This window comes from Ambystoma mexicanum, chromosome 14, assembly GCF_040938575.1.
Source record: "Ambystoma mexicanum isolate Mex_15411 chromosome 14, UKY_AmexF1_1, whole genome shotgun sequence".
NCBI classification, from domain to species: domain Eukaryota; kingdom Metazoa; phylum Chordata; class Amphibia; order Caudata; family Ambystomatidae; genus Ambystoma; species Ambystoma mexicanum.
This window is the reverse complement of record NC_090940.1, coordinates 78,579,219-78,651,307: the sequence shown is the minus strand read 5'-3', so window position 1 is coordinate 78,651,307 and position 72,089 is coordinate 78,579,219.

Below are 72,089 nucleotides of genomic sequence, written 5' to 3'. Positions count from 1 at the left end.
ATTCCCCTAGTAACTTATGGTGAGACCCAAAGTTACTTAAATATGCAGATTAACAAGGGGGTCCTGGGAGTCCCTCTGCCAGACATTAGTCCTGGTTATGAGAAACTTACCCAGAGTCTTTAGCTCACTATCTTTCACAGAGAAGAAATATCCCAAACATATCAGTTTTTGTCCTGCCCTGGGGCAGTCCAGCACCGAAATGCTAGGCAATTCTCCTCTGAACAAGAGTACCAACAGAAACCCCAGACACGTGTTTCGGTCTAGTTGGATCTCATCAGTAGGGTGGATCTGTGCCTCTCTAAGAATAGTGAGCCAGGGGTCCACGTCTGGATTCCCCTAGTAATTTATGGTGAGACCCAAAGTTACTTAAATATGCAGATTAACAAGGGGGTCCTGGGAGTCCCTCTGCCAGACATTAGTCCTGGTTATGAGAAACTTACCCAGAGTCTTTAGCTCACTATCTTTCACAGAGAAGAAATATCCCAAACATATCAGTCTTTGTCCTGCCCTGGGGCAGTCCAGCACCGAAATGCTAGGCAATTCTCCTCTGAACAAGAGTACCAACAGAAACCCCAGACACGTGTTTCGGTCTGGTTGGATCTCATCAGTAGGGTGGATCTGTGCCTCTCTAAGAATAGTGAGCAAGGGGTCCACGTCTGGATTCCCCTAGTAATTTAGGGTGAGACCCAAAGTTACTTAAATATGCAGATTAACAAGGGGGTCCTGGGAGTCCCTCTGCCAGACATTAGTCCTGGTTATGAGAAACTTACCCAGAGTCTTTAGCTCACTATCTTTCAGAGAGAAGAAATATCCCAAACATATCAGTTTTTGTCCTGCTCTGGGGCAGTCCAGCACCGAAATGCTAGGCAATTCTCCTCTGAACAAGAGTACCAACAGAAACCCCAGACACGTGTTTCAGTCTGGTTGGATCTCATCAGTAGGGTGGATCTGTGCCTCTCTAAGAATAGTGAGCAAGGGGTCCACGTCTGGATTCCCCTAGTAACTTATGGTGAGACCCAAAGTTAATTAAATATGCAGATTAACAAGGGGGTCCTGGGAGTCCCTCTGCCAGACATTAGTCCTGGTTATGAGAAACTTACCCAGAGTCTTTAGCTCACTATCTTTCACAGAGAAGAAATATCCCAAACATATCAGTCTTTGTCCTGCCCTGGGGCAGTCCAGCACCGAAATGCTAGGCAATTCTCCTCTGAACAAGAGTACCAACAGAAACCCCAGACACGTGTTTCGGTCTGATTGGATCTCATCAGTAGGATGGATCTGTGCCTCTCTAAGAATAGTGAGCAAGGGGTCCACGTCTGGATTCCCCTAGTAATTTAGGGTGAGACCAAAGTTACTTAAATATGCAGATTAACAAGGGGGTCCTGGGAGTCCCTCTGCCAGACATTAGTCCTGGTTATGAGAAACTTACCCAGAGTCTTTAGCTCACTATCTTTCACAGAGAAGAAATATCCCAAACATATCAGTCTTTGTCCTGCCCTGGGGCAGTCCAGCACCGAAATGCTAGGCAATTCTCCTCTGAACAAGAGTACCAACAGAAACCCCAGACACGTGTTTCGGTCTGCTTGGATCTCATCAGTAGGGTGGATCTGTGCCTCTCTAAGAATAGTGAGCAAGGGGTCCACGTCTGGATTCCCCAAGTAACTTAGGGTGAGACCCAAAGTTACTTAAATATGCAGATTAACAAGGGGGTCCTGGGAGTCCCTCTGCCAGACATTAGTCCTGGTTATGGGAAACTTACCCAGAGTCTTTAGCTCACTATCTTTCACAGAGAAGAAATATCCCAAACATATCAGTCTTTGTCCTGCACTGGGGCAGTCCAGCACCGAAATGCTAGGCAATTCTCCTCTGAACAAGAGTACCAACAGAAACCCCAGACACGTGTTTCGGTCTGGTTGGATCTCATCAGTAGGGCGGATCTGTGCCTCTCTAAGAATAGTGAGCAAGGGGTCCACGTCTGGATTCCCCTAGTAACTTATGGTGAGACCCAAAGTTACTTAAATATGCAGATTAACAAGGGGGTCCTGGGAGTCCCTCTGCCAGACATTAGTCCTGGTTATGAGAAACTTACCCAGAGTCTTTAGCTCACTATCTTTCACAGAGAAGAAATATCCCAAACATATCAGTTTTTGTCCTGCCCTGGGGCAGTCCAGCACCGAAATGCTAGGCAATTCTCCTCTGAACAAGAGTACCAACAGAAACCCCAGACACGTGTTTCGGTCTGGTTGGATCTCATCAGTAGGGTGGATCTGTGCCTCTCTAAGAATAGTGAGCAAGGGGTCCACGTCTGGATTCCCCTAGTAACTTATGGTGAGACCCAAAGTTACTTAAATATGCAGATTAACAAGGGGGTCCTGGGAGTCCCTCTGCAAGACATTAGTCCTGGTTATGAGAAACTTACCCAGAGTCTTTAGCTCACTATCTGTCACAGAGAAGAAATATCCCAAACATATCAGTCTTTGTCCTGCCCTGGGGCAGTCCAGCACCGAAATGCTAGGCAATTCTCCTCTGAACAAGAGTACCAACAGAAACCCCAGACACGTGTTTCGGTCTGGTTGGATCTCATCAGTAGGGTGGATCTATGCCTCTCTAAGAATAGTGAGCAAGGGGTCCACGTCTGGATTCCCCTAGTAACTTATGGTGAGACCCAAAGTTACTTAAATATGCAGATTAACAAGGGGGTCCTGGGAGTCCCTCTGCCAGACATTAGTCCTGGTTATGAGAAACTTACCCAGAGTCTTTAGCTCACTATCTTTCACAGAGAAGAAATATCCCAAACATATCAGTTTTTGTCCTGCCCTGGGGCAGTCCAGCACCGAAATGCTAGGCAATTCTCCTCTGAACAAGAGTACCAACAGAAACCCCAGACACGTGTTTCGGTCTAGTTGGATCTCATCAGTAGGGTGGATCTGTGCCTCTCTAAGAATAGTGAGCCAGGGGTCCACGTCTGGATTCCCCTAGTAACTTATGGTGAGACCCAAAGTTACTTAAATATGCAGATTAACAAGGGGGTCCTGGGAGTCCCTCTGCCAGACATTAGTCCTGGTTATGAGAAACTTACCCAGAGTCTTTAGCTCACTATCTTTCACAGAGAAGAAATATCCCAAACATATCAGTCTTTGTCCTGCCCTGGGGCAGTCCAGCACCGAAATGCTAGGCAATTCTCCTCTGAACAAGAGTACCAACAGAAACCCCAGACACGTGTTTCGGTCTGGTTGGATCTCATCAGTAGGGTGGATCTGTGCCTCTCTAAGAATAGTGAGCAAGGGGTCCACGTCTGGATTCCCCTAGTAATTTAGGGTGAGACCCAAAGTTACTTAAATATGCAGATTAACAAGGGGGTCCTGGGAGTCCCTCTGCCAGACATTAGTCCTGGTTATGAGAAACTTACCCAGAGTCTTTAGCTCACTATCTTTCAGAGAGAAGAAATATCCCAAACATATCAGTTTTTGTCCTGCTCTGGGGCAGTCCAGCACCGAAATGCTAGGCAATTCTCCTCTGAACAAGAGTACCAACAGAAACCCCAGACACGTGTTTCGGTCTGGTTGGATCTCATCAGTAGGGTGGATCTGTGCCTCTCTAAGAATAGTGAGCAAGGGGTCCACGTCTGGATTCCCCTAGTAACTTATGGTGAGACCCAAAGTTAATGAAATATGCAGATTAACAAGGGGGTCCTGGGAGTCCCTCTGCCAGACATTAGTCCTGGTTATGAGAAACTTACCCAGAGTCTTTAGCTCAATATCTTTCACAGAGAAGAAATATCCCAAACATATCAGTCTTTGTCCTGCCCTGGGGCAGTCCAGCACCGAAATGCTAGGCAATTCTCCTCTGAACAAGAGTACCAACAGAAACCCCAGACACGTGTTTCGGTCTGGTTGGATCTCATCAGTAGGATGGATCTGTGCCTCTCTAAGAATAGTGAACAAGGGGTCCACGTCTGGATTCCCCTAGTAATTTAGGGTGAGACCAAAGTTACTTAAATATGCAGATTAACAAGGGGGTCCTGGGAGTCCCTCTGCCAGACATTAGTCCTGGTTATGAGAAACTTACCCAGAGTCTTTAGCTCACTATCTTTCACAGAGAAGAAATATCCCAAACATATCAGTCTTTGTCCTGCCCTGGGGCAGTCCAGCACCGAAATGCTAGGCAATTCTCCTCTGAACAAGAGTACCAACAGAAACCCCAGACACGTGTTTCGGTCTGCTTGGATCTCATCAGTAGGGTGGATCTGTGCCTCTCTAAGAATAGTGAGCAAGGGGTCCACGTCTGGATTCCCCAAGTAACTTAGGGTGAGAACCAAAGTTACTTAAATATGCAGATTAACAAGGGGGTCCTGGGAGTCCCTCTGCCAGACATTAGTCCTGGTTATGGGAAACTTACCCAGAGTCTTTAGCTCACTATCTTTCACAGAGAAGAAATATCCCAAACATATCAGTCTTTGTCCTGCCCTGGGGCAGTCCAGCACCGAAATGCTAGGCAATTCTCCTCTGAACAAGAGTACCAACAGAAACCCCAGACACGTGTTTCGGTCTGGTTGGATCTCATCAGTAGGGTGGATCTGTGCCTCTCTAAGAATAGTGAGCAAGGGCTCCACGTCTGGATTCCCCTAGTAACTTAGGTTGAGACCCAAAGTTACTTAAATATGCAGATTAACACAGGGATCCTGGGAGTCCCTCTGCCAGACATTAGTCCTGGTTATGAGAAACTTACCCAGAGTCTTTAGCTCACTATCTTTCACAGAGAAGAAATATCCCAAACATATCAGTCTTTGTCCTGCCCTGGGGCAGTCCAGCACCGAAATGCTAGACAATTCTCCTCTGAACAAGAGTACCAACAGAAACCCCAGACACGTGTTTCGGTCTGGTTGGATCTCATCAGTAGGGTGGATCTGTGCCTCTCTAAGAATAGTGAGCAAGGGGTCCACGTCTGGATTCCCCAAGTAACTTAGGGTGAGACCAAAAGTTACTTAAATATGCAGATTAACAAGGGGGTCCTGGGAGTCCATCTGCCAGACATTAGTCCTGGTTATGAGAAACTTACCCAGAGTCTTTAGGTCACTATCTTTCACAGAGAAGAAATATCCCAAACATATCAGTCTTTGTCCTGCCCTGGGGCAGTCCAGCACCGAAATGCTAGGCAATTCTACGCTGAACAAGAGTACCAACAGAAACCCCAGACACGTGTTTCGGTCTGGTTGGATCTCATCAGTAGGGTGGATCTGTGCCTCTCTAAGAATAGTGAGCAAGGGGTCCACGTCTGGATTCCCCTAGTAACTTAGGGTGAGACCCAAAGTTACTTAAATATGCAGATTAACAAGGGGGTCCTGGGAGTCCCTCTGCCAGACATTAGTCCTGGTTATGAGAAACTTACCCAGAGTCTTTAGCTCACTATCTTTCACAGAGAAGAAATATCCCAAACATATCAGTCTTTGTCCTGCCCTGGGGCAGTCCAGCACCGAAATGCTAGGCAATTCTCCTCTGAACAAGAGTACCAACAGAAACCCCAGACACGTGTTTCGGTCTGCTTGGATCTCATCAGTAGGGTGGATCTGTGCCTCTCTAAGAATAGTGAGCAAGGGGTCCACGTCTGGATTCCCCAAGTAACTTAGGGTGAGACCCAAAGTTACTTAAATATGCAGATTAACAAGGGGGTCCTGGGAGTCCCTCTGCCAGACATTAGTCCTGGTTATGGGAAACTTACCCAGAGTCTTTAGCTCACTATCTTTCACAGAGAAGAAATATCCCAAACATATCAGTCTTTGTCCTGCCCTGGGGCAGTCCAGCACCGAAATGCTAGGCAATTCTCCTCTGAACAAGAGTACCAACAGAAACCCCAGACACGTGTTTCGGTCTGGTTGGATCTCATCAGTAGGGTGGATCTGTGCCTCTCTAAGAATAGTGAGCAAGGGCTCCACGTCTGGATTCCCCTAGTAACTTAGGTTGAGACCCAAAGTTACTTAAATATGCAGATTAACACAGGGATCCTGGGAGTCCCTCTGCCAGACATTAGTCCTGGTTATGAGAAACTTACCCAGAGTCTTTAGCTCACTATCTTTCACAGAGAAGAAATATCCCAAACATATCAGTCTTTGTCCTGCCCTGGGGCAGTCCAGCACCGAAATGCTAGACAATTCTCCTCTGAACAAGAGTACCAACAGAAACCCCAGACACGTTTTTCGGTCTGGTTGGATCTCATCAGTAGGGTGGATCTGTGCCTCTCTAAGAATAGTGAGCAAGGGGTCCACGTCTGGATTCCCCTAGTAACTTAGGGTGAGACCCAAAGTTACTTAAATATGCAGATTAACAAGGGGGTCCTGGGAGTCCCTCTGCCAGACATTAGTCCTGGTTATGAGAAACTTACCCAGAGTCTTTAGCTCACTATCTTTCACAGCGAAGAAATATCCCAAACATATCAGTTTTTGTCCTGCCCTGGGGCAGTCCAGCACCGAAATGCTAGGCAATTCTCCTCTGAACAAGAGTACCAACAGAAACCCCAGACACATGTTTCGGTCTGGTTGGATCTCATCAGTAGGATGGATCTGTGCCTCTCTAAGAATAGTGAGCAAGGGGTCCACGTCTGGATTCCCCTAGTAACTTAGGGTGAGACCAAAGTTACTTAAATATGCAGATTAACAAGGGGGTCCTGGGAGTCCCTCTGCCAGACATTAGTCCTGGTTATGAGAAACTTACCCAGAGTCTTTAAGTCACTATCTTTCACAGAGAAGAAATATCCCAAACATATCAGTCTTTGTCCTGCCCTGGGGCAGTCCAGCACCGAAATGCTAGGCAATTCTCCTCTGAACAAGAGTACCAACAGAAACCCCAGACACGTGTTTCTGTCTGGTTGGATCTCATCAGTAGGGTGGATCTGTGCCTCTCTAAGAATAGTGAGCAAGGGGTGCACGTCTGGATTCCCCAAGTAACTTAGGGTGAGACCCAAAGTTACTTAAATATGCAGATTAACAAGGGGGTCCTGGGAGTCCCTCTGCCAGACATTAGTCCTGGTTATGGGAAACTTACCCAGAGTCTTTAGCTCACTATCTTTCACAGAGAAGAAATATCTCAAACATATCAGTCTTTGTCCTGCCCTGGGGCAGTCCAGCACCGAAATGCTAGGCAATTCTCCTCTGAACAAGAGTACCAACAGAAACCCCAGACACGTGTTTCGGTCTGGTTGGATCTCATCAGTAGGGTGGATCTGTGCCTCTCTAAGAATAGTGAGCAAGGGGTCCACGTCTGGATTCCCCTAGTAACTTAGGTTGAGACCCAAAGTTACTTAAATATGCAGATTAACAAGGGGATCCTGGGAGTCCCTCTGCCAGACATTAGTCCTGGTTATGAGAAACTTACCCAGAGTCTTTAGCTCACTATCTTTCACAGAGAAGAAATATCCCAAACATATCAGCCTTTGTCCTGCCCTGGTGCAGTCCAGCACCGAAATGCTAGGCAATTCTCCTCTGAACAAGAGTACCAACAGAAACCCCAGACACGTGTTTCGGTCTGGTTGGATCTCATCAGTAGGGTGGATCTGTGCCTCTCTAAGAATAGTGAGCAAGGGGTCCACGTCCGGATTCCCCTAGTAACTTAGGGTGAGACCCAAAGTTACTTAAATATGCAGATTAACAAGGGGGTCCTGGGAGTCCCTCTGCCAGACATTAGTCCTGGTTATGAGAAACTTACCCAGAGTCTTTAGCTCACTATATTTCACAGAGAAGAAATATCCCAAACATATCAGTCTTTGTCCTGCCCTGGGGCAGTCCAGCACCGAAATGGTAGGCAATTCTCCTCTGAACAAGAGTACCAACAGAAACCCCAGACACGTGTTTCGGTCTGGTTGGATCTCATCAGTAGGGTGGATCTGTGCCTCTCTAAGAATAGTGAGCAAGGGGTCCACGTCTGGATTCCCCAAGTAACTTAGGGTGAGACCCAAAGTTACTTAAATATGCAGATTAACAAGGGGGTCCTGGGAGTCCCTCTGCCAGACATTAGTCCTGGTTATGAGAAACTTACCCAGAGTATTTAGCTCACTATCTTTCACAGAGAGGAAATATCCCAAACATATCAGTCTTTGTCCTGCCCTGGGGCAGTCCAGCACCGAAATGCTAGGCAATTCTCCTCTGAACAAGAGTACCAACAGAAACCCCAGACACGTGTTTCGGTCTGGTTGGATCTCATCAGTAGGGCGGATCTGTGCCTCTCTAAGAATAGTGAGCAAGGGGTCCACGTCTGGATTCCCCTAGTAACTTATGGTGAGACCCAAAGTTACTTAAATATGCAGATTAACAAGGGGGTCCTGGGAGTCCCTCTGCCAGACATTAGTCCTGGTTATGAGAAACTTACCCAGAGTCTTTAGCTCACTATCTTTCACAGAGAAGAAATATCCCAAACATATCAGTTTTTGTCCTGCCCTGGGGCAGTCCAGCACCGAAATGCTAGGCAATTCTCCTCTGAACAAGAGTACCAACAGAAACCCCAGACACGTGTTTCGGTCTGGTTGGATCTCATCAGTAGGGTGGATCTGTGCCTCTCTAAGAATAGTGAGCAAGGGGTCCACGTCTGGATTCCCCTAGTAACTTATGGTGAGACCCAAAGTTACTTAAATATGCAGATTAACAAGGGGGTCCTGGGAGTCCCTCTGCAAGACATTAGTCCTGGTTATGAGAAACTTACCCAGAGTCTTTAGCTCACTATCTGTCACAGAGAAGAAATATCCCAAACATATCAGTCTTTGTCCTGCCCTGGGGCAGTCCAGCACCGAAATGCTAGGCAATTCTCCTCTGAACAAGAGTACCAACAGAAACCCCAGACACGTGTTTCGGTCTGGTTGGATCTCATTAGTAGGGTGGATCTATGCCTCTCTAAGAATAGTGAGCAAGGGGTCCAAGTCTGGATTCCCCTAGTAACTTATGGTGAGACCCAAAGTTACTTAAATATGCAGATTAACAAGGGGGTCCTGGGAGTCCCTCTGCCAGACATTAGTCCTGGTTATGAGAAACTTACCCAGAGTCTTTAGCTCACTATCTTTCACAGAGAAGAAATATCCCAAACATATCAGTTTTTGTCCTGCCCTGGGGCAGTCCAGCACCGAAATGCTAGGCAATTCTCCTCTGAACAAGAGTACCAACAGAAACCCCAGACACGTGTTTCGGTCTAGTTGGATCTCATCAATAGGGTGGATCTGTGCCTCTCTAAGAATAGTGAGCCAGGGGTCCACGTCTGGATTCCCCTAGTAACTTATGGTGAGACCCAAAGTTACTTAAATATGCAGATTAACAAGGGGGTCCTGGGAGTCCCTCTGCCAGACATTAGTCCTGGTTATGAGAAACTTACCCAGAGTCTTTAGCTCACTATCTTTCACAGAGAAGAAATATCCCAAACATATCAGTCTTTGTCCTGCCCTGGGGCAGTCCAGCACCGAAATGCTAGGCAATTCTCCTCTGAACAAGAGTACCAACAGAAACCCCAGACACGTGTTTCGGTCTGGTTGGATCTCATCAGTAGGGTGGATCTGTGCCTCTCTAAGAATAGTGAGCAAGGGGTCCACGTCTGGATTCCCCTAGTAATTTAGGGTGAGACCCAAAGTTACTTAAATATGCAGATTAACAAGGGGGTCCTGGGAGTCCCTCTGCCAGACATTAGTCCTGGTTATGAGAAACTTACCCAGAGTCTTTAGCTCACTATCTTTCAGAGAGAAGAAATATCCCAAACATATCAGTTTTTGTCCTGCTCTGGGGCAGTCCAGCACCGAAATGCTAGGCAATTCTCCTCTGAACAAGAGTACCAACAGAAACCCCAGACACGTGTTTCGGTCTGGTTGGATCTCATCAGTAGGGTGGATCTGTGCCTCTCTAAGAATAGTGAGCAAGGGGTCCACGTCTGGATTCCCCTAGTAACTTATGGTGAGACCCAAAGTTAATTAAATATGCAGATTAACAAGGGGGTCCTGGGAGTCCCTCTGCCAGACATTAGTCCTGGTTATGAGAAACTTACCCAGAGTCTTTAGCTCACTATCTTTCACAGAGAAGAAATATCCCAAACATATCAGTCTTTGTCCTGCCCTGGGGCAGTCCAGCACCGAAATGCTAGGCAATTCTCCTCTGAACAAGAGTACCAACAGAAACCCCAGACACGTGTTTCGGTCTGGTTGGATCTCATCAGTAGGATGGATCTGTGCCTCTCTAAGAATAGTGAGCAAGGGGTCCACGTCTGGATTCCCCTAGTAATTTAGGGTGAAACCAAAGTTACTTAAATATGCAGATTAACAAGGGGGTCCTGGGAGTCCCTCTGCCAGACATTAGTCCTGGTTATGAGAAACTTACCCAGAGTCTTTAACTCACTATCTTTCACAGAGAAGAAATATCCCAAACATATCAGTCTTTGTCCTGCCCTGGGGCAGTCCAGCACCGAAATGCTAGGCAATTCTCCTCTGAACAAGAGTACCAACAGAAACCCCAGACACGTGTTTCTGTCTGGTTGGATCTCATCAGTAGGGTGGATCTGTGCCTCTCTAAGAATAGTGAGCAAGGGGTCCACGTCTGGATTCCCCAAGTAACTTAGGGTGAGACCCAAAGTTACTTAAATATGCAGATTAACAAGGGGGTCCTGGGAGTCCCTTTGCCAGACATTAGTCCTGGTTATGGGAAACTTACCCAGAGTCTTTAGCTCACTATCTTTCACAGAGAAGAAATATCCCAAACATATCAGTCTTTGTCCTGCCCTGGGGCAGTCCAGCACCGAAATGCTAGGCAATTCTCCTCTGAACAAGAGTACCAACAGAAACCCCAGACACGTGTTTCGGTCTGGTTGGATCTCATCAGTAGGGTGGATCTGTGCCTCTCTAAGAATAGTGAGCAAGGGGTCCACGTCTGGATTCCCCTAGTAACTTAGGTTGAGACCCAAAGTTACTTAAATATGCAGATTAACAAGGGGATCCTGGGAGTCCCTCTGCCAGACATTAGTCCTGGTTATGAGAAATTTACCCAGAGTCTTTAGCTCACTATCTTTCACAGAGAAGAAATATCCCAAACATATCAGCCTTTGTCCTGCCCTGGTGCAGTCCAGCACCGAAATGCTAGGCAATTCTCCTCTGAACAAGAGTACCAACAGAAACCCCAGACACGTGTTTCGGTCTGGTTGGATCTCATCAGTAGGGTGGATCTGTGCCTCTCTAAGAATAGTGAGCAAGGGGTCCACGTCCGGATTCCCCTAGTAACTTAGGGTGAGACCCAAAGTTACTTAAATATGCAGATTAACAAGGGGGTCCTGGGAGTCCCTCTGCCAGACATTAGTCCTGGTTATGAGAAACTTACCCAGAGTCTTTAGCTCACTATCTTTCACAGAGAAGAAATATCCCAAATGTATCAGTCTTTGTCCTGCCCTGGTGCAGTCCTGCACCGAAATGCCAGGCAATTCTCCTCTGAACAAGAGTACCACCAGAAACCCCAGACACGTGTTTCGGTCTGGTTGGATCTCATCAGTAGGATGGATCTGTGCCTCTCTAAGAATAGTGAGCAAGGGGTCCACGTCTAGATTCCCATAGTACCTTAGGGTGAGACCCAAAGTTACTTAAATATGCAGATTAACAAGGGGGTCCTGGGAGTCCCTCTGCCAGACATTAGTCCTGGTTATGAGAAACTTACCCAGAGTCTTTAGCTCACTATATTTCACAGAGAAGAAATATCCCAAACATATCAGTCTTTGTCCTGCCCTGGGGCAGTCCAGCACCGAAATGGTAGGCAATTCTCCTCTGAACAAGAGTACCAACAGAAACCCCAGACACGTGTTTCGGTCTGGTTGGATCTCATCAGTAGGGTGGATCTGTGCCTCTCTAAGAATAGTGAGCAAGGGGTCCACGTCTGGATTCCCCAAGTAACTTAGGGTGAGACCCAAAGTTACTTAAATATGCAGATTAACAAGGGGGTCCTGGGAGTCCCTCTGCCAGACATTAGTCCTGGTTATGAGAAACTTACCCAGAGTATTTAGCTCACTATCTTTCACAGAGAGGAAATATCCCAAACATATCAGTCTTTGTCCTGCCCTGGGGCAGTCCAGCACCGAAATGCTAGGCAATTCTCCTTTGAACAAGAGTACCAACAGAAACCCCAGACACGTGTTTCGGTCTGGTTGGATCTCATCAGTAGGGTGGATCTGTTCCTCTCTAAGAATAGTGAGCAAGGGATCCACGTCTGGATTCCCCTAGTAACTTAGGGTGAGTCCCAAAGTTACTTAAATATGCGGATTAACAAGGGGTTACTGGGAGTCCCTCTGCCAGACATTAGTCCTGGTTATGAGAAACTTACCCAGAGTCTTTAGCTCACTATCTTTCACAGAGAAGAAATATCCCAAACATATCAGTTTTTGTCCTGCCCTGGGGCAGTCCAGCACCGAAATGCTAGGCAATTCTCCTCTGAACAAGAGTACCAACAGAAACCCCAGACACGTGTTTCGGTCTGGTTGGATCTCATCAGTAGGGCGGATCTGTGCCTCTCTAAGAATAGTGAGCAAGGGGTCCACGTCTGGATTCCCCTAGTAACTTATGGTGAGACCCAAAGTTACTTAAATATGCAGATTAACAAGGGGGTCCTGGGAGTCCCTCTGCCAGACATTAGTCCTGGTTATGAGAAACTTACCCAGAGTCTTTAGCTCACTATCTTTCACAGAGAAGAAATATCCCAAACATATCAGTTTTTGTCCTGCCCTGGGGCAGTCCAGCACCGAAATGCTAGGCAATTCTCCTCTGAACAAGAGTACCAACAGAAACCCCAGACACGTGTTTCGGTCTGGTTGGATCTCATCAGTAGGGTGGATCTGTGCCTCTCTAAGAATAGTGAGCAAGGGGTCCACTTCTGGATTCCCCTAGTAACTTATGGTGAGACCCAAAGTTACTTAAATATGCAGATTAACAAGGGGGTCCTGGGAGTCCCTCTGCAAGACATTAGTCCTGGTTATGAGAAACTTACCCAGAGTCTTTAGCTCACTATCTGTCACAGAGAAGAAATATCCCAAACATATCAGTCTTTGTCCTGCCCTGGGGCAGTCCAGCACCGAAATGCTAGGCAATTCTCCTCTGAACAAGAGTACCAACAGAAACCCCAGACACGTGTTTCGGTCTGGTTGGATCTCATTAGTAGGGTGGATCTATGCCTCTCTAAGAATAGTGAGCAAGGGGTCCAAGTCTGGATTCCCCTAGTAACTTATGGTGAGACCCAAAGTTACTTAAATATGCAGATTAACAAGGGGGTCCTGGGAGTCCCTCTGCCAGACATTAGTCCTGGTTATGAGAAACTTACCCAGAGTCTTTAGCTCACTATCTTTCAGAGAGAAGAAATATCCCAAACATATCAGTTTTTGTCCTGCTCTGGGGCAGTCCAGCACCGAAATGCTAGGCAATTCTCCTCTGAACAAGAGTACCAACAGAAACCCCAGACACGTGTTTCGGTCTGGTTGGATCTCATCAGTAGGGTGGATCTGTGCCTCTCTAAGAATAGTGAGCAAGGGGTCCACGTCTGGATTCCCCTAGTAACTTATGGTGAGACCCAAAGTTAATTAAATATGCAGATTAACAAGGGGGTCCTGGGAGTCCCTCTGCCAGACATTAGCCCTGGTTATGAGAAACTTACCCAGAGTCTTTAGCTCACTATCTTTCACAGAGAAGAAATATCCAAAACATATCAGTCTTTGTCCTGCCCTGGGGCAGTCCAGCACCGAAATGCTAGGCAATTCTCCTCTGAACAAGAGTACCAACAGAAACCCCAGACACGTGTTTCGGTCTGGTTGGATCTCATCAGTAGGATGGATCTGTGCCTCTCTAAGAATAGTGAGCAAGGGGTCCACGTCTGGATTCCCCTAGTAATTTAGGGTGAGACCAAAGTTACTTAAATATGCAGATTAACAAGGGGGTCCTGGGAGTCCCTCTACCAGACATTAGTCCTGGTTATGAGAAACTTACCCAGAGTCTTTAGCTCACTATCTTTCACAGAGAAGAAATATCCCAAACATATCAGTCTTTGTCCTGCCCTGGGGCAGTCCAGCACCGAAATGCTAGGCAATTCTCCTCTGAACAAGAGTACCAACAGAAACCCCAGACACGTGTTTCGGTCTGCTTGGATCTCATCAGTAGGGTGGATCTGTGCCTCTCTAAGAATAGTGAGCAAGGGGTCCACGTCTGGATTCCCCAAGTAACTTAGGGTGAGACCCAAAGTTACTTAAATATGCAGATTAACAAGGGGGTCCTGGGAGTCCCTCTGCCAGACATTAGTCCTGGTTATGGGAAACTTACCCAGAGTCTTTAGCTCACTATCTTTCACAGAGAAGAAATATCCCAAACATATCAGTCTTTGTCCTGCCCTGGGGCAGTCCAGCACCGAAATGCTAGGCAATTCTCCTCTGAACAAGAGTACCAACAGAAACCCCAGACACGTGTTTCGGTCTGGTTGGATCTCATCAGTAGGGCGGATCTGTGCCTCTCTAAGAATAGTGAGCAAGGGGTCCACGTCTGGATTCCCCTAGTAACTTATGGTGAGACCCAAAGTTACTTAAATATGCAGATTAACAAGGGGGTCCTGGGAGTCCCTCTGCCAGACATTAGTCCTGGTTATGAGAAACTTACCCAGAGTCTTTAGCTCACTATCTTTCACAGAGAAGAAATATCCCAAACATATCAGTTTTTGTCCTGCCCTGGGGCAGTCCAGCACCGAAATGCTAGGCAATTCTCCTCTGAACAAGAGTACCAACAGAAACCCCAGACACGTGTTTCGGTCTGGTTGGATCTCATCAGTAGGGTGGATCTGTGCCTCTCTAAGAATAGTGAGCAAGGGGTCCACGTCTGGATTCCCCTAGTAACTTATGGTGAGACCCAAAGTTACTTAAATATGCAGATTAACAAGGGGGTCCTGGGAGTCCCTCTGCAAGACATTAGTCCTGGTTATGAGAAACTTACCCAGAGTCTTTAGCTCACTATCTGTCACAGAGAAGAAATATCCCAAACATATCAGTCTTTGTCCTGCCCTGGGGCAGTCCAGCACCGAAATGCTAGGCAATTCTCCTCTGAACAAGAGTACCAACAGAAACCCCAGACACGTGTTTCGGTCTGGTTGGATCTCATCAGTAGGGTGGATCTATGCCTCTCTAAGAATAGTGAGCAAGGGGTCCACGTCTGGATTCCCCTAGTAACTTATGGTGAGACCCAAAGTTACTTAAATATGCAGATTAACAAGGGGGTCCTGGGAGTCCCTCTGCCAGACATTAGTCCTGGTTATGAGAAACTTACCCAGAGTCTTTAGCTCACTATCTTTCACAGAGAAGAAATATCCCAAACATATCAGTTTTTGTCCTGCCCTGGGGCAGTCCAGCACCGAAATGCTAGGCAATTCTCCTCTGAACAAGAGTACCAACAGAAACCCCAGACACGTGTTTCGGTCTAGTTGGATCTCATCAGTAGGGTGGATCTGTGCCTCTCTAAGAATAGTGAGCCAGGGGTCCACGTCTGGATTCCCCTAGTAACTTATGGTGAGACCCAAAGTTACTTAAATATGCAGATTAACAAGGGGGTCCTGGGAGTCCCTCTGCCAGACATTAGTCCTGGTTATGAGAAACTTACCCAGAGTCTTTAGCTCACTATCTTTCACAGAGAAGAAATATCCCAAACATATCAGTCTTTGTCCTGCCCTGGGGCAGTCCAGCACCGAAATGCTAGGCAATTCTCCTCTGAACAAGAGTACCAACAGAAACCCCAGACACGTGTTTCGGTCTGGTTGGATCTCATCAGTAGGGTGGATCTGTGCCTCTCTAAGAATAGTGAGCAAGGGGTCCACGTCTGGATTCCCCTAGTAATTTAGGGTGAGACCCAAAGTTACTTAAATATGCAGATTAACAAGGGGGTCCTGGGAGTCCCTCTGCCAGACATTAGTCCTGGTTATGAGAAACTTACCCAGAGTCTTTAGCTCACTATCTTTCAGAGAGAAGAAATATCCCAAACATATCAGTTTTTGTCCTGCTCTGGGGCAGTCCAGCACCGAAATGCTAGGCAATTCTCCTCTGAACAAGAGTACCAACAGAAACCCCAGACACGTGTTTCGGTCTGGTTGGATCTCATCAGTAGGGTGGATCTGTGCCTCTCTAAGAATAGTGAGCAAGGGGTCCACGTCTGGATTCCCCTAGTAACTTATGGTGAGACCCAAAGTTAATTAAATATGCAGATTAACAAGGGGGTCCTGGGAGTCCCTCTGCCAGATATTAGTCCTGGTTATGAGAAACTTACCCAGAGTCTTTAGCTCACTATCTTTCACAGAGAAGAAATATCCCAAACATATCAGTCTTTGTCCTGCCCTGGGGCAGTCCAGCACCGAAATGCTAGGCAATTCTCCTCTGAACAAGAGTACCAACAGAAACCCCAGACACGTGTTTCGGTCTGGTTGGATCTCATCAGTAGGATGGATCTGTGCCTCTCTAAGAATAGTGAGCAAGGGGTCCACGTCTGGATTCCCCTAGTAATTTAGGGTGAGACCAAAGTTACTTAAATATGCAGATTAACAAGGGGGTCCTGGGAGTCCCTCTGCCAGACATTAGTCCTGGTTATGAGAAACTTACCCAGAGTTTTTAGCTCACTATCTTTCACAGAGAAGAAATATCCCAAACATATCAGTCTTTGTCCTGCCCTGGGGCAGTCCAGCACCGAAATGCTAGGCAATTCTCCTCTGAACAAGAGTACCAACAGAAACCCCAGACACGTGTTTCGGTCTGCTTGGATCTCATCAGTAGGGTGGATCTGTGCCTCTCTAAGAATAGTGAGCAAGGGGTCCACGTCTGGATTCCCCAAGTAACTTAGGGTGAGACCCAAAGTTACTTAAATATGCAGATTAACAAGGGGGTCCTGGGAGTCCCTCTGCCAGACATTAGTCCTGGTTATGGGAAACTTACCCAGAGGCTTTAGCTCACTATCTTTCACAGAGAAGAAATATCCCAAACATATCAGTCTTTGTCCTGCCCTGGGGCAGTCCAGCACCGAAATGCTAGGCAATTCTCCTCTGAACAAGAGTACCAACAGAAACCCCAGACACGTGTTTCGGTCTGGTTGGATCTCATCAGTAGGGTGGATCTGTGCCTCTCTAAGAATAGTGAGCAAGGGCTCCACGTCTGGATTCCCCTAGTAACTTAGGTTGAGACCCAAAGTTACTTAAATATGCAGATTAACAAGGGGATCCTGGGAGTCCCTCTGCCAGACATTAGTCCTGGTTATGAGAAACTTACCCAGAGTCTTTAGCTCACTATCTTTCACAGAGAAGAAATATCCCAAACATATCAGTCTTTGTCCTGCCCTGGGGCAGTCCAGCACCGAAATGCTAGACAATTCTCCTCTGAACAAGAGTACAAACAGAAACCCCAGACACGTGTTTCGGTCTGGTTGGATCTCATCAGTAGGGTGGATCTGTGCCTCTCTAAGAATAGTGAGCAAGGGGTCCACGTCTGGATTCCCCTAGTAACTTAGGGTGAGACCCAAAGTTACTTAAATATGCAGATTAACAAGGGGGTCCTGGGAGTCCCTCTGCCAGACATTAGTCCTGGTTATGAGAAACTTACCCAGAGTCTTTAGCTCACTATCTTTCACAGAGAAGAAATATCCCAAACATATCAGTCTTTGTCCTGCCCTGGGGCAGTCCAGCACCGAAATGCTAGGCAATTCTCCTCTGAACAAGAGTACCAACAGAAACCCCAGACACGTGTTTCGGTCTGGTTGGATCTCATCAGTAGGGTGGATCTGTGCCTCTCTAAGAATAGTGAGCAAGGGGTCCACGTCTGGATTCCCCTAGTAACTTAGGGTGGGACCCAAAGTTACTTAAATATGCAGATTAACAAGGGGGTCCTGGGAGTCCCTCTGCCAGACATTAGTCCTGGTTATGAGAAACTTACCCAGAGTCTTTAGCTCACTATCTTTCACAGAGAAGAAATATCCCAAACATATCCGTCTTTGTCCTGCCCTGGGGCAGTCCAGCACCGAAATGCTAGGCAATTCTCCTCTGAACAAGAATACCAACAGAAACCCCAGACACGTGTTTCAGTCTGGTTGGATCTCATCAGTAGGGTGGATCTGTGCCTCTCTAAGAATAGTGAGCAAGGGGTCCACGTCTGGATTCCCCTAGTAACTTAGGGTGAGACCCAAAGTTACTTAAATATGCAGATTAACAAGGGGGTCCTGGGAGTCCCTCTGCCAGACATTAGTCCTGGTTATGAGAAACTTACCCAGAGTCTTTAGCTCACTATCTTTCACAGAGAAGAAATATCCCAAACATATCCGTCTTTGTCCTGCCCTGGGGCAGTCCAGCACCGAAATGCTAGGCAATTCTCCTCTGAACAAGAATACCAACAGAAACCCCAGACACGTGTTTCAGTCTGGTTGGATCTCATCAGTAGGGTGGATCTGTGCCTCTCTAAGAATAGTGAGCAAGGGCTCCACGTCTGGATTCCCCTAGTAACTTAGGTTGAGACCCAAAGTTAATTAAATATGCAGATTATCAAGGGGATCCTGGGAGTCCCTCTGCCAGACATTAGTCCTGGTTATGAGAAACTTACCCAGAGTCTTTAGCTCACTATCTTTCACAGAAAAGAAATATCCCAAACATATCAGTCTTTGTCCTGCCCTGGGGCAGTCCAGCACGGAAATGCTAGACAATTCTCCTCTGAACAAGAGTACAAACAGAAACCCCAGACACGTGTTTCGGTCTGGTTGGATCTCATCAGTAGGGTGGATCTGTGCCTCTCTAAGAATAGTGAGCAAGGGGTCCACGTCTGGATTCCCCTAGTAACTTAGGGTGAGACCCAAAGTTACTTAAATATGCAGATTAACAAGGGGGTCCTGGGAGTCCCTCTGCCAGACATTAGTCCTGGTTATGAGAAACTTACCCAGAGTCTTTAGCTCACTATCTTTCACAGAGAAGAAATATCCCAAACATATCAGTCTTTGTCCTGCCCTGGGGCAGTCCAGCACCGAAATGCTAGGCAATTCTCCTCTGAACAAGAGTACCAACAGAAACCCCAGACACGTGTTTCGGTCTGGTTGGATCTCATCAGTAGGGTGGATCTGTGCCTCTCTAAGAATAGTGAGCAAGTGGTCCACGTCTGGATTCCCCTAGTAACTTATGGTGAGACCCAAAGTTACTTAAATATGCAGATTAACAAGGGGGTCCTGGGAGTCCCTCTGCCAGACATTAGTCCTGGTTATGAGAAACTTACCCAGAGTCTTTAGCTCACTATCTTTCACAGAGAAGAAATATCCCAAACATATCAGTCTTTGTCCTGCCCTGGGGCAGTCCAGCACCGAAATGCTAGGCAATTCTCCTCTGAACAAGAGTACCAACAGAAACCCCAGACACGTGTTTCGGTCTGGTTGGATCTCATCAGTAGGGTGGATCTGTGCCTCTCTAAGAATAGTGAGCAAGGGGTCCACGTCTGGATTCCCCTAGTAACTTAGGGTGGGACCCAAAGTTACTTAAATATGCAGATTAACAAGGGGGTCCTGGGAGTCCCTCTGCCAGACATTAGTCCTGGTTATGAGAAACTTACCCAGAGTCTTTAGCTCACTATCTTTCACAGAGAAGAAATATCCCAAACATATCCGTCTTTGTCCTGCCCTGGGGCAGTCCAGCACCGAAATGCTAGGCAATTCTCCTCTGAACAAGAATACCAACAGAAACCCCAGACACGTGTTTCAGTCTGGTTGGATCTCATCAGTAGGGTGGATCTGTGCCTCTCTAAGAATAGTGAGCAAGGGGTCCACGTCTGGATTCCCCTAGTAACTTAGGGTGAGACCCAAAGTTACTTAAATATGCAGATTAACAAGGGGGTCCTGGGAGTCCCTCTGCCAGACATTAGTCCTGGTTATGAGAAACTTACCCAGAGTCTTTAGCTCACTATCTTTCGCAGAGAAGAAATATCCCAAACATATCAGTCTTTGTCCTGCCCTGGGGCAGTCCAGCACCGAAATGCTAGGCAATTCTCCTCTGAACAAGAGTACCAACAGAAACCCCAGACACGTGTTTCGGTCTGGTTGGATCTCATCAGTAGGGTGGATCTGTCCCTCTCTAAGAATAGTGAGCAAGGGGTCCACGTCTGGATTCCCCTAGTAACTTAGGTTGAGACACAAAGTTACTTAAATATGCAGATTAACAAGGGGGTCCTGGGCGTCCATCTGCCAGACATTAGTCCTGGTTATGAGAAACTTACCCAGAGTCTTTAGCTCACTATCTTTCACAGAGAAGAAATATCCCAAACATATCAGCCTTTGTCCTGCCCTGGTGCAGTCCAGCACCGAAATGCTAGGCAATTCTCCTCTGAACAAGAGTACCAACAGAAACCCCAGACACGTGTTTCGGTCTGGTTGGATCTCATCAGTAGGGTGGATCTGTGCCTCTCTAAGAATAGTGAGCAAGGGGTCCACGTCTGGATTCCCCTAGTAACTTAGGGTGAGACCCAAAGTTACTTAAATATGCAGATTAACAAGGGGGTCCTGGGAGTCCCTCTGCCAGACATTAGTCCTGGTTATGAGAAACTTACCCAGAGTCTTTAGCTCACTATCTTTCACAGAGAAGAAATATCCCAAACATATCAGTCTTTGTCCTGCCCTGGGGCAGTCCAGCACCGAAATGCTAGGCAATTCTCCTCTGAACAAGAGTACCAACAGAAACCCCAGACACGTGTTTCGGTCTGGTTGGATCTCATCAGTAGGGTGGATCTGTGCCTCTCTAAGAATAGTGAGCAAGTGGTCCACGTCTGGATTCCCCTAGTAACTTATGGTGAGACCCAAAGTTACTTAAATATGCAGATTAACAAGGGGGTCCTGGGAGTCCCTCTGCCAGACATTAGTCCTGGTTATGAGAAACTTACCCAGAGTCTTTAGCTCACTATCTTTCACAGAGAAGAAATATCCCAAACATATCAGTCTTTGTCCTGCCCTGGGGCAGTCCAGCACCGAAATGCTAGGCAATTCTCCTCTGAACAAGAGTACCAACAGAAACCCCAGACACGTGTTTCGGTCTGGTTGGATCTCATCAGTAGGGTGGATCTGTGCCTCTCTAAGAATAGTGAGCAAGGGGTCCACGTCTGGATTCCCCTAGTAACTTAGGGTGGGACCCAAAGTTACTTAAATATGCAGATTAACAAGGGGGTCCTGGGAGTCCCTCTGCCAGACATTAGTCCTGGTTATGAGAAACTTACCCAGAGTCTTTAGCTCACTATCTTTCACAGAGAAGAAATATCCCAAACATATCCGTCTTTGTCCTGCCCTGGGGCAGTCCAGCACCGAAATGCTAGGCAATTCTCCTCTGAACAAGAATACCAACAGAAACCCCAGACACGTGTTTCAGTCTGGTTGGATCTCATCAGTAGGGTGGATCTGTGCCTCTCTAAGAATAGTGAGCAAGGGGTCCACGTCTGGATTCCCCTAGTAACTTAGGGTGAGACCCAAAGTTACTTAAATATGCAGATTAACAAGGGGGTCCTGGGAGTCCCTCTGCCAGACATTAGTCCTGGTTATGAGAAACTTACCCAGAGTCTTTAGCTCACTATCTTTCGCAGAGAAGAAATATCCCAAACATATCAGTCTTTGTCCTGCCCTGGGGCAGTCCAGCACCGAAATGCTAGGCAATTCTCCTCTGAACAAGAGTACCAACAGAAACCCCAGACACGTGTTTCGGTCTGGTTGGATCTCATCAGTAGGGTGGATCTGTCCCTCTCTAAGAATAGTGAGCAAGGGGTCCACGTCTGGATTCCCCTAGTAACTTAGGTTGAGACACAAAGTTACTTAAATATGCAGATTAACAAGGGGGTCCTGGGCGTCCATCTGCCAGACATTAGTCCTGGTTATGAGAAACTTACCCAGAGTCTTTAGCTCACTATCTTTCACAGAGAAGAAATATCCCAAACATATCAGCCTTTGTCCTGCCCTGGTGCAGTCCAGCACCGAAATGCTAGGCAATTCTCCTCTGAACAAGAGTACCAACAGAAACCCCAGACACGTGTTTCGGTCTGGTTGGATCTCATCAGTAGGGTGGATCTGTGCCTCTCTAAGAATAGTGAGCAAGGGGTCCACGTCCGGATTCCCCTAGTAACTTAGGGTGAGACCCAAAGTTACTTAAATATGCAGATTAACAAGGGGGTCCTGGGAGTCCCTCTGCCAGACATTAGTCCTGGTTATGAGAAACTTACCCAGAGTCTTTAGCTCACTATATTTCACAGAGAAGAAATATCCCAAACATATCAGTCTTTGTCCTGCCCTGGGGCAGTCCAGCACCGAAATGGTAGGCAATTCTCCTCTGAACAAGAGTACCAACAGAAACCCCAGACACGTGTTTCGGTCTGGTTGGATCTCATCAGTAGGGTGGATCTGTGCCTCTCTAAGAATAGTGAGCAAGGGGTCCACGTCTGGATTCCCCAAGTAACTTAGGGTGAGACCCAAAGTTACTTAAATATGCAGATTAACAAGGGGGTCCTGGGAGTCCCTCTGCCAGACATTAGTCCTGGTTATGAGAAACTTACCCAGAGTATTTAGCTCACTATCTTTCACAGAGAGGAAATATCCCAAACATATCAGTCTTTGTCCTGCCCTGGGGCAGTCCAGCACCGAAATGCTAGGCAATTCTCCTTTGAACAAGAGTACCAACAGAAACCCCAGACACGTGTTTCGGTCTGGTTGGATCTCATCAGTAGGGTGGATCTGTGCCTCTCTAAGAATAGTGAGCAAGGGATCCACGTCTGGATTCCCCTAGTAACTTAGGGTGAGTCCCAAAGTTACTTAAATATGCGGATTAACAAGGGGGTACTGGGAGTCCCTCTGCCAGACATTAGTCCTGGTTATGAGAAACTTACCCAGAGTCTTTAGCTCACTATCTTTCACAGAGAAGAAATATCCCAAACATATCAGTTTTTGTCCTGCCCTGGGGCAGTCCAGCACCGAAATGCTAGGCAATTCTCCTCTGAACAAGAGTACCAACAGAAACCCCAGACACGTGTTTCGGTCTGGTTGGATCTCATCAGTAGGGCGGATCTGTGCCTCTCTAAGAATAGTGAGCAAGGGGTCCACGTCTGGATTCCCCTAGTAACTTATGGTGAGACCCAAAGTTACTTAAATATGCAGATTAACAAGGGGGTCCTGGGAGTCCCTCTGCCAGACATTAGTCCTGGTTATGAGAAACTTACCCAGAGTCTTTAGCTCACTATCTTTCACAGAGAAGAAATATCCCAAACATATCAGTTTTTGTCCTGCCCTGGGGCAGTCCAGCACCGAAATGCTAGGCAATTCTCCTCTGAACAAGAGTACCAACAGAAACCCCAGACACGTGTTTCGGTCTGGTTGGATCTCATCAGTAGGGTGGATCTGTGCCTCTCTAAGAATAGTGAGCAAGGGGTCCACGTCTGGATTCCCCTAGTAACTTATGGTGAGACCCAAAGTTACTTAAATATGAAGATTAACAAGGGGGTCCTGGGAGTCCCTCTGCAAGACATTAGTCCTGGTTATGAGAAACTTACCCAGAGTCTTTAGCTCACTATCTGTCACAGAGAAGAAATATCCCAAACATATCAGTCTTTGTCCTGCCCTGGGGCAGTCCAGCACCGAAATGCTAGGCAATTCTCCTCTGAACAAGAGTACCAACAGAAACCCCAGACACGTGTTTCGGTCTGGTTGGATCTCATTAGTAGGGTGGATCTATGCCTCTCTAAGAATAGTGAGCAAGGGGTCCAAGTCTGGATTCCCCTAGTAACTTATGGTGAGACCCAAAGTTACTTAAATATGCAGATTAACAAGGGGGTCCTGGGAGTCCCTCTGCCAGACATTAGTCCTGGTTATGAGAAACTTACCCAGAGTCTTTAGCTCACTATCTTTCACAGAGAAGAAATATCCCAAACATATCAGTTTTTGTCCTGCCCTGGGGCAGTCCAGCACCGAAATGCTAGGCAATTCTCCTCTGAACAAGAGTACCAACAGAAACCCCAGACACGTGTTTCGGTCTAGTTGGATCTCATCAATAGGGTGGATCTGTGCCTCTCTAAGAATAGTGAGCCAGGGGTCCACGTCTGGATTCCCCTAGTAACTTATGGTGAGACCCAAAGTTACTTAAATATGCAGATTAACAAGGGGGTCCTGGGAGTCCCTCTGCCAGACATTAGTCCTGGTTATGAGAAACTTACCCAGAGTCTTTAGCTCACTATCTTTCACAGAGAAGAAATATCCCAAACATATCAGTCTTTGTCCTGCCCTGGGGCAGTCCAGCACCGAAATGCTAGGCAATTCTCCTCTGAACAAGAGTACCAACAGAAACCCCAGACACGTGTTTCGGTCTGGTTGGATCTCATCAGTAGGGTGGATCTGTGCCTCTCTAAGAATAGTGAGCAAGGGGTCCACGTCTGGATTCCCCTAGTAATTTAGGGTGAGACCCAAAGTTACTTAAATATGCAGATTAACAAGGGGGTCCTGGGAGTCCCTCTGCCAGACATTAGTCCTGGTTATGAGAAACTTACCCAGAGTCTTTAGCTCACTATCTTTCAGAGAGAAGAAATATCCCAAACATATCAGTTTTTGTCCTGCTCTGGGGCAGTACAGCACCGAAATGCTAGGCAATTCTCCTCTGAACAAGAGTACCAACAGAAACCCCAGACACGTGTTTCGGTCTGGTTGGATCTCATCAGTAGGGTGGATCTGTGCCTCTCTAAGAATAGTGAGCAAGGGGTCCACGTCTGGATTCCCCTAGTAACTTATGGTGAGACCCAAAGTTAATTAAATATGCAGATTAACAAGGGGGTCCTGGGAGTCCCTCTGCCAGACATTAGTCCTGGTTATGAGAAACTTACCCAGAGTCTTTAGCTCACTATCTTTCACAGAGAAGAAATATCCCAAACATATCAGTCTTTGTCCTGCCCTGGGGCAGTCCAGCACCGAAATGCTAGGCAATTCTCCTCTGAACAAGAGTACCAACAGAAACCCCAGACACGTGTTTCGGTCTGGTTGGATCTCATCAGTAGGATGGATCTGTGCCTCTCTAAGAATAGTGAGCAAGGGGTCCACGTCTGGATTCCCCTAGTAATTTAGGGTGAGACCAAAGTTACTTAAATATGCAGATTAACAAGGGGGTCCTGGGAGTCCCTCTGCCAGACATTAGTCCTGGTTATGAGAAACTTACCCAGAGTCTTTAACTCACTATCTTTCACAGAGAAGAAATATCCCAAACATATCAGTCTTTGTCCTGCCCTGGGGCAGTCCAGCACCGAAATGCTAGGCAATTCTCCTCTGAACAAGAGTACCAACAGAAACCCCAGACACGTGTTTCTGTCTGGTTGGATCTCATCAGTAGGGTGGATCTGTGCCTCTCTAAGAATAGTGAGCAAGGGGTCCACGTCTGGATTCCCCAAGTAACTTAGGGTGAGACCCAAAGTTACTTAAATATGCAGATTAACAAGGGGGTCCTGGGAGTCCCTTTGCCAGACATTAGTCCTGGTTATGGGAAACTTACCCAGAGTCTTTAGCTCACTATCTTTCACAGAGAAGAAATATCCCAAACATATCAGTCTTTGTCCTGCCCTGGGGCAGTCCAGCACCGAAATGCTAGGCAATTCTCCTCTGAACAAGAGTACCAACAGAAACCCCAGACACGTGTTTCGGTCTGGTTGGATCTCATCAGTAGGGTGGATCTGTGCCTCTCTAAGAATAGTGAGCAAGGGGTCCACGTCTGGATTCCCCTAGTAACTTAGGTTGAGACCCAAAGTTACTTAAATATGCAGATTAACAAGGGGATCCTGGGAGTCCCTCTGCCAGACATTAGTCCTGGTTATGAGAAACTTACCCAGAGTCTTTAGCTCACTATCTTTCACAGAGAAGAAATATCCCAAACATATCAGCCTTTGTCCTGCCCTGGTGCAGTCCAGCACCGAAATGCTAGGCAATTCTCCTCTGAACAAGAGTACCAACAGAAACCCCAGACACGTGTTTCGGTCTGGTTGGATCTCATCAGTAGGGTGGATCTGTGCCTCTCTAAGAATAGTGAGCAAGGGGTCCACGTCCGGATTCCCCTAGTAACTTAGGGTGAGACCCAAAGTTACTTAAATATGCAGATTAACAAGGGGGTCCTGGGAGTCCCTCTGCCAGACATTAGTCCTGGTTATGAGAAACTTACCCAGAGTCTTTAGCTCACTATCTTTCACAGAGAAGAAATATCCCAAATGTATCAGTCTTTGTCCTGCCCTGGTGCAGTCCTGCACCGAAATGCCAGGCAATTCTCCTCTGAACAAGAGTACCACCAGAAACCCCAGACACGTGTTTCGGTCTGGTTGGATCTCATCAGTAGGATGGATCTGTGCCTCTCTAAGAATAGTGAGCAAGGGGTCCACGTCTAGATTCCCATAGTACCTTAGGGTGAGACCCAAAGTTACTTAAATATGCAGATTAACAAGGGGGTCCTGGGAGTCCCTCTGCCAGACATTAGTCCTGGTTATGAGAAACTTACCCAGAGTCTTTAGCTCACTATATTTCACAGAGAAGAAATATCCCAAACATATCAGTCTTTGTCCTGCCCTGGGGCAGTCCAGCACCGAAATGGTAGGCAATTCTCCTCTGAACAAGAGTACCAACAGAAACCCCAGACACGTGTTTCGGTCTGGTTGGATCTCATCAGTAGGGTGGATCTGTGCCTCTCTAAGAATAGTGAGCAAGGGGTCCACGTCTGGATTCCCCAAGTAACTTAGGGTGAGACCCAAAGTTACTTAAATATGCAGATTAACAAGGGGGTCCTGGGAGTCCCTCTGCCAGACATTAGTCCTGGTTATGAGAAACTTACCCAGAGTATTTAGCTCACTATCTTTCACAGAGAGGAAATATCCCAAACATATCAGTCTTTGTCCTGCCCTGGGGCAGTCCAGCACCGAAATGCTAGGCAATTCTCCTTTGAACAAGAGTACCAACAGAAACCCCAGACACGTGTTTCGGTCTGGTTGGATCTCATCAGTAGGGTGGATCTGTGCCTCTCTAAGAATAGTGAGCAAGGGATCCACGTCTGGATTCCCCTAGTAACTTAGGGTGAGTCCCAAAGTTACTTAAATATGCGGATTAACAAGGGGGTACTGGGAGTCCCTCTGCCAGACATTAGTCCTGGTTATGAGAAACTTACCCAGAGTCTTTAGCTCACTATCTTTCACAGAGAAGAAATATCCCAAACATATCAGTTTTTGTCCTGCCCTGGGGCAGTCCAGCACCGAAATGCTAGGCAATTCTCCTCTGAACAAGAGTACCAACAGAAACCCCAGACACGTGTTTCGGTCTGGTTGGATCTCATCAGTAGGGCGGATCTGTGCCTCTCTAAGAATAGTGAGCAAGGGGTCCACGTCTGGATTCCCCTAGTAACTTATGGTGAGACCCAAAGTTACTTAAATATGCAGATTAACAAGGGGGTCCTGGGAGTCCCTCTGCCAGACATTAGTCCTGGTTATGAGAAACTTACCCAGAGTCTTTAGCTCACTATCTTTCACAGAGAAGAAATATCCCAAACATATCAGTTTTTGTCCTGCCCTGGGGCAGTCCAGCACCGAAATGCTAGGCAATTCTCCTCTGAACAAGAGTACCAACAGAAACCCCAGACACGTGTTTCGGTCTGGTTGGATCTCATCAGTAGGGTGGATCTGTGCCTCTCTAAGAATAGTGAGCAAGGGGTCCACTTCTGGATTCCCCTAGTAACTTATGGTGAGACCCAAAGTTACTTAAATATGCAGATTAACAAGGGGGTCCTGGGAGTCCCTCTGCAAGACATTAGTCCTGGTTATGAGAAACTTACCCAGAGTCTTTAGCTCACTATCTGTCACAGAGAAGAAATATCCCAAACATATCAGTCTTTGTCCTGCCCTGGGGCAGTCCAGCACCGAAATGCTAGGCAATTCTCCTCTGAACAAGAGTACCAACAGAAACCCCAGACACGTGTTTCGGTCTGGTTGGATCTCATTAGTAGGGTGGATCTATGCCTCTCTAAGAATAGTGAGCAAGGGGTCCAAGTCTGGATTCCCCTAGTAACTTATGGTGAGACCCAAAGTTACTTAAATATGCAGATTAACAAGGGGGTCCTGGGAGTCCCTCTGCCAGACATTAGTCCTGGTTATGAGAAACTTACCCAGAGTCTTTAGCTCACTATCTTTCAGAGAGAAGAAATATCCCAAACATATCAGTTTTTGTCCTGCTCTGGGGCAGTCCAGCACCGAAATGCTAGGCAATTCTCCTCTGAACAAGAGTACCAACAGAAACCCCAGACACGTGTTTCGGTCTGGTTGGATCTCATCAGTAGGGTGGATCTGTGCCTCTCTAAGAATAGTGAGCAAGGGGTCCACGTCTGGATTCCCCTAGTAACTTATGGTGAGACCCAAAGTTAATTAAATATGCAGATTAACAAGGGGGTCCTGGGAGTCCCTCTGCCAGACATTAGCCCTGGTTATGAGAAACTTACCCAGAGTCTTTAGCTCACTATCTTTCACAGAGAAGAAATATCCAAAACATATCAGTCTTTGTCCTGCCCTGGGGCAGTCCAGCACCGAAATGCTAGGCAATTCTCCTCTGAACAAGAGTACCAACAGAAACCCCAGACACGTGTTTCGGTCTGGTTGGATCTCATCAGTAGGATGGATCTGTGCCTCTCTAAGAATAGTGAGCAAGGGGTCCACGTCTGGATTCCCCTAGTAATTTAGGGTGAGACCAAAGTTACTTAAATATGCAGATTAACAAGGGGGTCCTGGGAGTCCCTCTGCCAGACATTAGTCCTGGTTATGAGAAACTTACCCAGAGTCTTTAGCTCACTATCTTTCACAGAGAAGAAATATCCCAAACATATCAGTCTTTGTCCTGCCCTGGGGCAGTCCAGCACCGAAATGCTAGGCAATTCTCCTCTGAACAAGAGTACCAACAGAAACCCCAGACACGTGTTTCGGTCTGCTTGGATCTCATCAGTAGGGTGGATCTGTGCCTCTCTAAGAATAGTGAGCAAGGGGTCCACGTCTGGATTCCCCAAGTAACTTAGGGTGAGACCCAAAGTTACTTAAATATGCAGATTAACAAGGGGGTCCTGGGAGTCCCTCTGCCAGACATTAGTCCTGGTTATGGGAAACTTACCCAGAGTCTTTAGCTCACTATCTTTCACAGAGAAGAAATATCCCAAACATATCAGTCTTTGTCCTGCCCTGGGGCAGTCCAGCACCGAAATGCTAGGCAATTCTCCTCTGAACAAGAGTACCAACAGAAACCCCAGACACGTGTTTCGGTCTGGTTGGATCTCATCAGTAGGGCGGATCTGTGCCTCTCTAAGAATAGTGAGCAAGGGGTCCACGTCTGGATTCCCCTAGTAACTTATGGTGAGACCCAAAGTTACTTAAATATGCAGATTAACAAGGGGGTCCTGGGAGTCCCTCTGCCAGACATTAGTCCTGGTTATGAGAAACTTACCCAGAGTCTTTAGCTCACTATCTTTCACAGAGAAGAAATATCCCAAACATATCAGTTTTTGTCCTGCCCTGGGGCAGTCCAGCACCGAAATGCTAGGCAATTCTCCTCTGAACAAGAGTACCAACAGAAACCCCAGACACGTGTTTCGGTCTGGTTGGATCTCATCAGTAGGGTGGATCTGTGCCTCTCTAAGAATAGTGAGCAAGGGGTCCACGTCTGGATTCCCCTAGTAACTTATGGTGAGACCCAAAGTTACTTAAATATGCAGATTAACAAGGGGGTCCTGGGAGTCCCTCTGCAAGACATTAGTCCTGGTTATGAGAAACTTACCCAGAGTCTTTAGCTCACTATCTGTCACAGAGAAGAAATATCCCAAACATATCAGTCTTTGTCCTGCCCTGGGGCAGTCCAGCACCGAAATGCTAGGCAATTCTCCTCTGAACAAGAGTACCAACAGAAACCCCAGACACGTGTTTCGGTCTGGTTGGATCTCATCAGTAGGGTGGATCTATGCCTCTCTAAGAATAGTGAGCAAGGGGTCCACGTCTGGATTCCCCTAGTAACTTATGGTGAGACCCAAAGTTACTTAAATATGCAGATTAACAAGGGGGTCCTGGGAGTCCCTCTGCCAGACATTAGTCCTGGTTATGAGAAACTTACCCAGAGTCTTTAGCTCACTATCTTTCACAGAGAAGAAATATCCCAAACATATCAGTTTTTGTCCTGCCCTGGGGCAGTCCAGCACCGAAATGCTAGGCAATTCTCCTCTGAACAAGAGTACCAACAGAAACCCCAGACACGTGTTTCGGTCTAGTTGGATCTCATCAGTAGGGTGGATCTGTGCCTCTCTAAGAATAGTGAGCCAGGGGTCCACGTCTGGATTCCCCTAGTAACTTATGGTGAGACCCAAAGTTACTTAAATATGCAGATTAACAAGGGGGTCCTGGGAGTCCCTCTGCCAGACATTAGTCCTGGTTATGAGAAACTTACCCAGAGTCTTTAGCTCACTATCTTTCACAGAGAAGAAATATCCCAAACATATCAGTCTTTGTCCTGCCCTGGGGCAGTCCAGCACCGAAATGCTAGGCAATTCTCCTCTGAACAAGAGTACCAACAGAAACCCCAGACACGTGTTTCGGTCTGGTTGGATCTCATCAGTAGGGTGGATCTGTGCCTCTCTAAGAATAGTGAGCAAGGGGTCCACGTCTGGATTCCCCTAGTAATTTAGGGTGAGACCCAAAGTTACTTAAATATGCAGATTAACAAGGGGGTCCTGGGAGTCCCTCTGCCAGACATTAGTCCTGGTTATGAGAAACTTACCCAGAGTCTTTAGCTCACTATCTTTCAGAGAGAAGAAATATCCCAAACATATCAGTTTTTGTCCTGCTCTGGGGCAGTCCAGCACCGAAATGCTAGGCAATTCTCCTCTGAACAAGAGTACCAACAGAAACCCCAGACACGTGTTTCGGTCTGGTTGGATCTCATCAGTAGGGTGGATCTGTGCCTCTCTAAGAATAGTGAGCAAGGGGTCCACGTCTGGATTCCCCTAGTAACTTATGGTGAGACCCAAAGTTAATTAAATATGCAGATTAACAAGGGGGTCCTGGGAGTCCCTCTGCCAGATATTAGTCCTGGTTATGAGAAACTTACCCAGAGTCTTTAGCTCACTATCTTTCACAGAGAAGAAATATCCCAAACATATCAGTCTTTGTCCTTCCCTGGGGCAGTCCAGCACCGAAATGCTAGGCAATTCTCCTCTGAACAAGAGTACCAACAGAAACCCCAGACACGTGTTTCGGTCTGGTTGGATCTCATCAGTAGGATGGATCTGTGCCTCTCTAAGAATAGTGAGCAAGGGGTCCACGTCTGGATTCCCCTAGTAATTTAGGGTGAGACCAAAGTTACTTAAATATGCAGATTAACAAGGGGGTCCTGGGAGTCCCTCTGCCAGACATTAGTCCTGGTTATGAGAAACTTACCCAGAGTTTTTAGCTCACTATCTTTCACAGAGAAGAAATATCCCAAACATATCAGTCTTTGTCCTGCCCTGGGGCAGTCCAGCACCGAAATGCTAGGCAATTCTCCTCTGAACAAGAGTACCAACAGAAACCCCAGACACGTGTTTCGGTCTGCTTGGATCTCATCAGTAGGGTGGATCTGTGCCTCTCTAAGAATAGTGAGCAAGGGGTCCACGTCTGGATTCCCCAAGTAACTTAGGGTGAGACCCAAAGTTACTTAAATATGCAGATTAACAAGGGGGTCCTGGGAGTCCCTCTGCCAGACATTAGTCCTGGTTATGGGAAACTTACCCAGAGGCTTTAGCTCACTATCTTTCACAGAGAAGAAATATCCCAAACATATCAGTCTTTGTCCTGCCCTGGGGCAGTCCAGCACCGAAATGCTAGGCAATTCTCCTCTGAACAAGAGTACCAACAGAAACCCCAGACACGTGTTTCGGTCTGGTTGGATCTCATCAGTAGGGTGGATCTGTGCCTCTCTAAGAATAGTGAGCAAGGGCTCCACGTCTGGATTCCCCTAGTAACTTAGGTTGAGACCCAAAGTTACTTAAATATGCAGATTAACAAGGGGATCCTGGGAGTCCCTCTGCCAGACATTAGTCCTGGTTATGAGAAACTTACCCAGAGTCTTTAGCTCACTATCTTTCACAGAGAAGAAATATCCCAAACATATCAGTCTTTGTCCTGCCCTGGGGCAGTCCAGCACCGAAATGCTAGACAATTCTCCTCTGAACAAGAGTACAAACAGAAACCCCAGACACGTGTTTCGGTCTGGTTGGATCTCATCAGTAGGGTGGATCTGTGCCTCTCTAAGAATAGTGAGCAAGGGGTCCACGTCTGGATTCCCCTAGTAACTTAGGGTGAGACCCAAAGTTACTTAAATATGCAGATTAACAAGGGGGTCCTGGGAGTCCCTCTGCCAGACATTAGTCCTGGTTATGAGAAACTTACCCAGAGTCTTTAGCTCACTATCTTTCACAGAGAAGAAATATCCCAAACATATCAGTCTTTGTCCTGCCCTGGGGCAGTCCAGCACCGAAATGCTAGGCAATTCTCCTCTGAACAAGAGTACCAACAGAAACCCCAGACACGTGTTTCGGTCTGGTTGGATCTCATCAGTAGGGTGGATCTGTGCCTCTCTAAGAATAGTGAGCAAGGGGTCCACGTCTGGATTCCCCTAGTAATTTAGGGTGGGACCCAAAGTTACTTAAATATGCAGATTAACAAGGGGGTCCTGGGAGTCCCTCTGCCAGACATTAGTCCTGGTTATGAGAAACTTACCCAGAGTCTTTAGCTCACTATCTTTCACAGAGAAGAAATATCCCAAACATATCCGTCTTTGTCCTGCCCTGGGGCAGTCCAGCACCGAAATGCTAGGCAATTCTCCTCTGAACAAGAATACCAACAGAAACCCCAGACACGTGTTTCAGTCTGGTTGGATCTCATCAGTAGGGTGGATCTGTGCCTCTCTAAGAATAGTGAGCAAGGGGTCCACGTCTGGATTCCCCTAGTAACTTAGGGTGAGACCCAAAGTTACTTAAATATGCAGATTAACAAGGGGGTCCTGGGAGTCCCTCTGCCAGACATTAGTCCTGGTTATGAGAATCTTACCCAGAGTCTTTAGCTCACTATCTTTCACAGAGAAGAAATATCCCAAACATATCCGTCTTTGTCCTGCCCTGGGGCAGTCCAGCACCGAAATGCTAGGCAATTCTCCTCTGAACAAGAATACCAACAGAAACCCCAGACACGTGTTTCAGTCTGGTTGGATCTCATCAGTAGGGTGGATCTGTGCCTCTCTAAGAATAGTGAGCAAGGGCTCCACGTCTGGATTCCCCTAGTAACTTAGGTTGAGACCCAAAGTTAATTAAATATGCAGATTATCAAGGGGATCCTGGGAGTCCCTCTGCCAGACATTAGTCCTGGTTATGAGAAACTTACCCAGAGTCTTTAGCTCACTATCTTTCACAGAAAAGAAATATCCCAAACATATCAGTCTTTGTCCTGCCCTGGGGCAGTCCAGCACCGAAATGCTAGACAATTCTCCTCTGAACAAGAGTACAAACAGAAACCCCAGACACGTGTTTCGGTCTGGTTGGATCTCATCAGTAGGGTGGATCTGTGCCTCTCTAAGAATAGTGAGCAAGGGGTCCACGTCTGGATTCCCCTAGTAACTTAGGGTGAGACCCAAAGTTACTTAAATATGCAGATTAACAAGGGGGTCCTGGGAGTCCCTCTGCCAGACATTAGTCCTGGTTATGAGAAACTTACCCAGAGTCTTTAGCTCACTATCTTTCACAGAGAAGAAATATCCCAAACATATCAGTCTTTGTCCTGCCCTGGGGCAGTCCAGCACCGAAATGCTAGGCAATTCTCCTCTGAACAAGAGTACCAACAGAAACCCCAGACACGTGTTTCGGTCTGGTTGGATCTCATCAGTAGGGTGGATCTGTGCCTCTCTAAGAATAGTGAGCAAGTGGTCCACGTCTGGATTCCCCTAGTAACTTATGGTGAGACCCAAAGTTACTTAAATATGCAGATTAACAAGGGGGTCCTGGGAGTCCCTCTGCCAGACATTAGTCCTGGTTATGAGAAACTTACCCAGAGTCTTTAGCTCACTATCTTTCACAGAGAAGAAATATCCCAAACATATCAGTCTTTGTCCTGCCCTGGGGCAGTCCAGCACCGAAATGCTAGGCAATTCTCCTCTGAACAAGAGTACCAACAGAAACCCCAGACACGTGTTTCGGTCTGGTTGGATCTCATCAGTAGGGTGGATCTGTGCCTCTCTAAGAATAGTGAGCAAGGGGTCCACGTCTGGATTCCCCTAGTAACTTAGGGTGGGACCCAAAGTTACTTAAATATGCAGATTAACAAGGGGGTCCTGGGAGTCCCTCTGCCAGACATTAGTCCTGGTTATGAGAAACTTACCCAGAGTCTTTAGCTCACTATCTTTCACAGAGAAGAAATATCCCAAACATATCCGTCTTTGTCCTGCCCTGGGGCAGTCCAGCACCGAAATGCTAGGCAATTCTCCTCTGAACAAGAATACCAACAGAAACCCCAGACACGTGTTTCAGTCTGGTTGGATCTCATCAGTAGGGTGGATCTGTGCCTCTCTAAGAATAGTGAGCAAGGGGTCCACGTCTGGATTCCCCTAGTAACTTAGGGTGAGACCCAAAGTTACTTAAATATGCAGATTAACAAGGGGGTCCTGGGAGTCCCTCTGCCAGACATTAGTCCTGGTTATGAGAAACTTACCCAGAGTCTTTAGCTCACTATCTTTCGCAGAGAAGAAATATCCCAAACATATCAGTCTTTGTCCTGCCCTGGGGCAGTCCAGCACCGAAATGCTAGGCAATTCTCCTCTGAACAAGAGTACCAACAGAAACCCCAGACACGTGTTTCGGTCTGGTTGGATCTCATCAGTAGGGTGGATCTGTCCCTCTCTAAGAATAGTGAGCAAGGGGTCCACGTCTGGATTCCCCTAGTAACTTAGGTTGAGACACAAAGTTACTTAAATATGCAGATTAACAAGGGGGTCCTGGGCGTCCATCTGCCAGACATCAGTCCTGGTTATGATAAACTTACCCAGAGTCTTTAGCTCACTATCTTTCACAGAGAAGAAATATCCCAAACATATCAGTCTTTGTCCTGCCCTGGGGCAGTCCAGCACCGAAATGCTAGGCAATTCTCCTCTGAACAAGAGTACCAACAGAAACCCCAGACACGTGTTTCGGTGTAGTTGGATCTCATCAGTAGGGTGGATCTGTGCCTCTCTAAGAATAGTGAGCAAGTGGTCCACGTCTGGATTCCCCTAGTAACTTATGGTGAGACCCAAAGTTACTTAAATATGCAGATTAACAAGGGGGTCCTGGGAGTCCCTCTGCCAGACAATAGTCCTGGTTATGAGAAACTTACCCAGAGGCTTTAGCTCACTATCTTTCACAGAGAAGAAATATCCCAAACATATCCGTCTTTGTCCTGCCTGGGGCAGTCCAGCACCGAAATGCTAGGCAATTCTCCTCTGAACAAGAGTACCAACAGAAACCCCAGACACGTGTTTCGGTCTGGTTGCATCTCATCATTAGGGTGGATCTGTGCCTCTCTAAGAATAGTGAGCAAGGGGTCCACGTCTGGATTCCCCTAGTAACTTAGGTTGAGACCCAAAGTTACTTAAATATGCAGATTAACAAGGGGATCCTGGGAGTCCCTCTGCCAGATATTAGTCCTGGATATGAGAAACTTACCCAGAGTCTTTAGCTCACTATCTTTCACAGAGAAGAAATATCCCAAACATATCAGTTTTTGTCCTGCCCTGGGGCAGTCCAGCACTGAAATGCTAGGCAATTCTCCTCTGAACAAGAGTACCAACAGAAACCCCAGACACGTGTTTCGGTCTGGTTGGATCTCATCAGTAGGGTGGATCTGTGCCTCTCTAAGAATAGTGAGCAAGGGGTCCACGTCTGGATTCCCCAAGTAACTTAGGGTGAGACCCAAAGTTACTTAAATATGCAGATTAACAAGGGGGTCCTGGGAGTCCCTCTGCCAGACATCAGTCCTGGTTATGAGAAACTTACCCAGAGTCTTTAGCTCACTATCTTTCACAGAGAAGAAATATCCCAAACATATCAGCCTTTGTCCTGCCCTGGGGCAGTCCAGCACCGAAATGCTAGGCAATTCTCCTCTGAACAAGAGTACCAACAGAAACCCCAGACACGTGTTTCGGTCTGGTTGGATCTCATCAGTAGGGTGGATCTGTGCCTCTCTAAGAATAGTGAGCAAGGGGTCCACGTCTGGATTCCCCTAGTAACTTAGGTTGAGACCCAAAGTTACTTAAATATGCAGATTAACAAGGGGGTCCTGGGAGTCCCTCTGCCAGACATTAGTCCTGGTTATGAGAAACTTACCCAGAGTCTTTAGCTCACTATCTTTCACAGAGAAGAAATATCCCAAACATATCAGTTTTTGTCCTGCCCTGGGGCAGTCCAGCACCGAAATGCTAGGCAATTCTCCTCTGAACAAGAGTACCAACAGAAACCCCAGACACGTGTTTCGGTCTGGTTGGATCTCATCAGTAGGGTGGATCTGTGCCTCTCTAAGAATAGTGAGCAAGGGGTCCACATCTGGATTCCCCTAGTAACGTATGGTGAGACCCAAAGTTACTTAAATATGCAGATTAACAAGGGGGTCCTGGAAGTCCCTCTGCCAGACGTTAGTCCTGGTTATGAGAAACTTACCCAGAGTCTTTAGCTCACTATCTTTCACAGAGAAGAAATATCCCAAATATATCAGTTTTTGTCCTGCCCTGGGGCAGTCCAGCACCGAAATGCTAGGCAATTCTCCTCTGAACAAGAGTACCAACAGAAACCCCAGACACGTGTTTCGGTCTGGTTGGATCTCATCAGTAGGGTGGATCTGTGCCTCTCTAAGAATAGTGAGCAAGGGGTCCACGTCTGGATTCCCCTAGTAACTTAGGGTGAGACCCAAAGTTACTTAAATATGCAGATTAACAAGGGGGTCCTGGGAGTCCCTCTGCCAGACATTAGTCCTGGTTATGAGAAACTTACCCAGAGTCTTTAGCTCACTATCTTTCACAGAGAAGAAATATCCCAAACATATCAGTTTTTGTCCTGCCCTGGGGCAGTCCAGCGCCGAAATGCTAGGCAATTCCCCTCTGAACAAGAGTACCAACAGAATCCCCAGACACGTGTTTCGGTCTGGTTGGATCTCATCAGTAGGGTGGATCTGTGCCTCTCTAAGAATAGTGAGCAAGGGGTCCACGTCTGGATTCCCCTAGTAACTTATGGTGAGACCCAAAGTTACTTAAATATGCAGATTAACAAGGGGGTCCTGGGAGTCCCTCTGCCAGACATTAGTCCTGGTTATGAGAAACTTACCCAGAGTCTTTAGCTCACTATCTTTCACAGAGAAGAAATATCCCAAACATATCAGTCTTTGTCCTGCCCTGGGGCAGTCCAGCACCGAAATGCTAGGCAATTCTCCTCTGAACAAGAGTACCAACAGAAACCCCAGACACGTGTTTCGGTCTGGTTGGATCTCATCAGTAGGGTGGATCTGTGCCTCTCTAAGAATAGTGAGCAAGGGGTCCACGTCTGGATTCCCCTAGTAACTTAGGGTGAGACCCAAAGTTACTTAAATATGCAGATTAACAAGGGGGTCCTGGGAGTCCCTCTGCCAGACATTAGTCCTGGTTATGAGAAACTTACCCAGAGTCTTTAGCTCACTATCTTTCACAGAGAAGAAATATCCCAAACATATCAGTCTTTGTCCTGCCCTGGGGCAGCCAGCACCGAAATGCTAGGCAATTCTCCTCTGAACAAGAGTACCAACAGAAACCCCAGACACGTGTTTCGGTCTGGTTGGATCTCATCAGTAGGGTGGATCTGTGCCTCTCTAAGAATAGTGAGCAAGGGGTCCACGTCTGGATTCCCCTAGTAACTTAGGGTGAGACCCAAAGTTACTTAAATATGCAGATTAACAAGGGGGTCCTGGGAGTCCCTCTGCCAGACATTAGTCCTGGTTATGAGAAACTTACCCAGAGTCTTTAGCTCACTATCTTTCACAGAGAAGAAATATCCCAAACATATCAGTTTTTGTCCTGCCCTGGGGCAGTCCAGCACCGAAATGCTAGGCAATTCTCCTCTGAAAAAGAGTACCAACAGAAACCCCAGACACGTGTTTCGGTCTGGTTGGATCTCATCAGTAGGGTGGATCTGTGCCTCTCTAAGAAGAGTGAGCAAGGGGTCCACGTCTGGATTCCCCTAGTCACTTAAGGTGAGACCCAAAGTTACTTAAATATGCATATTAACAAGGGGGTCCTGGGAGTCCCTCTGCCAGACATTAGTCCTGGTTATGAGAAACTTACCCAGAGTCTTTAGCTCACTATCTTTCACAGAGAAGAAATATCCCAAACATATCCGTCTTTGTACTGCCCTGGGGCAGTCCAGCACCGAAATGCTAGGCAATTCTCCTCTGAACAAGAGTACCAACAGAAACCCCAGACACGTGTTTCGGTCTGGTTGGATCTCATCAGTAGGGTGGATCTGTGCCTCTCTAAGAATAGTGAGCAAGGGGTCCATGTCTGGATTCCCCTAGTAACTTAGGGTGAGACCCAAAGTTACTTAAATATGCAGATTAACAAGGGGGTCCTGGGAGTCCCTCTGCCAGACATTAGTCCTGGTTATGAGAAACTTACACAGAGTCTTTAGCTCACTATCTTTCACAGAGAAGAAATATCCCAAACATATCAGTCTTTGTCCTGCCCTGGGGCAGTCCAGCACCGAAATGCTAGGCAATTCTCCTCTGAAGAAGAGTACCAACAGAAACCCCAGACACGTGTTTCGGTCTGGTTGGATCTCATCAGTAGGGTGGATCTGTCCCTCTCTAAGAATAGTGAGCAAGGGGTCCACGTCTGGATTCCCCTATTAACTTAGGGTGAGACCCAAAGTTACTTAAATATGCAGATTAATAAGGGGGTCCTGGGAGTCCCTCTGCCAGACATTAGTCCTGGTTATGAGAAACTTACCCAGAGTCTTTAGCTCACTATCTTTCACAGAGAAGAAATATCCCAAACATATCAGTCTTTGTCCTGCCCTGGGGCAGTCCAGCACCGAAATGCTAGGCAATTCTCCTCTGAACAAGAATACCAACAGAAACCCCAGACACGTGTTTCGGTCTGGTTGGGATCTCATCAGTAGGGTGGATCTGTGCCTCTCTAAGAATAGTGAGCAAGGGGTCCACGTCTGGATTCCCCTAGTAACTTAGGTTGAGACCCAAAGTTACTTAAATATGCAGATTAACAAGGGGATCCTGGGAGTCCCTCTGCCAGACATTAGTCCTGGTTATGAGAAACTTACCCAGAGTCTTTAGCTCACTATCTTTCACAGAGAAGAAATATCCCAAACATATCAGTCTTTGTCCTGCCCTGGGGCAGTCCAGCACCGAAATGCTAGACAATTCTCCTCTGAACAAGAGTACAAACAGAAACCCCAGACACGTGTTTCGGTCTGGTTGGATCTCATCAGTAGGGCGGATCTGTGCCTCTCTAAGAATAGTGAGCAAGGGGCCACGTCTGGATTCCCCTAGTAACTTAGGGTGAGACCCAAAGTTACTTAAATATGCAGATTAACAAGGGGGTCCTGGGAGTCCCTCTGCCAGACATTAGTCCTGGTTATGAGAAACTTACCCAGAGTCTTTAGCTCACTATCTTTCACAGAGAAGAAATATCCCAAACATATCAGTCTTTGTCCTGCCCTGGGGCAGTCCAGCACCGAAATGCTAGGCAATTCTCCTCTGAACAAGAGTACCAACAGAAACCCCAGACACGTGTTTCGGTCTGGTTGGATCTCATCAGTAGGGTGGATCTGTGCCTCTCTAAGAATAGTGAGCAAGGGGTCCACGTCTGGATTCCCCTAGTAACTTAGGGTGGGACCCAAAGTTACTTAAATATGCAGATTAACAAGGGGGTCCTGGGAGTCCCTCTGCCAGACATTAGTCCTGGTTATGAGAAACTTACCCAGAGTCTTTAGCTCACTATCTTTCACAGAGAAGAAATATCCCAAACATATCCGTCTTTGTCCTGCCCTGGGGCAGTCCAGCACCGAAATGCTAGGCAATTCTCCTCTGAACAAGAATACCAACAGAAACCCCAGACACGTGTTTCGGTCTGGTTGGATCTCATCAGTAGGGTGGATCTGTGCCTCTCTAAGAATAGTGAGCAAGGGGTCCACGTCTGGATTCCCCTAGTAACTTAGGGTGAGACCCAAAGTTACTTAAATATGCAGATTAACAAGGGGGTCCTGGGAGTCCCTCTGCCAGACATTAGTCCTGGTTATGAGAAACTTACCCAGAGTCTTTAGCTCACTATCTTTCACAGAGAAGAAATATCCCAAACATATCAGTCTTTGTCCTGCCCTGGGGCAGTCCAGCACCGAAATGCTAGGCAATTCTCCTCTGAACAAGAGTACCAACAGAAACCCCAGACACGTGTTTCGGTCTGGTTGGATCTCATCAGTAGGGTGGATCTGTCCCTCTCTAAGAATAGTGAGCAAGGGGTCCACGTCTGGATTCCCCTAGTAACTTAGGTTGAGACCCAAAGTTACTTAAATATGCAGATTAACAAGGGGGTCCTGGGCGTCCATCTGCCAGACATCAGTCCTGGTTATGATAAACTTACCCAGAGTCTTTAGCTCACTATCTTTCACAGAGAAGAAATATCCCAAACATATCAGTCTTTGTCCTGCCCTGGGGCAGTCCAGCACCGAAATGCTAGGCAATTCTCCTCTGAACAAGAGTACCAACAGAAACCCCAGACACGTGTTTCGGTCTGGTTGGATCTCATCAGTAGGGTGGATCTGTGCCTCTCTAAGAATAGTGAGCAAGGGGTCCACGTCTGGATTCCCCTAGTAACTTAGGGTGAGACCCAAAGTTACTTAAATATGCAGATTAACAAGGGGGTCCTGGGAGTCCCTCTGCCAGACATTAGTCCTGGTTATGAGAAACTTACCCAGAGTCTTTAGCTCACTATCTTTCACAGAGAAGAAATATCCCAAACATATCAGTTTTTGTCCTGCCCTGGGGCAGTCCAGCACCGAAATGCTAGGCAATTCTCCTCTGAAAAAGAGTACCAACAGAAACCCCAGACACGTGTTTCGGTCTGGTTGGATCTCATCAGTAGGGTGGATCTGTGCCTCTCTAAGAAGAGTGAGCAAGGGGTCCACGTCTGGATTCCCCTAGTCACTTAAGGTGAGACCCAAAGTTACTTAAATATGCATATTAACAAGGGGGTCCTGGGAGTCCCTCTTCCAGACATTAGTCCTGGTTATGAGAAACTTACCCAGAGTCTTTAGCTCACTATCTTTCACAGAGAAGAAATATCCCAAACATATCCGTCTTTGTACTGCCCTGGGGCAGTCCAGCACCGAAATGCTAGGCAATTCTCCTCTGAACAAGAGTACCAACAGAAACCCCAGACACGTGTTTCGGTCTGGTTGGATCTCATCAGTAGGGTGGATCTGTGCCTCTCTAAGAATAGTGAGCAAGGGGTCCATGTCTGGATTCCCCTAGTAACTTAGGGTGAGACCCAAAGTTACTTAAATATGCAGATTAACAAGGGGGTCCTGGGAGTCCCTCTGCCAGACATTAGTCCTGGTTATGAGAAACTTACCCAGAGTCTTTAGCTCACTATCTTTCACAGAGAAGAAATATCCCAAACATATCAGTCTTTGTCCTGCCCTGGGGCAGTCCAGCACCGAAATGCTAGGCAATTCTCCTCTGAATAAGAGTACCAACAGAAACCCCAGACACGTGTTTCGGTCTGGTTGGATCTCATCAGTAGGGTGGATCTGTCCCTCTCTAAGAATAGTGAGCAAGGGGTCCACGTCTGGATTCCCCTATTAACTTAGGGTGAGACCCAAAGTTACTTAAATATGCAGATTAATAAGGGGGTCCTGGGAGTCCCTCTGCCAGACATTAGTCCTGGTTATGAGAAACTTACCCAGAGTCTTTAGCTCACTATCTTTCACAGAGAAGAAATATCCCAAACATATCAGTCTTTGTCCTGCCCTGGGGCAGTCCAGCACCGAAATGCTAGGCAATTCTCCTCTGAACAAGAATACCAACAGAAACCCCAGACACGTGTTTCGGTCTGGTTGGGATCTCATCAGTAGGGTGGATCTGTGCCTCTCTAAGAATAGTGAGCAAGGGGTCCACGTCTGGATTCCCCTAGTAACTTAGGTTGAGACCCAAAGTTACTTAAATATGCAGATTAACAAGGGGATCCTGGGAGTCCCTCTGCCAGACATTAGTCCTGGTTATGAGAAACTTACCCAGAGTCTTTAGCTCACTATCTTTCACAGAGAAGAAATATCCCAAACATATCAGTCTTTGTCCTGCCCTGGGGCAGTCCAGCACCGAAATGCTAGACAATTCTCCTCTGAACAAGAGTACAAACAGAAACCCCAGACACGTGTTTCGGTCTGGTTGGATCTCATCAGTAGGGTGGATCTGTGCCTCTCTAAGAATAGTGAGCAAGGGGCCACGTCTGGATTCCCCTAGTAACTTAGGGTGAGACCCAAAGTTACTTAAATATGCAGATTAACAAGGGGGTCCTGGGAGTCCCTCTGCCAGACATTAGTCCTGGTTATGAGAAACTTACCCAGAGTCTTTAGCTCACTATCTTTCACAGAGAAGAAATATCCCAAACATATCAGTCTTTGTCCTGCCCTGGGGCAGTCCAGCACCGAAATGCTAGGCAATTCTCCTCTGAACAAGAGTACCAACAGAAACCCCAGACACGTGTTTCGGTCTGGTTGGATCTCATCAGTAGGGTGGATCTGTGCCTCTCTAAGAATAGTGAGCAAGGGGTCCACGTCTGGATTCCCCTAGTAACTTAGGGTGGGACCCAAAGTTACTTAAATATGCAGATTAACAAGGGGGTCCTGGGAGTCCCTCTGCCAGACATTAGTCCTGGTTATGAGAAACTTACCCAGAGTCTTTAGCTCACTATCTTTCACAGAGAAGAAATATCCCAAACATATCCGTCTTTGTCCTGCCCTGGGGCAGTCCAGCACCGAAATGCTAGGCAATTCTCCTCTGAACAAGAATACCAACAGAAACCCCAGACACGTGTTTCGGTCTGGTTGGATCTCATCAGTAGGGTGGATCTGTGCCTCTCTAAGAATAGTGAGCAAGGGGTCCACGTCTGGATTCCCCTAGTAACTTAGGGTGAGACCCAAAGTTACTTAAATATGCAGATTAACAAGGGGGTCCTGGGAGTCCCTCTGCCAGACATTAGTCCTGGTTATGAGAAACTTACCCAGAGTCTTTAGCTCACTATCTTTCACAGAGAAGAAATATCCCAAACATATCAGTCTTTGTCCTGCCCTGGGGCAGTCCAGCACCGAAATGCTAGGCAATTCTCCTCTGAACAAGAGTACCAACAGAAACCCCAGACACGTGTTTCGGTCTGGTTGGATCTCATCAGTAGGGTGGATCTGTCCCTCTCTAAGAATAGTGAGCAAGGGGTCCACGTCTGGATTCCCCTAGTAACTTAGGTTGAGACCCAAAGTTACTTAAATATGCAGATTAACAAGGGGGTCCTGGGCGTCCATCTGCCAGACATCAGTCCTGGTTATGATAAACTTACCCAGAGTCTTTAGCTCACTATCTTTCACAGAGAAGAAATATCCCAAACATATCAGTCTTTGTCCTGCCCTGGGGCAGTCCAGCACCGAAATGCTAGGCAATTCTCCTCTGAACAAGAGTACCAACAGAAACCCCAGACACGTGTTTCGGTCTAGTTGGATCTCATCAGTAGGGTGGATCTGTGCCTCTCTAAGAATAGTGAGCAAGTGGTCCACGTCTGGATTCCCCTAGTAACTTATGGTGAGACCCAAAGTTACTTAAATATGCAGATTAACAAGGGGGTCCTGGGAGTCCCTCTGCCAGACAATAGTCCTGGTTATGAGAAACTTACCCAGAGGCTTTAGCTCACTATCTTTCACAGAGAAGAAATATCCCAAACATATCCGTCATTGTCCTGCCTTGGGGCAGTCCAGCACCGAAATGCTAGGCAATTCTCCTCTGAACAAGAGTACCAACAGAAACCCCAGACACGTGTTTCGGTCTGGTTGGATCTCATCATTAGGGTGGATCTGTGCCTCTCTAAGAATAGTGAGCAAGGGGTCCACGTCTGGATTCCCCTAGTAACTTAGGTTGAGACCCAAAGTTACTTAAATATGCAGATTAACAAGGGGATCCTGGGAGTCCCTCTGCCAGACATTAGTCCTGGATATGAGAAACTTACCCAGAGTCTTTAGCTCACTATCTTTCACAGAGAAGAAATATCCCAAACATATCAGTCTTTGTCCTGCCCTGGGGCAGTCCAGCACCGAAATGCTAGGCAATTCTCCTCTGAACAAGAGTACCAACAGAAACCCCAGACACGTGTTTCGGTCTGGTTGGATCTCATCAGTAGGGTGGATCTGTGCCTCTCTAAGAATAGTGAGCAAGGGGTCCACGTCTGGATTCCCCTAGTAACTCAGGGTGAGACCCAAAGTTACTTAAATATGCAGATTAACAAGGGGGTCCTGGGAGTCCCTCTGCCAGACATTAGTCCTGGTTATGAGAAACTTACCCAGAGTCTTTAGCTCACTATCTTTCACAGAGAAGAAATATCCCAAACATATCAGTTTTTGTCCTGCCCTGGGGCAGTCCAGCACCGAAATGCTAGGCAATTCTCCTCTGAACAAGAGTACCAACAGAAACCCCAGACACGTGTTTCGGTCTGGTTGGATCTCATCAGTAGGGTGGATCTGTGCCTCTCTAAGAATAGTGAGCAAGGGGTCCACGTCTGGATTCCCCTAGTAACTTATGGTGAGACCCAAAGTTACTTAAATATGCAGATTAACAAGGGGGTCCTGGGAGTCCCTCTGCCAGACATTAGTCCTGGTTATGAGAAACTTACCCAGAGTCTTTAGCTCACTATCTTTCACAGAGAAGAAATATCCCAAACATATCAGTCTTTGTCCTGCCCTGGGGCAGTCCAGCACCGAAATGCTAGGCAATTCTCCTCTGAACAAGAGTACCAACAGAAACCCCAGACACGTGTTTCGGTCTGGTTGGATCTCATCAGTAGGGTGGATCTGTGCCTCTCTAAGAATAGTGAGCAAGGGGTCCACGTCTGGAATCCCCTAGTAACTTAGGGTGAGACCCAAAGTTACTTAAATATGCAGATTAACAAGGGGGTCCTGGGAGTCCCTCTGCCAGACATTAGTCCTGGTTATGAGAAACTTACCCAGAGTCTTTAGCTCACTATCTTTCACAGAGAAGAAATATCCCAAACATATCAGTTTTTGTCCTGCCCTGGGGCAGTCCAGCGCCGAAATGCTAGGCAATTTCCTTCTGAACAAGAGTACCAACAGATACCCCAGACACGTGTTTCGGTCTGGTTGGATCTCATCAGTAGGGTGGATCTGTGCCTCTCTAAGAATAGTGAGCAAGGGGTCCACGTCTGGATTCCCCATGTAACTTAGGGTGAGACCCAAAGTTACTTAAATATGCAGATTAACAAGGGGGTCCTGGGAGTCCCTCTGCCAGACATTAGTCCTGGTTATGAGAAACTTACCCAGAGTCTTTAGCTCACTCTCTTTCACAGAGAAGAAATATCCCAAACATATCAGTCTTTGTCCTGCCCTGGGGCAGTCCAGCACCGAAATGCTAGGCAATTCTCCTCTGAACAAGAGTACCAACAGAAACCCCAGACACGTGTTTCAGTCTGGTTGGATCTCATCAGTAGGGTGGATCTGTGCCTCTCTAAGAATAGTGAGCAAGGGGTCCACGTCTGGATTCCCCAAGTAACTTAGGGTGAGACCCAAAGTTACTTAAATATGCAGATTAACAAGGGGGTCCTGGGAGTCCCTCTGCCAGACATCAGTCCTGGTTATGAGAAACTTACCCAGAGTCTTTAGCTCACTATCTTTCACAGAGAAGAAATATCCCAAACATATCAGCCTTTGTCCTGCCCTGGGGCAGTCCAGCACCGAAATGCTAGGCAATTCTCCTCTGAAAGGGAGTACCAACAGAAACCCCAGACACGTGTTTCGGTCTGGTTGGATCTCATCAGTAGGGTGGATCTGTGCCTCTCTAAGAATAGTGAGCAAGGGGTCCACGTCTGGATTCCCCTAGTAACTTAAGTTGAGACCCAAAGTTACTTAAATATGCAGATTAACAAGGGGGTCCTGGGAGTCCCTCTGCCAGACATTAGTCCTGGTTATGAGAAACTTACCCAGAGTCTTTAGCTCACTATCTTTCACAGAGAAGAAATATCCCAAACATATCAGTTTTTGTCCTGCCCTGGGGCAGTCCAGCACCGAAATGCTAGGCAATTCTCCTCTGAACAAGAGTACCAACAGAAACCCCAGACACGTGTTTCGGTCTGGTTGGATCTCATCAGTAGGGTGGATCTGTGCCTCTCTAAGAATAGTGAGCAAGGGGTCCACATCTGAATTCCCCTAGTAACGTATGGTGAGACCCAAAGTTACTTAAATATGCAGATTAACAAGGGGGTCCTGGAAGTCCCTCAGCCAGACGTTAGTCCTGGTTATGAGAAACTTACCCAGAGTCTTTAGCTCACTATCTTTCACAGAGAAGAAATATCCCAAATATATCAGTTTTTGTCCTGCCCTGGGGCAGTCCAGCACCGAAATGCTAGGCAATTCTCCTCTGAACAAGAGTACCAACAGAAACCCCAGACACGTGTTTCGGTCTGGTTGGATCTCATCAGTAGGGTGGATCTGTGCCTCTCTAAGAATAGTGAGCAAGGGGTCCACGTCTGGATTCCCCTAGTAACTTAGGGTGAGACCCAAAGTTACTTAAATATGCAGATTAACAAGGGGGTCCTGGGAGTCCCTCTGCCAGACATTAGTCCTGGTTATGAGAAACTTACCCAGAGTCTTTAGCTCACTATCTTTCACAGAGAAGAAATATCCCAAACATATCAGTTTTTGTCCTGCCCTGGGGCAGTCCAGCGCCGAAATGCTAGGCAATTCCCCTCTGAACAAGAGTACCAACAGAATCCCCAGACACGTGTTTCGGTCTGGTTGGATCTCATCAGTAGGGTGGATCTGTGCCTCTCTAAGAATAGTGAGCAAGGGGTCCACGTCTGGATTCCCCTAGTAACTTATGGTGAGACCCAAAGTTACTTAAATATGCAGATTAACAAGGGGGTCCTGGGAGTCCCTCTGCCAGACATTAGTCCTGGTTATGAGAAACTTACCCAGAGTCTTTAGCTCACTATCTTTCACAGAGAAGAAATATCCCAAACATATCAGTCTTTGTCCTGCCCTGGGGCAGTCCAGCACCGAAATGCTAGGCAATTCTCCTCTGAACAAGAGTACCAACAGAAACCCCAGACACGTGTTTCGGTCTGGTTGGATCTCATCAGTAGGGTGGATCTGTGCCTCCCTAAGAATAGTGAGCAAGGGGTCCACGTCTGGATTCCCCTAGTAACTTAGGGTGAGACCCAAAGTTACTTAAATATGCAGATTAACAAGGGGGTCCTGGGAGTCCCTCTGCCAGACATTAGTCCTGGTTATGAGAAACTTACCCAGAGTCTTTAGCTCACTATCTTTCACAGAGAAGAAATATCCCAAACATATCAGTTTTTGTCCTGCCCTGGGGCAGTCCAGCACCGAAATGCTAGGCAATTCTCCTCTGAACAAGAGTACCAACAGAAACCCCAGACACGTGTTTCGGTCTGGTTGGATCTCATCAGTAGGGTGGATCTGTGCCTCTCTAAGAAGAGTGAGCAAGGGGTCCACGTCTGGATTCCCCTAGTCACTTAAGGTGAGACCCAAAGTTACTTAAATATGCCTATTAACAAGGGGGTCCTGGGAGTCCCTCTGCCAGACATTAGTCCTGGTTATGAGAAACTTACCCAGAGTCTTTAGCTCACTATCTTTCACAGAGAAGAAATATCCCAAACATATCCGTCTTTGTACTGCCCTGGGGCAGTCCAGCACCGAAATGCTAGGCAATTCTCCTCTGAACAAGAGTACCAACAGAAACCCCAGACACGTGTTTCGGTCTGGTTGGATCTCATCAGTAGGGTGGATCTGTGCCTCTCTAAGAATAGTGAGCAAGGGGTCCACGTCTGGATTCCCCTAGTAACTTAGGGTGAGACCCAAAGTTACTTAAATATGCAGATTAACAAGGGGGTCCTGGGAGTCCCTCTGCCAGACATTAGTCCTGGTTATGAGAAACTTACCCAGAGTCTTTAGCTCACTATCTTTCACAGAGAAGAAATATCCCAAACATATCAGTCTTTGTCCTGCCCTGGGGCAGTCCAGCACCGAAATGCTAGGCAATTCTCCTCTGAAGAAGAGTACCAACAGAAACCCCAGACACGTGTTTCGGTCTGGTTGGATCTCATCAGTAGGGTGGATCTGTCCCTCTCTAAGAATAGTGAGCAAGGGGTCCACGTCTGGATTCCCCTAGTAACTTAGGGTGAGACCCAAAGTTACTTAAATATGCAGATTAATAAGGGGGTCCTGGGAGTCCCTCTGCCAGACATTAGTCCTGGTTATGAGAAACTTACCCAGAGTCTTTAGCTCACTATCTTTCACAGAGAAGAAATATCCCAAACATATCAGTCTTTGTCCTGCCCTGGAGCAGTCCAGCACCGAAATGCTAGGCAATTCTCCTCTGAACAAGAGTACCAACAGAAACCCCAGACACGTGTTTCGGTCTGGTTGGATCTCATCAGTAGGGTGGATCTGTGCCTCTCTAAGAATAGTGAGCAAGGGGTCCACGTCTGGATTCCCCAAGTAACTTAGGGTGAGACCCAAAGTTACTTAAATATGCAGATTAACAAGGGGGTCCTGGGAGTCCCTCTGCCAGACATCAGTCCTGGTTATGAGAAACTTACCCAGAGTCTTTAGCTCACTATCTTTCACAGAGAAGAAATATCCCAAACATATCAGCCTTTGTCCTGCCCTGGGGCAGTCCAGCACTGAAATGCTAAGCAATTCCCCTCTGAACAAGAGTACCAACAGAAACCCCAGACACGTGTTTCGGTCTGGTTGGATCTCATCAGTAGGGTGGATCTGTGCCTCTCTAAGAATAGTGAGCAAGGGGTCCACGTCTGGATTCCCCTAGTAACTTAGGCTGAGAGCCAAAGTTACTTAAATATGCAGATTAACAAGGGGGTCCTGGGAGTCCCTCTGCCAGACATTAGTCCTGGTTATGAGAAACTTACCCAGAGTCTTTAGCTCACTATCTTTCACAGAGAAGAAATATCCCAAACATATCAGTCTTTGTCCTGCCCTGGGGCAGTCCAGCACCGAAATGCTAGGCAATTCTCATCTGAACAAGAGTACCAACAGAAACCCCAGACACGTGTTTCGGTCTGGTTGGATCTCATCAGTAGGGTGGATCTGTGCCTCTCTAAGAATAGTGAGCAAGGGGTCCACGTCTGGATTCCCCTAGTAACTAAATGTGAGACCCAAAGTTACTTAAATATGCAGATTAACAAGGGGGTCCTGGGAGTCCCTCTGCCAGAAATTAGTCCTGGTTATGAGAAACTTACCCAGAGTCTTTAGCTCACTATCTTTCACAGAGAAGAAATATCCCAAACATATCAGTTTTTGTCCTGCCCTGGGGCAGTCCAGCACCGAAATGCTAGGCAATTCTCCTCTGAACAAGAGTACCAACAGAAACCCCAGACACGTGTTTCGGTCTGGTTGGATCTCATCAGTAGGGTGGATCTGTGCCTCTCTAAGAATAGTGAGCAAGGGGTCCACATCTGGATTCCCCTAGTAACTTATGGTGAGACCCAAAGTTACTTAAATATGCAGATTAACAAGGGGGTCCTGGGATTCCCTCTGCCAGACATTAGTCCTGGTTATGAGAGACTTACCCAGAGTCTTTAGCTCACTATCTTTCACAGAGAAGAAATATCCCAAACATATCAGTTTTTGTCCTGCCCTGGGGCAGTCCAGCACCAAAATGCTAGGCAATTCTCCTCTGAACAAGAGTACCAACAGAAACCCCAGACACGTGTTTCGGTCTGGTTGGATCTCATCAGTAGGGTGGATCTGTGTCTCTCTAAGAATAGTGAGAAAGGGGTCCACGTCTGGATTCCCCTAGTAATTTAGGGTGAGACCCAAAGTTACTTAAATATGCAGATTAACAAGGGGGTCCTGGGAGTCCCTCTGCCAGACATTAGTCCTGGTTATGAGAAACTTACTCAGAGTCTTTAGCTTACTATCTTTCACAGAGAAGAAATATCCCAAACATATCCGTCTTTGTCCTGCCCTCGGGCAGTCCAGCACCGAAATGCTAGGCAATTCTCCTCTGAACAAGAGTACCAACAGAAACCCCAGACACGTGTTTCGGTCTGGTTGGATCTCATCAGTAGGGTGGATCTGTGCCTCTCTAAGAATAGTGAGCAAGGGGTCCACGTCTGGATTCCCCTAGTAACTTAGGTTGAGACCCAAAGTTACTTAAATATGCAGATTAACAAGGGGGTCCTGGGAGTCCCTCTGCCAGACATTAGTCCTGGTTATGAGAAACTTACCGAGAGTCTTTAGCTCACTATCTTTCACAGAGAAGAAATATCCCAAACATATCAGTCTTTGTCCTGCCCTGGGGCAGTCCAGCACCGAAATGCTAGGCAATTCTCCTCTGAACAAGAGTACCAACAGAAACCCCAGACACGTGTTTCGGTCTGGTTGGATCTCATCAGTAGGGTGGATCTGTGCCTCTCTAAGAATAGTGAGCAAGGGGTCCACGTCTGGATTCCCCTAGTAATTTAGGGTGAGACCCAAAGTTACTTAAATATGCAGATTAACAAGGGGGTCCTGGGAGTCCCTCTGCCAGACATTAGTCCTGGTTATGAGAAACTTACCCAGAGTCTTTAGCTCACTATCTTTCACAGAGAAGAAATATCCCAAACATATCAGTTTTTGTCCTGCCCTGGGGCAGTCCAGCGCCGAAATGCTAGGCAATTCCCCTCTGAACAAGAGTACCAACAGAATCCCCAGACACGTGTTTCGGTCTGGTTGGATCTCATCAGTAGGGTGGATCTGTGCCTCTCTAAGAATAGTGAGCAAGGGGTCCACGTCTGGATTCCCCTAGTAACTTATGGTGAGACCCAAAGTTACTTAAATATGCAGATTAACAAGGGGGTCCTGGGAGTCCCTCTGCCAGACATTAGTCCTGGTTATGAGAAACTTACCCAGAGTCTTTAGCCCACTATCTTTCACAGAGAAGAAATATCCCAAACATATCAGTCTTTGTCCTGCCCTGGGGCAGTCCAGCACCGAAATGCTAGGCAATTCTCCTCTGAACAAGAGTACCAACAGAAACCCCAGACACGTGTTTCGGTCTGGTTGGATCTCATCAGTAGGGTGGATCTGTGCCTCTCTAAGAATAGTGAGCAAGGGGTCCACGTCTGGATTCCCCTAGTAACTTAGGGTGAGACCCAAAGTTACTTAAATATGCAGATTAACAAGAGGGTCCTGGGAGTCCCTCTGCCAGACATTAGTCCTGGTTATGAGAAACTTACCCAGAGTCTTTAGCTCACTATCTTTCACAGAGAAGAAATATCCCAAACATATCAGTCTTTGTCCTGCCCTGGGGCAGTCCAGCACCGAAATGCTAGGCAATTCTCCTCTGAACAAGAGTACCAACAGAAACCCCAGACACGTGTTTCGGTCTGGTTGGATCTCATCAGTAGGGTGGATCTGTGCCTCTCTAAGAATAGTGAGCAAGGGGTCCACGTCTGGATTCCCCAAGTAACTTAGGGTGAGACCCAAAGTTACTTAAATATGCAGATTAACAAGGGGGTCCTGGGAGTCCCTCTGCCAGACATCAGTCCTGGTTATGAGAAAATTACCCAGTCTTTAGCTCACTATCTTTCACAGAGAAGAAATATCCCAAACATATCAGCCTTTGTCCTGCCCTGGGGCAGTCCAGCACCGAAATGCTAGGCAATTCTCCTCTGAACAAGAGTACCAACAGAAACCCCAGACACGTGTTTCGGTCTGGTTGGATCTCATCAGTAGGGTGGATCTGTGCCTCTCTAAGAATAGTGAGCAAGGGGTCCACGTCTGGATTCCCCTAGTAACTTAGGGTGAGACCCAAAGTTACTTAAATATGCAGATTAACAAGGGGGTCCTGGGAGTCCCTCTGCCAGACATTAGTCCTGGTTATGAGAAACTTACCCAGAGTCTTTAGCTCACTATCTTTCACAGAGAAGAAATATCCCAAACATATCAGTTTTTGTCCTGCCCTGGGGCAGTCCAGCACCGAAATGCTAGGCAATTCTCCTCTGAACAAGAGTACCAACAGAAACCCCAGACACGTGTTTCGGTCTGGTTGGATCTCATCAGTAGGGTGGATCTGTGCCTCTCTAAGAAGAGTGAGCAAGGGGTCCACGTCTGGATTCCCCTAGTCACTTAAGGTGAGACCCAAAGTTACTTAAATATGCATATTAACAAGGGGGTCCTGGGAGTCCCTCTGCCAGACATTAGTCCTGGTTATGAGAAACTTACCCAGAGTCTTTAGCTCACTATCTTTCACAGAGAAGAAATATCCCAAACATATCCGTCTTTGTACTGCCCTGGGGCAGTCCAGCACCGAAATGCTAGGCAATTCTCCTCTGAACAAGAGTACCAACAGAAACCCCAGACACGTGTTTCGGTCTGGTTGGATCTCATCAGTAGGGTGGATCTGTGCCTCTCTAAGAATAGTGAGCAAGGGGTCCACGTCTGGATTCCCCTAGTAACTTAGGGTGAGACCCAAAGTTACTTAAATATGCAGATTAACAAGGGGGTCCTGGGAGTCCCTCTGCCAGACATTAGTCCTGGTTATGAGAAACTTACCCAGAGTCTTTAGCTCACTATCTTTCACAGAGAAGAAATATCCCAAACATATCAGTCTTTGTCCTGCCCTGGGGCAGTCCAGCACCGAAATGCTAGGCAATTCTCCTCTGAAGAAGAGTACCAATAGAAACCCCAGACACGTGTTTCGGTCTGGTTGGATCTCATCAGTAGGGTGGATCTGTCCCTCTCTAAGAATAGTGAGCAAGGGGTCCACGTCTGGATTCCCCTAGTAACTTAGGGTGAGACCCAAAGTTACTTAAATATGCAGATTAATAAGGGGGTCCTGGGAGTCCCTCTGCCAGACATTAGTCCTGGTTATGAGAAACTTACCCAGAGTCTTTAGCTCACTATCTTTCACAGAGAAGAAATATCCCAAACATATCAGTCTTTGTCCTGCCCTGGAGCAGTCCAGCACCGAAATGCTAGGCAATTCTCCTCTGAACAAGAGTACCAACAGAAACCCCAGACACGTGTTTCGGTCTGGTTGGATCTCATCAGTAGGGTGGATCTGTGCCTCTCTAAGAATAGTGAGCAAGGGGTCCACGTCTGGATTCCCCAAGTAACTTAGGGTGAGACCCAAAGTTACTTAAATATGCAGATTAACAAGGGGGTCCTGGGAGTCCCTCTGCCAGACATCAGTCCTGGTTATGAGAAATTTACCCAGAGTCTTTAGCTCACTATCTTTCACAGAGAAGAAATATCCCAAACATATCAGCCTTTTTCCTGCCCTGGGGCAGTCCAGCACTGAAATGCTAGGCAATTCCCCTCTGAACAAGAGTACCAACAGAAACCCCAGACACGTGTTTCGGTCTGGTTGGATCTCATCAGTAGGGTGGATCTGTGCCTCTCTAAGAATAGTGAGCAAGGGGTCCACGTCTGGATTCCCCTAGTAACTTAGGCTGAGACCCAAAGTTACTTAAATATGCAGATTAACAAGGGGGTCCTGGGAGTCCCTCTGCCAGACATTAGTCCTGGTTATGAGAAACTTACCCAGAGTCTTTAGCTCACTATCTTTCACAGAGAAGAAATATCCCAAACATATCAGTCTTTGTCCTGCCCTGGGGCAGTCCAGCACCGAAATGCTAGGCAATTCTCATCTGAACAAGAGTACCAACAGAAACCCCAGACACGTGTTTCGGTCTGGTTGGATCTCATCAGTAGGGTGGATCTGTGCCTCTCTAAGAATAGTGAGCAAGGGGTCCACGTCTGGATTCCCCTAGTAACTAAATGTGAGACCCAAAGTTACTTAAATATGCAGATTAACAAGGGGGTCCTGGGAGTCCCTCTGCCAGACATTAGTCCTGGTTATGAGAAACTTACTCAGAGTCTTTAGCTTACTATCTTTCACAGAGAAGAAATATCCCAAACATATCCGTCTTTGTCCTGCCCTCGGGCAGTCCAGCACCGAAATGCTAGGCAATTCTCCTCTGAACAAGAGTACCAACAGAAACCCCAGACACGTGTTTCGGTCTGGTTGGATCTCATCAGTAGGGTGGATCTGTGCCTCTCTAAGAATAGTGAGCAAGGGGTCCACGTCTGGATTCCCCTAGTAACTTAGGTTGAGACCCAAAGTTACTTAAATATGCAGATTAACAAGGGGGTCCTGGGAGTCCCTCTGCCAGACATTAGTCCTGGTTATGAGAAACTTACCGAGAGTCTTTAGCTCACTATCTTTCACAGAGAAGAAATATCCCAAACATATCAGTCTTTGTCCTGCCCTGGGGCAGTCCAGCACCGAAATGCTAGGCAATTCTCCTCTGAACAAGAGTACCAACAGAAACCCCAGACACGTGTTTCGGTCTGGTTGGATCTCATCAGTAGGGTGGATCTGTGCCTCTCTAAGAATAGTGAGCAAGGGGTCCACGTCTGGATTCCCCTAGTAATTTAGGGTGAGACCCAAAGTTACTTAAATATGCAGATTAACAAGGGGGTCCTGGGAGTCCCTCTGCCAGACATTAGTCCTGGTTATGAGAAACTTACCCAGAGTCTTTAGCTCACTATCTTTCACAGAGAAGAAATATCCCAAACATATCAGTTTTTGTCCTGCCCTGGGGCAGTCCAGCGCCGAAATGCTAGGCAATTCCCCTCTGAACAAGAGTACCAACAGAATCCCCAGACACGTGTTTCGGTCTGGTTGGATCTCATCAGTAGGGTGGATCTGTGCCTCTCTAAGAATAGTGAGCAAGGGGTCCACGTCTGGATTCCCCTAGTAACTTATGGTGAGACCCAAAGTTACTTAAATATGCAGATTAACAAGGGGGTCCTGGGAGTCCCTCTGCCAGACATTAGTCCTGGTTATGAGAAACTTACCCAGAGTCTTTAGCCCACTATCTTTCACAGAGAAGAAATATCCCAAACATATCAGTCTTTGTCCTGCCCTGGGGCAGTCCAGCACCGAAATGCTAGGCAATTCTCCTCTGAACAAGAGTACCAACAGAAACCCCAGACACGTGTTTCGGTCTGGTTGGATCTCATCAGTAGGGTGGATCTGTGCCTCTCTAAGAATAGTGAGCAAGGGGTCCACGTCTGGATTCCCCTAGTAACTTAGGGTGAGACCCAAAGTTACTTAAATATGCAGATTAACAAGAGGGTCCTGGGAGTCCCTCTGCCAGACATTAGTCCTGGTTATGAGAAACTTACCCAGAGTCTTTAGCTCACTATCTTTCACAGAGAAGAAATATCCCAAACATATCAGTCTTTGTCCTGCCCTGGGGCAGTCCAGCACCGAAATGCTAGGCAATTCTCCTCTGAACAAGAGTACCAACAGAAACCCCAGACACGTGTTTCGGTCTGGTTGGATCTCATCAGTAGGGTGGATCTGTGCCTCTCTAAGAATAGTGAGCAAGGGGTCCACGTCTGGATTCCCCAAGTAACTTAGGGTGAGACCCAAAGTTACTTAAATATGCAGATTAACAAGGGGGTCCTGGGAGTCCCTCTGCCAGACATCAGTCCTGGTTATGAGAAAATTACCCAGAGTCTTTAGCTCACTATCTTTCACAGAGAAGAAATATCCCAAACATATCAGCCTTTGTCCTGCCCTGGGGCAGTCCAGCACCGAAATGCTAGGCAATTCTCCTCTGAACAAGAGTACCAACAGAAACCCCAGACACGTGTTTCGGTCTGGTTGGATCTCATCAGTAGGGTGGATCTGTGCCTCTCTAAGAATAGTGAGCAAGGGGTCCACGTCTGGATTCCCCTAGTAACTTAGGGTGAGACCCAAAGTTACTTAAATATGCAGATTAACAAGGGGGTCCTGGGAGTCCCTCTGCCAGACATTAGTCCTGGTTATGAGAAACTTACTCAGAGTCTTTAGCTCACTATCTTTCACAGAGAAGAAATATCCCAAACATATCAGTTTTTGTCCTGCCCTGGGGCAGTCCAGCACCGAAATGCTAGGCAATTCTCCTCTGAACAAGAGTACCAACAGAAACCCCAGACACGTGTTTCGGTCTGGTTGGATCTCATCAGTAGGGTGGATCTGTGCCTCTCTAAGAAGAGTGAGCAAGGGGTCCACGTCTGGATTCCCCTAGTCACTTAAGGTGAGACCCAAAGTTACTTAAATATGCATATTAACAAGGGGGTCCTGGGAGTCCCTCTGCCAGACATTAGTCCTGGTTATGAGAAACTTACCCAGAGTCTTTAGCTCACTATCTTTCACAGAGAAGAAATATCCCAAACATATCCGTCTTTGTACTGCCCTGGGGCAGTCCAGCACCGAAATGCTAGGCAATTCTCCTCTGAACAAGAGTACCAACAGAAACCCCAGACACGTGTTTCGGTCTGGTTGGATCTCATCAGTAGGGTGGATCTGTGCCTCTCTAAGAATAGTGAGCAAGGGGTCCACGTCTGGATTCCCCTAGTAACTTAGGGTGAGACCCAAAGTTACTTAAATATGCAGATTAACAAGGGGGTCCTGGGAGTCCCTCTGCCAGACATTAGTCCTGGTTATGAGAAACTTACCCAGAGTCTTTAGCTCACTATCTTTCACAGAGAAGAAATATCCCAAACATATCAGTCTTTGTCCTGCCCTGGGGCAGTCCAGCACCGAAATGCTAGGCAATTCTCCTCTGAAGAAGAGTACCAATAGAAACCCCAGACACGTGTTTCGGTCTGGTTGGATCTCATCAGTAGGGTGGATCTGTCCCTCTCTAAGAATAGTGAGCAAGGGATCCACGTCTGGATTCCCCTAGTAACTTAGGGTGAGACCCAAAGTTACTTAAATATGCAGATTAATAAGGGGGTCCTGGGAGTCCCTCTGCCAGACATTAGTCCTGGTTATGAGAAACTTACCCAGAGTCTTTAGCTCACTATCTTTCACAGAGAAGAAATATCCCAAACATATCAGTCTTTGTCCTGCCCTGGAGCAGTCCAGCACCGAAATGCTAGGCAATTCTCCTCTGAACAAGAGTACCAACAGAAACCCCAGACACGTGTTTCGGTCTGGTTGGATCTCATCAGTAGGGTGGATCTGTGCCTCTCTAAGAATAGTGAGCAAGGGGTCCACGTCTGGATTCCCCAAGTAACTTAGGGTGAGACCCAAAGTTACTTAAATATGCAGATTAACAAGGGGGTCCTGGGAGTCCCTCTGCCAGACATCAGTCCTGGTTATGAGAAATTTACCCAGAGTCTTTAGCTCACTATCTTTCACAGAGAAGAAATATCCCAAACATATCAGCCTTTTTCCTGCCCTGGGGCAGTCCAGCACTGAAATGCTAGGCAATTCCCCTCTGAACAAGAGTACCAACAGAAACCCCAGACACGTGTTTCGGTCTGGTTGGATCTCATCAGTAGGGTGGATCTGTGCCTCTCTAAGAATAGTGAGCAAGGGGTCCACGTCTGGATTCCCCTAGTAACTTAGGCTGAGACCCAAAGTTACTTAAATATGCAGATTAACAAGGGGGTCCTGGGAGTCCCTCTGCCAGACATTAGTCCTGGTTATGAGAAACTTACCCAGAGTCTTTAGCTCACTATCTTTCACAGAGAAGAAATATCCCAAACATATCAGTCTTTGTCCTGCCCTGGGGCAGTCCAGCACCGAAATGCTAGGCAATTCTCATCTGAACAAGAGTACCAACAGAAACCCCAGACACGTGTTTCGGTCTGGTTGGATCTCATCAGTAGGGTGGATCTGTGCCTCTCTAAGAATAGTGAGCAAGGGGTCCACGTCTGGATTCCCCTAGTAACTAAATGTGAGACCCAAAGTTACTTAAATATGCAGATTAACAAGGGGGTCCTGGGAGTCCCTCTGCCAGACATTAGTCCTGGTTATGAGAAACTTACCCAGAGTCTTTAGCTCACTATCTTTCACAGAGAAGAAATATCCCAAACATATCAGTTTTTGTCCTGCCCTGGGGCAGTCCAGCACCGAAATGCTAGGCAATTCTCCTCTGAACAAGAGTACCAACAGAAACCCCAGACACGTGTTTCGGTCTGGTTGGATCTCATCAGTAGGGTGGATCTGTGCCTCTCTAAGAATAGTGAGCAAGGGGTCCACATCTGGATTCCCCTAGTAACTTATGGTGAGACCCAAAGTTACTTAAATATGCAGATTAACAAGGGGGTCCTGGGATTCCCTCTGCCAGACATTAGTCCTGGTTATGAGAAACTTACCCAGAGTCTTTAGCTCACTATCTTTCACAGAGAAGAAATATCCCAAACATATCAGTTTTTGTCCTGCCCTGGGGCAGTCCAGCACCAAAATGCTAGGCAATTCTCCTCTGAACAAGAGTACCAACAGAAACCCCAGACACGTGTTTCGGTCTGGTTGGATCTCATCAGTAGGGTGGATCTGTGTCTCTCTAAGAATAGTGAGCAAGGGGTCCACGTCTGGATTCCCCTACTAACTTAGGCTGAGACCCAAAGTTACTTAAATATGCAGATTAACAAGGGGGTCCTGGGAGTCCCTCTGCCAGACATTAGTCCTGGTTATGAGAGACTTACCCAGAGTCTTTAGCTCACTATCTTTCACAGAGAAGAAATATCCCAAACATATCAGTTTTTGTCCTGCCCTGGGGCAGTCCAGCACCAAAATGCTAGGCAATTCTCCTCTGAACAAGAGTACCAACAGAAACCCCAGACACGTGTTTCGGTCTGGTTGGATCTCATCAGTAGGGTGGATCTGTGTCTCTCTAAGAATAGTGAGAAAGGGGTCCACGTCTGGATTCCCCTAGTAATTTAGGGTGAGACCCAAAGTTACTTAAATATGCAGATTAACAAGGTGGTCCTGGGAGTCCCTCTGCCAGACATTAGTCCTGGTTATGAGAAACTTACTCAGAGTCTTTAGCTTACTATCTTTCACAGAGAAGAAATATCCCAAACATATCCGTCTTTGTCCTGCCCTCGGGCAGTCCAGCACCGAAATGCTAGGCAATTCTCCTCTGAACAAGAGTACCAACAGAAACCCCAGACACGTGTTTCGGTCTGGTTGGATCTCATCAGTAGGGTGGATCTGTGCCTCTCTAAGAATAGTGAGCAAGGGGTCCACGTCTGGATTCCCCTAGTAACTTAGGTTGAGACCCAAAGTTACTTAAATATGCAGATTAACAAGGGGGTCCTGGGAGTCCCTCTGCCAGACATTAGTCCTGGTTATGAGAAACTTACCGAGAGTCTTTAGCTCACTATCTTTCACAGAGAAGAAATATCCCAAACATATCAGTCTTTGTCCTGCCCTGGGGCAGTCCAGCACCGAAATGCTAGGCAATTCTCCTCTGAACAAGAGTACCAACAGAAACCCCAGACACGTGTTTCGGTCTGGTTGGATCTCATCAGTAGGGTGGATCTGTGCCTCTCTAAGAATAGTGAGCAAGGGGTCCACGTCTGGATTCCCCTAGTAATTTAGGGTGAGACCCAAAGTTACTTAAATATGCAGATTAACAAGGGGGTCCTGGGAGTCCCTCTGCCAGACATTAGTCCTGGTTATGAGAAACTTACCCAGAGTCTTTAGCTCACTATCTTTCACAGAGAAGAAATATCCCAAACATATCAGTTTTTGTCCTGCCCTGGGGCAGTCCAGCGCCGAAATGCTAGGCAATTCCCCTCTGAACAAGAGTACCAACAGAATCCCCAGACACGTGTTTCGGTCTGGTTGGATCTCATCAGTAGGGTGGATCTGTGCCTCTCTAAGAATAGTGAGCAAGGGGTCCACGTCTGGATTCCCCTAGTAACTTATGGTGAGACCCAAAGTTACTTAAATATGCAGATTAACAAGGGGGTCCTGGGAGTCCCTCTGCCAGACATTAGTCCTGGTTATGAGAAACTTACCAAGAGTCTTTAGCCCACTATCTTTCACAGAGAAGAAATATCCCAAACATATCAGTCTTTGTCCTGCCCTGGGGCAGTCCAGCACCGAAATGCTAGGCAATTCTCCTCTGAACAAGAGTACCAACAGAAACCCCAGACACGTGTTTCGGTCTGGTTGGATCTCATCAGTAGGGTGGATCTGTGCCTCTCTAAGAATAGTGAGCAAGGGGTCCACGTCTGGATTCCCCTAGTAACTTAGGGTGAGACCCAAAGTTACTTAAATATGCAGATTAACAAGAGGGTCCTGGGAGTCCCTCTGCCAGACATTAGTCCTGGTTATGAGAAACTTACCCAGAGTCTTTAGCTCACTATCTTTCACAGAGAAGAAATATCCCAAACATATCAGTCTTTGTCCTGCCCTGGGGCAGTCCAGCACCGAAATGCTAGGCAATTCTCCTCTGAACAAGAGTACCAACAGAAACCCCAGACACGTGTTTCGGTCTGGTTGGATCTCATCAGTAGGGTGGATCTGTGCCTCTCTAAGAATAGTGAGCAAGGGGTCCACGTCTGGATTCCCCAAGTAACTTAGGGTGAGACCCAAAGTTACTTAAATATGCAGATTAACAAGGGGGTCCTGGGAGTCCCTCTGCCAGACATCAGTCCTGGTTATGAGAAAATTACCCAGAGTCTTTAGCTCACTATCTTTCACAGAGAAGAAATATCCCAAACATATCAGCCTTTGTCCTGCCCTGGGGCAGTCCAGCACCGAAATGCTAGGCAATTCTCCTCTGAACAAGAGTACCAACAGAAACCCCAGACACGTGTTTCGGTCTGGTTGGATCTCATCAGTAGGGTGGATCTGTGCCTCTCTAAGAATAGTGAGCAAGGGGTCCACGTCTGGATTCCCCTAGTAACTTAGGGTGAGACCCAAAGTTACTTAAATATGCAGATTAACAAGGGGGTCCTGGGAGTCCCTCTGCCAGACATTAGTCCTGGTTATGAGAAACTTACCCAGAGTCTTTAGCTCACTATCTTTCACAGAGAAGAAATATCCCAAACATATCAGTTTTTGTCCTGCCCTGGGGCAGTCCAGCACCGAAATGCTAGGCAATTCTCCTCTGAACAAGAGTACCAACAGAAACCCCAGACACGTGTTTCGGTCTGGTTGGATCTCATCAGTAGGGTGGATCTGTGCCTCTCTAAGAAGAGTGAGCAAGGGGTCCACGTCTGGATTCCCCTAGTCACTTAAGGTGAGACCCAAAGTTACTTAAATATGCATATTAACAAGGGGGTCCTGGGAGTCCCTCTGCCAGACATTAGTCCTGGTTATGAGAAACTTACCCAGAGTCTTTAGCTCACTATCTTTCACAGAGAAGAAATATCCCAAACATATCCGTCTTTGTACTGCCCTGGGGCAGTCCAGCACCGAAATGCTAGGCAATTCTCCTCTGAACAAGAGTACCAACAGAAACCCCAGACACGTGTTTCGGTCTGGTTGGATCTCATCAGTAGGGTGGATCTGTGCCTCTCTAAGAATAGTGAGCAAGGGGTCCACGTCTGGATTCCCCTAGTAACTTAGGGTGAGACCCAAAGTTACTTAAATATGCAGATTAACAAGGGGGTCCTGGGAGTCCCTCTGCCAGACATTAGTCCTGGTTATGAGAAACTTACCCAGAGTCTTTAGCTCACTATCTTTCACAGAGAAGAAATATCCCAAACATATCAGTCTTTGTCCTGCCCTGGGGCAGTCCAGCACCGAAATGCTAGGCAATTCTCCTCTGAAGAAGAGTACCAATAGAAACCCCAGACACGTGTTTCGGTCTGGTTGGATCTCATCAGTAGGGTGGATCTGTCCCTCTCTAAGAATAGTGAGCAAGGGGTCCACGTCTGGATTCCCCTAGTAACTTAGGGTGAGACCCAAAGTTACTTAAATATGCAGATTAATAAGGGGGTCCTGGGAGTCCCTCTGCCAGACATTAGTCCTGGTTATGAGAAACTTACCCAGAGTCTTTAGCTCACTATCTTTCACAGAGAAGAAATATCCCAAACATATCAGTCTTTGTCCTGCCCTGGAGCAGTCCAGCACCGAAATGCTAGGCAATTCTCCTCTGAACAAGAGTACCAACAGAAACCCCAGACACGTGTTTCGGTCTGGTTGGATCTCATCAGTAGGGTGGATCTGTGCCTCTCTAAGAATAGTGAGCAAGGGGTCCACGTCTGGATTCCCCAAGTAACTTAGGGTGAGACCCAAAGTTACTTAAATATGCAGATTAACAAGGGGGTCCTGGGAGTCCCTCTGCCAGACATCAGTCCTGGTTATGAGAAATTTACCCAGAGTCTTTAGCTCACTATCTTTCACAGAGAAGAAATATCCCAAACATATCAGCCTTTTTCCTGCCCTGGGGCAGTCCAGCACTGAAATGCTAGGCAATTCCCCTCTGAACAAGAGTACCAACAGAAACCCCAGACACGTGTTTCGGTCTGGTTGGATCTCATCAGTAGGGTGGATCTGTGCCTCTCTAAGAATAGTGAGCAAGGGGTCCACGTCTGGATTCCCCTAGTAACTTAGGCTGAGACCCAAAGTTACTTAAATATGCAGATTAACAAGGGGGTCCTGGGAGTCCCTCTGCCAGACATTAGTCCTGGTTATGAGAAACTTACCCAGAGTCTTTAGCTCACTATCTTTCACAGAGAAGAAATATCCCAAACATATCAGTCTTTGTCCTGCCCTGGGGCAGTCCAGCACCGAAATGCTAGGCAATTCTCATCTGAACAAGAGTACCAACAGAAACCCCAGACACGTGTTTCGGTCTGGTTGGATCTCATCAGTAGGGTGGATCTGTGCCTCTCTAAGAATAGTGAGCAAGGGGTCCACGTCTGGATTCCCCTAGTAACTAAATGTGAGACCCAAAGTTACTTAAATATGCAGATTAACAAGGGGGTCCTGGGAGTCCCTCTGCCAGACATTAGTCCTGGTTATGAGAAACTTACCCAGAGTCTTTAGCTCACTATCTTTCACAGAGAAGAAATATCCCAAACATATCAGTTTTTGTCCTGCCCTGGGGCAGTCCAGCACCGAAATGCTAGGCAATTCTCCTCTGAACAAGAGTACCAACAGAAACCCCAGACACGTGTTTCGGTCTGGTTGGATCTCATCAGTAGGGTGGATCTGTGCCTCTCTAAGAATAGTGAGCAAGGGGTCCACATCTGGATTCCCCTAGTAACTTATGGTGAGACCCAAAATTACTTAAATATGCAGATTAACAAGGGGGTCCTGGGATTCCCTCTGCCAGACATTAGTCCTGGTTATGAGAAACTTACCCAGAGTCTTTAGCTCACTATCTTTCACAGAGAAGAAATATCCCAAACATATCAGTTTTTGTCCTGCCCTGGGGCAGTCCAGCACCAAAATGCTAGGCAATTCTCCTCTGAACAAGAGTACCAACAGAAACCCCAGACACGTGTTTCGGTCTGGTTGGATCTCATCAGTAGGGTGGATCTGTGTCTCTCTAAGAATAGTGAGCAAGGGGTCCACGTCTGGATTCCCCTACTAACTTAGGGTGAGACCCAAAGTTACTTAAATATGCAGATTAACAAGGGGGTCCTGGGAGTCCCTCTGCCAGACATTAGTCCTGGTTATGAGAAACCTACCCAGAGTCTTTAGCTCACTATCTTTCACAGAGAAGAAATAACCCAAACATATCAGTTTTTGTCCTGCCCTGGGGCAGTCCAGCACCGAAATGCTAGGCAATTCTCCTCTGAACAAGAGTACCAACAGAAACCCCAGACACGTGTTTCGGTCTGGTTGGATCTCATCAGTAGGGTGGATCTGTGCCTCTCTAAGAATAGTGAGCAAGGGGTCCACGTCTGGATTCCCCTAGTCACTTAGGGTGAGACCCAAAGTTACTTAAATATGCATATTAACAAGGGGGTCCTGGGAGTCCCTCTGCCAGACATTAGTCCTGGTTATGAGAAACTTACCCAGAGTCTTTAGCTCACTATCTTTCACAGAGAAGAAATATCCCAAACATATCAGTTTTTGTCCTGCCCTGGGGCAGTCCAGCACCAAAATGCTAGGCAATTCTCCTCTGAACAAGAGTACCAACAGAAACCCCAGACACGTGTTTCGGTCTGGTTGGATCTCATCAGTAGGGTGGATCTGTGTCTCTCTAAGAATAGTGAGCAAGGGGTCCACGTCTGGATTCCCCTAGTAACTTAGGGTGAGACCCAAAGTTACTTAAATATGCAGATTAACAAGGGGGTCCTGGGAGTCCCTCTGCCAGACATTAGTCCTGGTTATGAGAAACTTACTCAGAGTCTTTAGCTCACTATCTTTCACAGAGAAGAAATATCCCAAACATATCCGTCTTTGTCCTGCCCTCGGGCAGTCCAGCACCGAAATGCTAGGCAATTCTCCTCTGAACAAGAGTACCAACAGAAACCCCAGACACGTGTTTCGGTCTGGTTGGATCTCATCAGTAGGGTGGATCTGTGCCTCTCTAAGAATAGTGAGCAAGGGGTCCACGTCTGGATTCCCCTAGTAACTTAGGGTGAGACCCAAAGTTACTTAAATATGCAGATTAACAAGGGGGTCCTGGGAGTCCCTCTGCCAGACATTAGTCCTGGTTATGAGAAACCTACCCAGAGTCTTTAGCTCACTATCTTTCACAGAGAAGAAATATCCCAAACATATCAGTTTTTGTCCTGCCCTGGGGCAGTCCAGCACCGAAATGCTAGGCAATTCTCCTCTGAACAAGAGTACCAACAGAAACCCCAGACACGTGTTTCGGTCTGGTTGGATCTCATCAGTAGGGTGGATCTGTGCCTCTCTAAGAATAGTGAGCAAGGGGTCCACGTCTGGATTCCCCTAGTCACTTAGGGTGAGACCCAAAGTTACTTAAATATGCATATTAACAAGGGGGTCCTGGGAGTCCCTCTGCCAGACATTAGTCCTGGTTATGAGAAACTTACCCAGAGTCTTTAGCTCACTATCTTTCACAGAGAAGAAATATCCCAAACATATCCGTCTTTGTACTGCCCTGGGGCAGTCCAGCACCGAAATGCTAGGCAATTCTCCTCTGAACAAGAGTACCAACAGAAACCCCAGACACGTGTTTCGGTCTGGTTGGATCTCATCAGTAAGGTGGATCTGTGCCTCTCTAAGAATAGTGAGCAAGGGGTCCACGTCTGGATTCCCCTAGTAACTTAGGGTGAGACCCAAAGTTACTTAAATATGCAGATTAACAAGGGGGTCCTGGGAGTCCCTCTGCCAGACATTAGTCCTGGTTATGAGAAACTTACCCAGAGTCTTTAGCTCACTATCTTTCACAGAGAAGAAATATCCCAAACATATCAGTCTTTGTCCTGCCCTGGGGCAGTCCAGCACCAAAATGCTAGGCAATTCTCCTCTGAACAAGAGTACCAACAGAAACCCCAGACACGTGTTTCGGTCTGGTTGGATCTCATCAGTAGGATGGATCTGTCCCTCTCTAAGAATAGTGAGCAAGGGGTCCACGTCTGGATTCCCCTAGTAACTTAGGTTGAGACCCAAAGTTACTTAAATATGCAGATTAACAAGGGGGTCCTGGGAGTCCCTCTGCCAGACATTAGTCCTGGTTATGAGAAACTTACCCAGAGTCTTTAGCTCACTATCTTTCACAGAGAAGAAATATCCCAAACATATCAGTCTTTGTCCTGCCCTGGGGCAGTCCAGCACCAAAATGCTAGGCAATTCTCCTCTGAACAAGAGTACCAACAGAAACCCCAGACACGTGTTTCGGTCTGGTTGGATCTCATCAGTAGGGTGGATCTGTGCCTCTCTAAGAATAGTGAGCAAGGGGTCCACGTCTGGATTCCCCTAGTAATTTAGGGTGAGACCCAAAGTTACTTAAATATGCAGATTAACAAGGGGGTCCTGGGAGTCCCTCTGCCAGACATTAGTCCTGGTTATGAGAAACTTACCCAGAGTCTTTAGCTCACTATCTTTCACAGAGAAGAAATATCCCAAACATATCAGTTTTTGTCCTGCCCTGGGGCAGTCCAGCACCGAAATGCTAGGCAATTCTCCTCTGAACAAGAGTACCAACAGAAACCCCAGACATGTGTTTCGGTCTGGTTGGATCTAATCAGTAGGGTGGATCTGTGCCTCTCTAAGAATAGTGAGCAAGGGGTCCATGTCTGGATTCCCCTAGTAACTTAGGGTGAGACCCAAAGTTACTTAAATATGCAGATTAACAAGGGGGTCCTGGGAGTCCCTCTGCCAGACATTAGTCCTGGTTATGAGAAACTTACCCAGAGTCTTTAGCTCACTATCTTTCACAGAGAAGAAATATCCCAAACATATCAGTCTTTGTCCTGCCCTGGGGCAGTCCAGCACCGAAATGCTGGGCAATTCTCCTCTGAACAAGAGTACCAACAGAAACCCCAGACACGTGTTTCGGTCTGGTTGGATCTCATCAGGGTGGATCTTTGCCTCTCTAAGAATAGTGAGCAAGGGGTCCACGTCTGGATTCCCCTAGTAACTTAGGTTGAGACCCAAAGTTACTTAAATATGCAGATTAACAAGGGGGTCCTGGGAGTCCCTCTGCCAGACATTAGTCCTGGTTATGAGAAACTTACCCAGAGTCTTTATCTCACTATCTTTCACAGAGAAGAAATATCCCAAACATATCAGTCTTTGTCCTGCCCTGGGGCAGTCCAGCACCGAAATGCTAGGCAATTCTCCTCTGAACAAGAGTACCAACAGAAAACCCAGACACGTGTTTCGGTCTGGTTGGATCTCATCAGTAGGGTGGATCTGTGCCTCTCTAAGAATAGTGAGCAAGGGGTCCACGTCTGGATTCCCCTAGTAACTTAGGGTGAGACCCAAAGTGACTTAAATATGCAGATTAACAAGGGGGTCCTGGGAGTCCCTCTGCCAGACATTAGTCCTGGTTATGAGAAACTTACCCAGAGTCTTTAGCTCACTATCTTTCACAGAGAAGAAATATCCCAAACATATCAGTCTTTGTCCTGCCCTGGGGCAGTCCAGCACCGAAATGCTAGGCAATTCTCCTCTGAACAAGAGTACCAACAGAAACCCCAGACACGTGTTTCGGTCTGGTTGGATCTCATCAGTAGGGTGGATCTGTGCCTCTCTAAGAATAGTGAGCAAGGGGTCCACGTCTGGATTCCCCAAGTAACTTAGGGTGAGACCCAAAGTTACTTAAATATGCAGATTAACAAGGGGGTCCTGGGAGTCCCTCTGCCAGACATTAGTCCTGGTTATGAGAAACTTACCCAGAGTCTTTAGCTCACTATCTTTCACAGAGAAGAAATATCCCAACCATATCAGTTTTTGTCCTGCCCTGGGGCAGTCCAGCACCGAAATGCTAGGCAATTCTCCTCTGAACAAGAGTACCAACAGAAACCCCAAACACGTGTTTCGGTCTGGTTGGATCTCATCAGTAGGGTGGATCTGTGCCTCTCTAAGAATAGTGAGCAAGGGGTCCACGTCTGGATTCCCCTAGTAACTTAGGCTGAGACCCAAAGTTACTTAAATATGCAGATTAACAAGGGGGTCCTGGGAGTCCCTCTGCCAGACATTAGTCCTGGTTATGAGAAACTTACCCAGAGTCTTTAGCTCACTATCTTTCACAGAGAAGAAATATCCCAAACATATCAGTCTTTGTCCTGCCCTGGGGCAGTCCAGCACCGAAATGCTAGGCAATTCTCATCTGAACAAGAGTACCAACAGAAACCCCAGACACGTGTTTCGGTCTGGTTGGATCTCATCAGTAGGGTGGATCTGTGCCTCTCTAAGAATAGTGAGCAAGGGGTCCACGTCTGGATTCCCCTAGTAACTAAATGTGAGACCCAAAGTTACTTAAATATGCAGATTAACAAGGGGGTCCTGGGAGTCCCTCTGCCAGACATTAGTCCTGGTTATGAGAAACTTACCCAGAGTCTTTAGCTCACTATCTTTCACAGAGAAGAAATATCCCAAACATATCAGTTTTTGTCCTGCCCTGGGGCAGTCCAGCACCGAAATGCTAGGCAATTCTCCTCTGAACAAGAGTACCAACAGAAACCCCAGACACGTGTTTCGGTCTGGTTGGATCTCATCAGTAGGGTGGATCTGTGTCTCTCTAAGAATAGTGAGCAAGGGGTCCACATCTGGATTCCCCTAGTAACTTATGGTGAGACCCAAAGTTACTTAAATATGCAGATTAACAAGGGGGTCCTGGGATTCCCTCTGCCAGACATTAGTCCTGGTTATGAGAAACTTACCCAGAGTCTTTAGCTCACTATCTTTCACAGAGAAGAAATATCCCAAACATATCAGTTTTTGTCCTGCCCTGGGGCAGTCCAGCACCAAAATGCTAGGCAATTCTCCTCTGAACAAGAGTACCAACAGAAACCCCAGACACGTGTTTCGGTCTGGTTGGATCTCATCAGTAGGGTGGATCTGTGTCTCTCTAAGAATAGTGAGCAAGGGGTCCACGTCTGGATTCCCCTACTAACTTAGGGTGAGACCCAAAGTTACTTAAATATGCAGATTAACAAGGGGGTCCTGGGAGTCCCTCTGCCAGACATTAGTCCTGGTTATGAGAAACCTACCCAGAGTCTTTAGCTCACTATCTTTCACAGAGAAGAAATATCCCAAACATATCAGTTTTTGTCCTGCCCTGGGGCAGTCCAGCACCAAAATGCTAGGCAATTCTCCTCTGAACAAGAGTACCAACAGAAACCCCAGACACGTGTTTCGGTCTGGTTGGATCTCATCAGTAGGGTGGATCTGTGTCTCTCTAAGAATAGTGAGCAAGGGGTCCACGTCTGGATTCCCCTAGTAACTTAGGGTGAGACCCAAAGTTACTTAAATATGCAGATTAACAAGGGGGTCCTGGGAGTCCCTCTGCCAGACATTAGTCCTGGTTATGAGAAACTTACTCAGAGTCTTTAGCTCACTATCTTTCACAGAGAAGAAATATCCCAAACATATCCGTCTTTGTCCTGCCCTCGGGCAGTCCAGCACCGAAATGCTAGGCAATTCTCCTCTGAACAAGAGTACCAACAGAAACCCCAGACACGTGTTTCGGTCTGGTTGGATCTCATCAGTAGGGTGGATCTGTGCCTCTCTAAGAATAGTGAGCAAGGGGTCCACGTCTGGATTCCCCTAGTAACTTAGGGTGAGACCCAAAGTTACTTAAATATGCAGATTAACAAGGGGGTCCTGGGAGTCCCTCTGCCAGACATTAGTCCTGGTTATGAGAAACCTACCCAGAGTCTTTAGCTCACTATCTTTCACAGAGAAGAAATATCCCAAACATATCAGTTTTTGTCCTGCCCTGGGGCAGTCCAGCACCGAAATGCTAGGCAATTCTCCTCTGAACAAGAGTACCAACAGAAACCCCAGACACGTGTTTCGGTCTGGTTGGATCTCATCAGTAGGGTGGATCTGTGCCTCTCTAAGAATAGTGAGCAAGGGGTCCACGTCTGGATTCCCCTAGTCACTTAGGGTGAGACCCAAAGTTACTTAAATATGCATATTAACAAGGGGGTCCTGGGAGTCCCTCTGCCAGACATTAGTCCTGGTTATGAGAAACTTACCCAGAGTCTTTAGCTCACTATCTTTCACAGAGAAGAAATATCCCAAACATATCCGTCTTTGTACTGCCCTGGGGCAGTCCAGCACCGAAATGCTAGGCAATTCTCCTCTGAACAAGAGTACCAACAGAAACCCCAGACACGTGTTTCGGTCTGGTTGGATCTCATCAGTAAGGTGGATCTGTGCCTCTCTAAGAATAGTGAGCAAGGGGTCCACGTCTGGATTCCCCTAGTAACTTAGGGTGAGACCCAAAGTTACTTAAATATGCAGATTAACAAGGGGGTCCTGGGAGTCCCTCTGCCAGACATTAGTCCTGGTTATGAGAAACTTACCCAGAGTCTTTAGCTCACTATCTTTCACAGAGAAGAAATATCCCAAACATATCAGTCTTTGTCCTGCCCTGGGGCAGTCCAGCACCAAAATGCTAGGCAATTCTCCTCTGAACAAGAGTACCAACAGAAACCCCAGACACGTGTTTCGGTCTGGTTGGATCTCATCAGTAGGGTGGATCTGTCCCTCTCTAAGAATAGTGAGCAAGGGGTCCACGTCTGGATTCCCCTAGTAACTTAGGTTGAGACCCAAAGTTACTTAAATATGCAGATTAACAAGGGGGTCCTGGGAGTCCCTCTGCCAGACATTAGTCCTGGTTATGAGAAACTTACCCAGAGTCTTTAGCTCACTATCTTTCACAGAGAAGAAATATCCCAAACATATCAGTCTTTGTCCTGCCCTGGGGCAGTCCAGCACCAAAATGCTAGGCAATTCTCCTCTGAACAAGAGTACCAACAGAAACCCCAGACACGTGTTTCGGTCTGGTTGGATCTCATCAGTAGGGTGGATCTGTGCCTCTCTAAGAATAGTGAGCAAGGGGTCCACGTCTGGATTCCCCTAGTAATTTAGGGTGAGACCCAAAGTTACTTAAATATGCAGATTAACAAGGGGGTCCTGGGAGTCCCTCTGCCAGACATTAGTCCTGGTTATGAGAAACTTACCCAGAGTCTTTAGCTCACTATCTTTCACAGAGAAGAAATATCCCAAACATATCAGTTTTTGTCCTGCCCTGGGGCAGTCCAGCACCGAAATGCTAGGCAATTCTCCTCTGAACAAGAGTACCAACAGAAACCCCAGACATGTGTTTCGGTCTGGTTGGATCTAATCAGTAGGGTGGATCTGTGCCTCTCTAAGAATAGTGAGCAAGGGGTCCATGTCTGGATTCCCCTAGTAACTTAGGGTGAGACCCAAAGTTACTTAAATATGCAGATTAACAAGGGGGTCCTGGGAGTCCCTCTGCCAGACATTAGTCCTGGTTATGAGAAACTTACCCAGAGTCTTTAGCTCACTATCTTTCACAGAGAAGAAATATCCCAAACATATCAGTCTTTGTCCTGCCCTGGGGCAGTCCAGCACCGAAATGCTGGGCAATTCTCCTCTGAACAAGAGTACCAACAGAAACCCCAGACACGTGTTTCGGTCTGGTTGGATCTCATCAGGGTGGATCTTTGCCTCTCTAAGAATAGTGAGCAAGGGGTCCACGTCTGGATTCCCCTAGTAACTTAGGTTGAGACCCAAAGTTACTTAAATATGCAGATTAACAAGGGGGTCCTGGGAGTCCCTCTGCCAGACATTAGTCCTGGTTATGAGAAACTTACCCAGAGTCTTTAGCTCACTATCTTTCACAGAGAAGAAATATCCCAAACATATCAGTCTTTGTCCTGCCCTGGGGCAGTCCAGCACCGAAATGCTAGGCAATTCTCCTCTGAACAAGAGTACCAACAGAAACCCCAGACACGTGTTTCGGTCTGGTTGGATCTCATCAGTAGGGTGGATCTGTGCCTCTCTAAGAATAGTGAGCAAGGGGTCCACGTCTGGATTCCCCTAGTAACTTAGGGTGGGACCCAAAGTTACTTAAATATGCAGATTAACAAGGGGGTCCTGGGAGTCCCTCTGCCAGACATTAGTCCTGGTTATGAGAAACTTACCCAGAGTCTTTAGCTCACTATCTTTCACAGAGAAGAAATATCCCAAACATATCCGTCTTTGTCCTGCCCTGGGGCAGTCCAGCACCGAAATGCTAGGCAATTCTCCTCTGAACAAGAGTACCAACAGAAACCCCAGACACGTGTTTCGGTCTGGTTGGATCTCATCAGTAGGGTGGATCTGTGCCTCTCTAAGAATAGTGAGCAAGGGGTCCACGTCTGGATTCCCCTAGTCACTTAGGGTGAGACCCAAAGTTACTTAAATATGCATATTAACAAGGGGGTCCTGGGAGTCCCTCTGCCAGACATTAGTCCTGGTTATGAGAAACTTACCCAGAGTCTTTAGCTCACTATCTTTCACAGAGAAGAAATATCCCAAACATATCCGTCT